Source organism: Patagioenas fasciata, chromosome 5 (assembly GCF_037038585.1).
Source record: "Patagioenas fasciata isolate bPatFas1 chromosome 5, bPatFas1.hap1, whole genome shotgun sequence".
Taxonomy (NCBI): Eukaryota; Metazoa; Chordata; class Aves; order Columbiformes; family Columbidae; genus Patagioenas; species Patagioenas fasciata.
In genome coordinates this window covers 47609638-47670585 of record NC_092524.1, presented here as the reverse complement: position 1 = coordinate 47670585, position 60948 = coordinate 47609638, and the positions used below count along the sequence as shown (strand labels likewise).

The window sequence follows — 60948 nt, the reverse complement described above, 5'->3', positions numbered from 1 at the left end:
TGAAATGCCAACCAGTTGTCCACCCAGATAGCATACATCTTCAGATGTTGCACAGTGCTAATTCTTTAATCAAAACATCATGAGAAGCAGAAGGTAGAAGTAATGGAAGGTGTACAAGGTCTAAGGACAACTATGTGAATGATATATTTATTTTACCTGGTGGCTAATCTCACACAAAAACTGAACTGTTTTCTCAGTTGAAGAACAAAATTGGAAAACAAACGAACGAATAACAAACAAACAAACCACAAGCACACCAAAAGATCATTCTACATTAAAAAAGAAGGTATTCAATCAGAAAGTAAGCACATTCTGGTTTTAAGAATTTTCCCACTTTCAAAGAAGTAAGCACATTCAGACTACACTTGGCCAACAAACATTGCTTTGCAACAAAGTCTGAATGGTCCATTTTGAAAATGTTGCAAAGATTCAAACTTTCCAAACTTCTCACAGTTTTCGAGTTCAGAACTTCTCAAAACCAATTTTTTTTTAATCCCACTAAACATTTTTGACCAGTTAAACCATGTATGTAAGCATTTTCCAGGTAATGCAGGGCAAGGACAAGAAGTTATTCACAGATGGATTAGCAGCATATGCATGAAATAAAGACTATGATATGTTTACAAAGCCATATGGTTTTGAATAAGCTTATACAGCCCCTTTGTACCATATGGTCCACTCTTTCCAGTGCTAAGAGCCTTACGTATTTAAAAACTCAAAATTAGCCAACTCAGACACCAAAATTAAACCAGAAAGAATTTCAAGGGGAAGAATATAAAGTCCTGAAACAAACCAGTGTTTCTTATAGCCAGACAGCTATAAACAGCTGCAAGCATGAAGAGCTCACCGTCTGCAAAGAGAAAGTGACTGCACCAATCTAAGAACAAGCTATGAGACTGAGGAAACCAAAGGAGCATTTGCCTAGTGCAGGAGCTGAAGCAGATTGCTCACATACAATTTTACCTTCTAAACAACAATTTTGTGCTGTGGCTGTCATATAAACTGTTGCAAAACAGCTCACAAAGCTGTATATTTACCATACAACACTAAAAATGTCTCACAGCAAAGGAAGAAGAAGAAACATCAAAGTAGGAAGGAGAAAAGATAAGTTTTTCAGCTGAGGCTAGTGTAACAGCTGGAGAACAGATACCCAGGCAACTTCCAATGGTGAGAGTAGGCTTCTGAATCAGGAGGCAATATTACCAGATGTGACAACAGCAATTCTGTAACTAAATGACTGACAGAAATGGGTAGGAGAGATGATGGATGAGTTTTGCTCAGGAAAATTATTGATAAACAATACAAGTCAAAATCTTGTACCCTTAGCTTTGTCCAAAGTGTTCATAAGAGTCCAGCTGTCTCGGAGTGAAGGGGAGGCATCTGTCATTCATAGAAGTGATGACATACTTGCTGTCACCACAATGCAAACCCAAAGTCTGATTCCCACTGGAGATGATGTGAGTTTTGGCATAGAAAGACTGCAACAAGCCTGTCCTTACCTTCCTCCAAATCTCCCCCATCCTCAAAACTGTAGCAAACGAATTTAGTCTGCAGGACTACTCTGCCCTGCAGATTATACAATAAAACAGACACAATGACTATAAGACTGCAAGATGAACATTTAGTGTGCCTTATAATCTTCCTGCCTCTTATGGTAAGATTGTTTTATTTCTAATAAAGATTTTATTTATTTATTAATCATTCTACCACTTTCTTCTCTGTCCAGCTTGTTTCACTTCCAGATGAACCATTCCTAATACAATGGGACTCTTATCACTTTGACTCACTAGATGCTAACATAATGATAGCAGTTACTAATTAATAACTAAATTTCAGTGTTTATTATATGGTGACATATACTACCACTTCAACACAAATCTTACTAGCAACCTGCCCATGTGAATCTCCATCCATCTCCCATCTACTATAACTCCCTGACAAATATTTTTCATTATTCCACCTTTTGATTATACTCTAAAGAGTGCATCTCTTGTTGTGATTTAATATGTAATGTGTGGATTCCCATTAAACACAGACAGTACAACTCCTGGCATTTAATGCAGAAGCTTTTATTTTAAATCAATATATTTTTACACTACTTTCAATCTTTCTTCTTTCTTTCTCTCTCATGTCCCAATTCAATATCTAAGTCTCAGATATCAGAGTAAGAAATTTTATTTCAGTCTATTTGCCCTATATTTTCAGCTTTTTATTTGGACACCTACAGCTGGATGCACCATAAAGTTACTGAACTTGTTGTAAACTAACTGAACACACAGATGTCAGGGAAAAAAAAAAAAAAAAAAAGAAAAAAGGAGTGTATTTGTCCCGGTTTTGTCGCAGCTGTGCCCAAGGGACCTGCACGGCTCCGGTCACCCAGACTACAGTTCCCAGCACGCACCGCAGGGGTGGCGCATGCGCAGCTGCTGCCCCCGCCCGTTCCCGCCTGCCCCTCCTCTGCCCCACGGCCTGGCGCCTGGGAAGACGACGGAGGCGGCAAGATGGCGCTTACCAGGTGCGTTTGGCCGGCCTCAGCTAGTCTGGATCGGTGGCTGTGCTCCCTGGCTTGCTTGCGGCTTCCCAGCCGCCTTGCGAGGCTCCGACCGACAAGAGAGGCCGCGCTAGGGAGCACGCTGCGAGGCCGCGGCCTCTCCTGTGCGGTGGGCCCGCCGGCCGGGGAGGAGGCCGGGCCGCGGCCTGAGGGAGGGCGGCGAGGGCCGAGTCGGGGCTGGGCGGGCCGGACCAGCTGGCTTGTGCTGCTTTGTCGTGCCCGGGCGTGAGGGGTGTTTGGCGCTGCCTCTGGGTCAGGGCTCTGCCTCCCTGGCGTGTGTTCTGCGGGCGGGAGGAGCTGCTCTGCCTCGGCGGCGTGGCCGGGGGTCTCCACCGTGAGCGAGAGCGAAGGGTGCTTGTGGCGAGCCGCTGCATCTGTCGCACACCCCGGGAGTGCAGCTTCGGCTGTCTGCCCTGCAAGGCCGGCTCTCTCGGAGGGGAACGCGGCCTTAGACAACACGGAGAAGGTCCCCACAGTCTAGACGAGTTGGAAAATGGGAAGTGAAGAAATTATGTTTCGACTAATTGGTCTTGACCAGGAGGTATCTGGCATTAGGGAGGGAGCTTGTTCGCAGATCTTTTTGTAGGTGTTTGCCTTGAGAGAAAGGAAGTGCAAGTCGTTGGGACTGAGGGCTTGTTTTCTTTTTCTACTCCGTAGTGGTGGAAAGAATACACAGCGCAGTGTGACATTGTTGTCGAAGAATAGGCATTGTCACACATTCGCATTCAAACAAGATGTGAATGTGGATTAATTTAACATCAGATTTTGTAGGGATCTTCTAGAATGCTGAGGGAGCACACATTTGTTTTCCCCCTGTAATCACAGGAGTTACTGCCCGCTGGTTTATGAGAACAATACTCAAATTTCATAAATTGTTTCTTAATATGCATGGAGTGATTGTAGAGAAAATAATAATTTAGTAGTAGACTGATGCATAAGTGAGTGTCACTGCGTGAAATTATCAGAATTAACTTTTTATGTCTCTCTTTTTTTGGTGGCTGACTGTGGGTGTGCAGTTTCTTACCTGCTCCAACCCAACTGTCTCAAGACCAGCTTGAGCTAGAAGAAAGAGCAAGAGCTCAAAGATCCAGGCAGACTGCTCTAGTCTCATCGCGAAGGGAACCTCCCCCATACGGTTACCGAAAAGGATGGATACCACGGGTGCTAGAGGTAGATATTTAAATTCACATTATAGTAGTAGTGTCTCTCCTAATGTGTGTGTGTGGGAAGTATATTTTCTGGAGTAGAAATAAAGCTGCTAGTGAGGGATAAAATTGTTAGAGTTGGAAGGAAACTTCAAAATTTGTCAAAAATTCATTGTTTAAGTATGTTACTGGAAAAAGGGTTCTGGACAATGATCTGTGTATTTAGCTGTAATCCTTACCAGTTTAATGTAATTTCATCTGGAAGTGTCAAAAGGTAGAAGGGAAAATACAGATGGATAGCTCTGATTTCAAAATTGTTTTAGTATAGTTTCTCACTGAGCCACAAAAGATTTTGAAATGGTACTCGATAATAACATCTGAGACCTGCTCTGATAAGTCAGAAGCCAGTGTTCTTAGGACAAGGCATGCTGTTGAGGTTTTGATACATTAATTTGTGTGTGATCCTGCATTGTCCCCAAATGCCATCCTTTCATGACCTGGTGACAGCCTTGCCTTCATTTATACTTGAGTTCCATTTTTGTAAAGATGGACCCAACACTACCATGGCGATGCATTAGTGCAAGAGCAGGTGACTTCAGGTAGTAGTTCTGGCAGTTCTCTAAAGTAAAGCATTTTTATGTAGGTTCAGCATTTAATAAAGTGTATGATGTTAAAAATTATACCTTCATTTTAGTTCCATCCATACATGGTTTATTACTAAAGTTAATATTCCAGTGCTTATTCTTTTCGAGTGGTAGCAAAAGAACTTCTTAAGAAGTCAGGTGAAGATTTTAAAAAAGCTTCCAGCATCTCTGGGCCACTAAGTGATACGCATCTGAAAAAGACTGTTAAGGACTCCTTTCTGCCTCATAAATAAATGCAGATTGTTGAAGAGCTATGAATGTTTACTGAAGTACAAACTTTGTCCAGTGATCCTGGAATACTATAATTGAAAAAACAAAATCTGTTCTTAATAGATCAAGAGTTATGCAAAAATATGAGGAATGACGTGTTTTGTTCTGCCTAATATTTGAACATTGATTCTGTAACTTATTGTTGAATGTGGGACATTGAGTGGTAGATTCTTTGCAGGGAATAGTTACTGCAAGATGTCTTTGTACTTCAGTATCTTTTCTTTCAGTAAATTCTGTAGTCCCATGCTCTCTTACCAGGTAAAATAATAAAGTTACTAGAGCATTCTGGGGATGTTTTGTTAAAATCTGTCCATTCTTTCATTCCATTTTCCACCTGTGCAAATGTTATACCATTATTTTTGTGTTTCATTCACTATTTCTTTTGTGTAGGATTTTGGAGATGGGGGTGCTTTCCCAGAAATTCATGTGGCCCAATATCCATTGGATATGGGCCGAAAGAAGAAAATGTCCAATGCTTTGGCTGTGCAGGTAGATGCAGAGGGAAAAATAAAATACGATGCAATTGCTCGACAAGGACAATCAAAGGACAAGGTAAGATTTCTTTAGTATGTAGGTTGACATGTATACATGAAGAAGTGATATGTGCACATCACATATACTTAAACTCATTGATCTGGCATTAGACAAATGGATTGCCTCCTTGAGCTACAATCCTGCTTTCTTGAAGTTAGACAGACAGGGGCATTTTGGCCAGGATCACTATGTGATATTCTCCCTTATGTAATGAAAGGGTAAGGAAGAAATGGTGAGAGCCTCTACACGAAACTTAACCTGATAGCTCAGTAGCTTTCATTGGAGAGCTCTCCAGTGAAGGCCAGAAACTGAAAACCGACCTGATCGCAGGCAGCCTCATTTCAGTGTGTAGAGATGGGGGGCAAAAACAACAACAATAATCACCACACAAACAAGAAAGCACAGTCCAGCTTTCAGAATACTACACCTTTTGTCGTGCTCATTTAGCATTTGAAGCTTATGGCTGTTTTCAGTATTGAGTGCTTTTACAATTTTTTTAATTTTATTTTTTTGTAATTGTAGCAGAAGATATTGCCAGTGGTTATACTCCAGAATTGTTGTGTTAAGTTCAGTGATGGCAAGATTCTCATCAAGTTCAATGGGAACCAACTTTAGTTTCCTGTATACAGTAGCCTTTTTGAAAATGAAGAGATGACACTTTATCTTGAAGTCCTAACTAGTACTGAGGAGACCAGTTACTTGGGTCTCTGACATTGAGGAGTATCTACGTCTGTCTTTTTAAACGTTACAGTAGACTTCATTAAAACTTGAATTCTCTTAAGCAGGAGTTGGGGGCTAAAAAACTGCTAAGCCATGACCAAATGTTTAACCAGCTGCTTGTTATAGCAAGCGTCTCCTGTAAAGAATAGGCTAAACCAAAGAAAATCTAAAGAGAGGGTTAACTTCAGAGTGGTTTTTAGTGGAAAGATATGAGTAGCTGTTTTCAAAATAGTTCGACTTGTCCAGCTTTAATTTAGGATACCTTGAAAAGTTTATTGGTATGTAAAGTGCCTCATGTCTTACTGTAAATAAGGAAGGGAAAAAAAACTATCTAAACAGAAAAACAAAAGATGAACTTTATCTCTCAAACAAAAAATAGGGTGAGAATTCTAAGAATATCGGAGAATTTATCTTTTTTTAACAGATTTTTTTGTTGTTGTTTTAAATTGAGTGTCTTTATTTATCAAGAGGAAGGTACTAAAATATTAACTACTCTTACAGAATCTTGTAATGTGAAATATTTGATACTTGATACTAAATAGAAATTTCACTTATCCCAAAGCAGAAAAAGTAATTTGGAGTAGATAAGTAGACAAGAATTAATAATTGTACTGATAAACACAACAAGAACAACAAAACCAAAAAAATACCATCACCACAGTGTAGCTAAACCCTAATTTGTACAACTTGTTAAGTACATCCTTGCCTACCTGTAGGATGAGGTTTAACTTTCATACAGTAGAACTGCTCAGATAGGGATCTAAGTATGTTTGAAAAAGAACTGGTAATGATAGTATGCCTTAGGCAAAAAACGACTGGCCTTTCATTGTGCCTTATTTGGTTCAGCATCAGGAATATACTTAGGTAAAGTTAAATTTAAGCTGTTAACATTTGTCATATTCAATTAATGAAGATCTGTACCAGCATTCATTAATTCATTTCCATATGGCATCTATAAGGAAGCAGTAATAGTCTCATTTTGTGGCTGTACTCACCAGGATGGAAGAGATGAGTGGTTTTTCCAAAAGTGGACTCTGTAGAATTGGTATTGGGGTTTCCTAAGCCTAAGCTCTGCCTTCTGAATCAGCTTGATTCTGATTGCATCCAGCTGGACGTAAGTGCTGAGGATAAAAATTAAGTATAGTGGTTCAAGGATCAGGGTAAAACTGAGGGAAAATGACATATTTGAAACAATTTCACTAGTATTGCTTGATGTGTTTTGCAGGAGGGAGGAAGCATTAGCAGATATCTCATAGGAAGCAGTTCTTCAATGATCTGTGTTGAATATTGTGGAATATTTTCTGTAGGAGAGAACTTCTGATAGTACATTGTCAGTAGGATTACATACAGAAGTTTCATTATCCTAAGAGCTGCAGTCATAATTCAAATAATTATTCAATCTTAATACTTGGAGCTAAGAGAAATAGATACTCAGCAGCCTGCCAGAAATGAGATCGAGTTCCTGATCCTGTTCTATGAGCTGCTTGTTTGGTCTGAGTTAAGAAGTAAATTTTGCTTTTGCTACAGCTTATGGATTTTTTTGAAGTTGAATTTAATATTCTGCCTTCTTGTAGAGGCAGCAGTTCCATCACCCAGCCCCTGTATCTTGGTGGCTTGTCAGCAGTTTCTGTTATTGCAGTGGTTCATCTCTCTTGCATCTGTTCCCTTACATATTTAAAAAATAGTTGCTTCAGAGAATTTTCCTTGAAAAATGCTGACATAATGAGATAGTTTGACAAGCCTCCTGTTTGAGGATGGCAGAAAGTCTGCTAGACACAAAATGCTGGATAATGTTGATGAACCTGGACACATGACCTTATGGATCCCAGGATGAAGTGTCCTCTGGTTGTCCAGAAGAAGGATTTCCAGCATTAGCTGTGTAGTTAGCTCTTGTGCCACTATAGATTCTTCCAATGCATTCTCTACTGATGTGACTAAAAGCCAGGCTAAAATAATGCATCAATAATGGATATATTCTGGTAAGACTAATGCCCTCTCGCCTTATTAGGAAAATAAGGACATATAATGGCTTCCTGCGTTTTTATTAAGACAGAAGAGAGAGTGAAATCAAGGAATGAAATTATTAGGTCCATTATTTTTTTCTGGCAAGGCTGATTTTTCTGTGCAGGAGTTGGATTTCTTCTTAGTGGCCCAAGGCTGCAGCTTAGATGTTAAAGGAGAAAAAAAATCTTACCTACAGCTTTTTCTCAAGATGGTGAACTCAGTTGAAACATTCACAAGAGACTAGTTCCATTGTTGAAGGAACTCCTGTCACAGTGATCGAATGAGTTAAGAGAATATGAATATAACTAAAATAACCAAAAATATGTAACTCATAATGTATTTACGTTTGTGGTAGAGCTTGCTTTGAGAGCCTGTTGCTATTTTTTTTCTCTGGTGCGTGTGCCAGGCTTCCAACCAGGTAATTGTAATGGCTTCTAAAATATTATGTGCTTCATATGGAGAAACCGTTCTTTGACAAGGAAGGAATTAATTCTGGAATGCCTGCTGGTAGCTTCTCAATTTACATGTAGGATTGAGGAGCGCTGTACAGGGCTGCTCTGGATATATAGAATAAAATATGTTCAGGGGAGGGATTTATGTGTTACAAATTAAGACATTTCTGTCAAGACACTTGCCTCTATCAGGTATCTGTGAAAGTCTGAGTGTGATTGATGTCTAAATCCTACCATGAGCTACAGTATTTAACACAACTAGTTAGGTAACATTGTTCCGTTCCCGATGACACTGGCATGCAGATTTCTAATTGCTGCCTGTTAAAGCTCCCTCAGCCAGAGAAGGGATTTTCTGGCTGTACCAAAAATTGAGTGTTTTGTTTCTGCCTAGGAGATTCTGCTTTTCAGTAGCAATCAGAATGAAATACCTGAAACACAGGCTGATGCTTCCTTTTAAACTTCACAGATTAAAAATGGTAGTGAATGGGCATAGTTTACATTGCTGTTAAAATAAGGTAAATATGTTGAAAAACAACACTGTGCAACATACTTTTCTGCCTGTGTATAATGATTCAAAAAAAGGACTCAAAATTAGAGTGTTTAAGAGTATCAGGTTTTTGCTCAAGACAAAAAATTGGGTATTTTCAGGCTAGTTTAATCCATGTTATGGATTTCTTCCACATTAATGCAGCTTGCCACTTGCATGCAATATTTTAGGGTTTAACTAGTTTATGCAGCTCATTTGTACCTCAGTGTACTGTGGTTTCAGAGCATCTCTTAGATTTTTTTTTTTTTTTTTAATTTTTATTTTTTAAATTCTTTGTCTTCTGGAATACTCTGAGCTCTTTCAGCATACATTGTTCTTCAGGCAGCAAGATATTTGGACTTAAAGTTAATTACTTTAGAGGAAAAGTGTTCTTCAGATGTCCTTTGTTCAGCATCTGAGAAGCCAGGATATTATTGGTACTAATTCAGAGGATTAAAATTTTAAGAGTGAAGGTTGAGAAGCAGTAAAAAGCTCTTGTATGACAAATTAATGCTGAGGCTAAAGGTCAATCTCATAGCTGGATGTGCACTTTATGATTAACTTGAAATAATAGTTGTAATGACTTTTAGCCCTTTGAACTAAGACTTTCTAATGTTATTTTGCTGGACAAATGTGAAACATGAATGTAACGCAATAATATTTTCCTTGTAGCCATCTAATAATGTTATTTCCCCACATTGAAACATTGAAAATTGGGGCTTAAAGCTAGTCACAGCATGTTGTATGAAGACTGAAGTATCTGTGTCAGGGGAAAGTGTAAAGAAGAGGTTTCTCAAGCATTTATTTTTTCAAGAACATAGCAAATGTAATGACATGAAAAAATCTAGATGCTAAAAACCAGTTTGTATCAAATTCTTAACTAATCATTGAAAACTAAAGTACAAATGTGGATTTTTCTGTCGGGGAGCCTCAATAAGAAAAACAATAGGAAATGGAAGCAGGAAACTGGTGTCTAATCCCAGGTCTTAGAGTGATTTACATTATTATATTTAATCAAATTGCTTCTTTTCTTCGATTATTCCATCTGTAAAATGCGGTCTAGAGTATATTACTTTTCTATGTGAGTCATTGAAGGATATGTAATTATAATGCATTTAGAGTTGTATGCAAGTTTTAATTAGTACCTAAGGTATAATCTAGGCCTGGGACGTTTCCTTTGAAATATGTACATTTATTCATATTTGCCAGCACTAATAAAATACACTGTCTTTCAGATTATTTACAGCAAATACACAGATCTTGTGCCAAAAGAGGTCATGAATGTGGACGATCCTGAACTGCAAAGACCAGATGAGGAGACAATTAGAGAGGTATTATATGCACTGATGTACGTAGTTACCAGAGGTATATTGTGTGTCTTGCATTTGTGTTGAGATTAATTTTGTGGTACTTTTATCTTCAGATAACAGAGAAGACAAGAGCAGCCTTGGAGAAATCAGTTTCCCAAAAAATTGCAGCAGCCATGCCAGTTCGAGCAGCTGACAAACTAGCTCCTGCACAGTACATTCGGTATGTAGTGCTGGTGGGTGTGCAAGATGTTGCTACATGTAAAATTGATTAAAATTAGGATATTCCTTTAATTTCTGAGAACATAAATTCCTCTTGAATGATGTTCTTCTGGAAATAATATGAAACTGGCTTAAGTATTTTGAACTAACCCACTAATGATAACCTAGTTTGAAGTGTGTTGAAAAATGTCTTAACATGTCATGAGTTGTGGCACATTGTGGCGGGGTTATTATTAGAACAACAAAATGTAGCTTTGTCAGGGGGCACTATGAATGATGCTGTCCTGGAAACAGTCTTTACTGGGAGTTTCAACCCAGGACAAGGCATGTAACAAGGTTTTTCCCTTATATAAAATGAGCAACTGGAAAGAGTTGTAATTCCCAGGAGACTGATCCTTATTTGTGATGATTTTCTGCTGCCACCACAGAAAAATTCCATGGCAGGGTTAGACTTGGCCTGAGGTGAATTCTGCAAAAAAGTGTGTGAAGAGGTTCTTAATAACCACTAAATATTCACTAGGGATTCACTGACATAGGCAAAGAGTATTGTGACACGCTTTGTGTACTCTTTTAGTTTGTTTCTTCTACTTTGGAATCTAGGTTGAAACAGGAGATTATAGCCCTGGGCAGATATATTCTGTCTGGTGTAGTTGATTCTGTGCATTCAGTCCAGTATCCTCTGTGCAGTTACCTCCTCCTGGCATTCACAGTGGAAAAGTTTTAAACTGGTGTGGATAAAGTGAAAATGCATCTAGAGCAGTGAACTGAGTGGAAATGGAGGTGGGAAAGGATTATCCAGCTGTGTGCAGAGAACTGAGTGCTTTGATTGTTTTATTCAGGTACACACCATCCCAGCAAGGTGTTGCCTTCAACTCTGGAGCAAAACAGAGAGTTATTCGGATGGTGGAAATGCAGAAGGACCCTATGGAGCCTCCAAGATTCAAGTAACTATTCAAAACTTCTTTATGGCAAGTAAAAGATTCTATAGTTTATTTCCATTTACAATATGCTGATTGTATTTGTTTTCTTAATTGTTCAGAATTAACAAGAAGATTCCACGTGGACCGCCTTCTCCTCCAGCACCTGTAATGCACTCTCCTAGTAGAAAGGTATGAAGTGCCCTAGCTGTTCTCAGTTTTGAACTCAAGATAGATTCACAAATTCTACTTTGGTCTAGTTCATTTTTGTGCATCTTCTCTTTATTGCTCTTTTGATGTGATGTCAAGTGATAAACTTGGTGCCTGGTGCATCTTTGGGGCTTTTTTTTGGTAGTTCTGAAAGTTCTCTTCCTATGTACCTTGTCAGATGTTGAGTAGATTTTTCATGTATTTCATGCAAGGCTGTAGTGCTGGAGTTGTCCGTGGCATGGAATGAGTTGCTTGAGGCTTTAGCCTTGATACACTCATACTGCTTTTAGACAATACTGTTAAGCTAATCCTTAGTAACACAAGTTTGTTTGTTACAAGCTTAGCTGCCTTCTGAGAGATGAGTGTGATGGTGGTTCATGAGTTTCTTACAACTTGAACTGCCGTTAGATGTGCATGTTAACCAGCTCGTTGTGAGTCAGTCTGTGTGATGAAAGTTTACAAGGATGGCCGAGAAGCTGTCATGACTTTATTCAGCGTTGGCAAAGGTACATTGTTGCCGCTAAGAAGGCTTTTTTTTTTTTGTAGCAGTGTGCTGAACTTTGCACTCTAATGTATTTCCATAGCTTCATAGCTGCCTTTGAGAAAGAAAACAGTACTTTCTTTTGCTATACACCTAAAGATGACTTTGCTTCCTCTCTTAAATCAGATGACTGTGAAAGAGCAGCAAGAGTGGAAAATTCCTCCATGCATTTCAAACTGGAAAAATGCAAAGGTAATTAAGTTGTCATAAATTCACCTTTCTAATGTTGCACTCTGCTGGGAGATTGCTAGGAATGATTTAAGCTTGAATAATACTGGTTTTAAACTTCTAGATATAGGTAAAATGACTGCTTCCAGCATGGAGAACACACAATTGTACAGCTCAGTTTTTTTCTCTTCGACCTATCTCGGTTGTCAAATTGACAGGAGTACAGAATGGAGAGATAGTATATTACTTCATGGTAGAGATTATGTAGTTTGAGTGGAAAAAATTACATTAGTTAAAATCTCCATAATAGTGGAGTATGTGGAGTCTGAAACCAAAGTCTCTGGAGACCACAAAGTAAAGCCATTGAAACAAGAAGGGAAGGGTAATTCCCAGAGAACCAAGCATGTTTATTTTTAGTACTGCGATCTGAATTTTTGGGAAGTTCTTGTTGCATTATTTTACTAATATTCATTTTCATCACTGGTTAGCTTAGACAATACTTAGACAAAAACTCTTATTTCTTATTTGAGTAGGTACGTTCTGTCCCTTTGATTTTTATCAGCCAGTAAGTTTATGTTCAGAGACAAGGAAGAATCTACAATTTGCTGCAGGAACTGGTCTAATCATTCTCAAACTTACCAAGCTGTTGTTGTGAGGCGGCCTCTTCAAAGGGAGGAAGGAAAAGCTACATGTTTGGATGTTGTTTTTTTTTAGTTCTACCCCAACACAGCTGTATAACTGGGACTGACACTAATTAGTAGATCAAATTTTAGGTCACAGATGCTAAAACCAAAGCAAAAAATTTTGTAGAGCTCTCTAAAAATCTTAAAATATCATCTATAAATACTTCTAGGTTTCAGCTTTTGAAGGCAAAATTGGCATTTAGTGTATCTTGCTTTTGCTGGCAGCCTTCCACCTTTCTCATTTGGAATCAGCTAACATCTTTAACAGTTTAGGGAAAACAATTTTTAAGCACAAATAGCTTAGGGGCTGGGAAACTTATTAAAAAGAGTAGACCTTATCAATCAAAACCTGTCATTTGTACTAAGATGTAACTTGAAGGAAGGTTGTGATTCAGATTTGGAGAGAGTGGCATTGGAGGGGAGCTTAGTGTTACCTGGTATGAATTCAAAGTATGTATAAAAGGTCCATTGAGGTGTATTAATGATGGGTTTTGAGTTTTGTGTGTGTTTTTGTTTTCTTACACAATAAATATAATAATGTTTGTTGTCACGAATAAGTTAATTTCTGTGATTAACTGCCTCTGTTTCCACTATAGGGTTACACCATTCCATTAGACAAGCGTCTGGCTGCAGATGGCAGAGGATTGCAGACTGTTCATATTAACGAAAATTTTGCCAAGCTTGCTGAGGCTCTCTACATAGCTGACAGAAAGGTCAGGTGGTTGTTTAAACTGTTTTGTTCCATGTGGTTTTATCTTCTTCGTATATTTATTTCCTTGGGAAAATCAACTGTGAATAGGCTATAGCTTTTTGATTTGTCCTGCTTCTTGGCCAAACCTAAGACATGAGATTTTATCCACAGTATCTTTTAATCGTTGGCTCAGCATGGGTTAAACTATTGGTGGTCATGGGTCTTATTGCTCAGCTCTAACTGCTGTAGGTGTGTGGCATTGAACTTCACCTTTGTGGCTTGATTCCTGCCCTGTTTACCAGATAACTCGATGACAAAAGATCTGCTTGCATACCAGGTGCTAGCTTTTTCTCATCTTAACTATGTCTTATGTGTGCAGGCTCGTGAGGCTGTAGAGATGCGTGCCCAGGTGGAGAGGAAGATGGCTCAGAAAGAAAAAGAGAAACATGAAGAAAAGCTCAGAGAAATGGCTCAGAAAGCCAGGGAGAGAAGAGCAGGGATCAAAACCCATGTTGAAAAAGGTACATTTGTATGTTATTAAGATGCTATGTTGGGTTTTATTTTGTTTTGTTTTCCTAGCACAATCTAAAGTCTGGGTTTGGAGAAATAACCCAAGAACTTACAATACCTAAATATGAACTGTAATTTCTAAGCGTGACGTCTGTTCTTCATGTCTTGTCTTGATAAGCCAGTGAATTTGGTTAATTCAGTGGCTGGTCTGATGGGATCTGAATTTGAACCTCATAGCAGTATGTCAGGGTATACAGGTGTAGGACATTGTTGAGAATTTAAGAGTTGTTAACCAGTCAGTACAAGTAATAGCTTCTATGGACTGTTCTAATTATTTTTTATTTTGAAAAGGCCTGTTGCAGATGAAGAGCGACTTCGTTTATGAGAACTAAACCATCCTTAAGTTTTCAAAGATGGTAAATGCAATATTCTGTCTCTTGCATTGTTATAACTGGTCTTGCAGAACTGTAGTTCTGTTGGCCACTAGGCCCAAAAACTGATAATCTAAATCATAACCATTGTGATAATGATTGAAATGACATTTCAAAGATCAAGATGCTGAACTTACAGAGCAGTTACAGTCTCTCATTGTTACTAAAAGGCGGAGGTTACTGTCATATAATGCCAAATCCTGCAGCTGGGATGGACAAACCTCTTCCCACCAGGCTTGGGACTGACCACCTAGAGAGTCACCTTGTTGAGAAGGACTTGGAAGTCCTAGCAGACCATGTGCTGAACGTAGACCAGCAGTGTGCCCTGGTGGCAGTAATGCTAAGGGCATACTAAGCTGTTTCTGTGGGAGTGTTACCAGTGAGTCAAGGGAAGTTACCATTTCCTTTTACTGGTGACCTGTTAGACTGCATCTGGAATACTGGGTGTAGTCATAGGTCCCCAGGTACAAGACAGACATTGATAAATGGGAACAAGTTCAGTGTAAGGCCACCAGAATGGTCAGGGGCTAGAGCATCTGCTCAGTGAGGAGATGCTGAGATAATGAAGCTTGTTCTGCCAGGAGAAGGTATGCTTTGGGGAGAGGCCTAATGGAAGCTTACCCATACTGACAAGGAGATCAGGGCTCTTCACTAAGCTGTACAGTGGAAGAATAACACTGTGGTCAAAAGTTGAAGAAGGCGGTTCCAGCTATATCCAAGGACAAAAATTTTTACCATGAGGAAAATAAGCAGTGGGAAGAAGTTGCCCAGGGAGGGTGGCAATCTCTGCCCTGGGAGGTTTTCCCCAGCTGAGTGTGGAAAGCCTAAGCAACTTGGTTTGAACTTATTCAGCATTGATGCTTCTTTCAGCAGGAGGCTGAGTTAGAGACTCCTTTCCCTTCCAACCTGAGTGAATCTGTGACAGTGAGTCACAGAACATTCTTCAAGGTGCTTTGATGCATGCATGTTTGAACAATATTTTTACACTGAAAACATGAAAGTATGATACGGTGATCTGTAGGTGTTTTACGATATTAATTCCTAGATTATTAAAATATTCTAAGCTCTTGAAAGTTAGAACACGGTTGTTGGATATGCCTGCTTTGACTCTCTCATCAAGGACAGTTGTGGCATAAGAAAGCTGTGGCTTTCCATGTGTTCAGTTTGTTTAAAGTGTAACAGTTTAAGTGGTGCTAAGGGTCACTTCTGTAAAAGAATACTGAATTGAATCACTGTACCAATGTCTGTGGCATAGTTATTCATTCTTCAAATATTTGTCTTTAATGAGCAATCTTGCATTTGTTCAGAGGATGGTGAAGCTAGAGAAAGAGATGAAATCAGACACGACCGGCGCAAAGAGAGACAGCATGATAGAAATCTTTCCAGGGCAGCCCCTGACAAAAGGTGAGTCGCAGAAGAAAGCTGCTTTATTCCTGTACTGGCACTGGCTTCCCCACTGGGGAAACTGTTACACTGGGTTTTCCCCTTTTGTTTGATGCAAGTGTCTGAATTTTACCTTGTGAAGATACTCAGTGGTTTACACTGGAACCTGGTGTTCACGGTTCATTCATTGCATGAAATGGCATTACTGTGTTGACAGACTGCAGTACGCTCTTCTAAATTTAGAGTTTACCAGATGAATGGAGGAATGGGGGGTTGTTGGTTTTGGGTGGGTTTTTCTTTAGCAGAACTGCTGACAGCAAAGGTTGAAACCTTGATCCTCTAACCTAGTGAGACCAGAATATTGTTAGTGGCTTTGTTTCTGGAAGCTGTTCATTTGAAGTAAGCTTAGATTTATAAGTGTAGGCTGAAATGTCTTTTTTTGCCCAAGCCAGTGAGATTTCTGAGCACCAGTAGTTTCTGGAGATTGAAAATCTCTAATATCTTAAAACTAGATTGCTCAGCCTTCCTAGAATATAATTACACTAGTTCTTGCAAATAATAAATATGACATTTTAGACCAAGTCAGCTTGATGTAAATTTGAGATAGTAGAAAGCAAATTTAAATGTCATTCCCAGCTGAACATAACTTTCCCAAATGTTTCCTTTGCCAGAAGACAAATTTCAAATGTTACCTAGTAAGGAAGGGCAATAGTCAAAATCAGGTTCCTGAAGCAAATAGTAACTAATACAGGATCAGGTTGCAGTTGAGTATGGCAGGAATATGGTTTACTGACCTAATAAAACTTAACACTTTTAATTCAGGTCAAAGCTGCAGAGAAATGAAAACAGAGATATCAGTGAAGTTATTGCCCTAGGGGTACCCAACCCCAGGCCATCCAATGAAGTCCAATATGACCAGAGGTTGTTCAACCAGAGCAAGGTAAAAATACCTTTTCACAGCTGTGCAGCTTTCTGTGAGAACATGCTCATCCTTCCTCAGGGGCTATGGCTGGAATACTAAAGGGATCCTGTTCTCATGGACCATGTAGATGCACTCTTAAAGGGGTCTCTACATGACTGGCAGGGAAACTATTGATCTCCTTTATCCATAGCTGATGCAACAAAAAGGGAATATCCTGAATGTATAACTGGATTAAAGTGGTTTTGTTGCATTTTTTCTCACTGGGGAGTGGGGAGAAAGAAGCTATTTTGCCTTCAAGCTGCAGTGACCTCATTTTCTTCTTTCGGACAAATGTACTGACTGAATAAGGAAAACCTGCTCTGAGAGAGAAGCAAGTAAAAACTTCCTATTACTGTTATTGCTCATGTTAAAAATCCTTCTGAAGATATAGTTAACAGCAACATTTATTTCCCCTGAACTTTATACTATTCAGAGATTAAAATTAGATTAGGCTTCAGAAAGTCCCTGAATAGTTTGTCAGTCATTCTTTTTCACATCTCCAGTGAAAGACTTGCAGGCAGAAGGGAAAGCTGATGAATCAAAAGTGAACAAGCAGGCACTTCTTCTACTTTCACAGTTTACATAAACCTCTGTGATTTGCATCAGTCAGCTTAAATAATGTTTTCCAGAAATTCTGAATAATATATGTTTCTGTATAGCTGTACTTGGCTATTACAGACAGCTGTAGTTGCAGGGCAGACTGAAATGATCCATTACTCTGAAAAATGAATGGCCTGTAATCCTTCCTGCTGCTTTCTGGAAGAGGCTTGTAATGATTGTCTGCTGTTCTCTGGACTTAATGCCAGACCCAAAACCACTCATATCCTAATGAAGTGCTTGAACTCATTTGAAATCAACCGTAAATCACACAATGCCATGTTTTTGTATGTGTGTGACACCATCAGTATATCTTGATGTTAAAATAAATTAGCTTAATTTTTCCAGGCTCATTTGTGTTACGCTGCTGTTTGTTCTTCTTCACAGGGTATGGACAGTGGCTTTGCTGGAGGAGAGGATGAAATTTATAATGTTTATGACCAACCTTGGAGAAGTGGTAAGGATATGGCCCAAAACATCTACAGGCCAAGTAAAAATGTGGATAAGGACATCTATGGTGATGATTTAGAAGCTCGAATAAAGACCAACAGGTAAGGAAATAAAGAAATATTCTTAATCCATACTCCAAAGTGACAGTCAACTGAGTATCACCTCTCCTCCTGCAGGTTTGTTCCTGACAAAGAGTTTTCTAACTCTGATCGTAACACCAGGGGGAGGGGCAGAGATGGACCAGTTCAATTTGAGGAGGATCCATTTGGTTTGGACAAGTTTCTGGAAGAAGCTAAGCAACATGGTGGTTCTAAACGGCCATCAGATAGCAGCCGCCCTAAAGAACACGAGCATGATTCGAAAAAGAGGAGGAAGGACTGAATGCCTCTGCTTGAGTAGTGGAGAAATGGACTATAAGCTTGGACTTCAGGCAAAAGGCATTTTTAATATCGGAGGTATATAGGGGGAATGGCATAATACCACAGTTCACAGCTCTTGTGTCGTGTGGATATATGTACACACATTAATCCTACATAGGACAGCTACCCCTGGAGAGTGGAGGAATGGAGACCACTTTGAAACATTTCACAAGGGAATTGTTCTTTAGCAAGTGCTCTGACTTTGCTGATTCTCTGTTGGCCAGCATCTCAGGGTAAGAATGTAGCCCCTTCCTACAGCTTTAGGTTTTGTAGGTAGTTAAAGTTTTATTTCATCTGTTAAAAGCTTTTCTGCTGTATATAATTACTGTCTTACCCTGTAATGGATGCTAGAGAGTTTGACTCAGTCAGTCTTTAGTGGGGCTATACAGCTTATTTGAACAAGGAGGGGAAACAGCTCGATTTTGTTTTTAAAACAAATATTCATAGTTTCTCAGTAATCTTTATTTTAGTTTCTTTACATTTAGTGAAATAAAGCCTCCTTCCACTGCTCACTCACTTTGATTCTTTCTTTGACTGCGCCTTCGATGGGACTGCTGTCTGAGAGCGAGCTGAAAAAAAATGGAAATTAGTCAGTTAAGCAAGAAGGCTTGATATTTTTCATTTCTAATCTTCTAAAACATTCATGTGGAAAGGAGAAGATGGGTTTATAACTGGTTCAGTTTCATGAGCTGCAACCACAATTGCAAAGTTCCTGACGGGAAAGTAGAACAGAATTTGCACAGCAACTGCTAGTTCTATCAGCAAAAACCAGGGTGTTTCAAAAATATGGACCTAATTTCAAAGCAGTATAACTCACAATGGCAACATGTTACAATTACACAAAAATTTGCAAATGGTTTGATGAGTTAAAGCTTTAATAAATCAATTTTGTAAAAGTTGTAATAAATGCTCTGTGTTCCTTCCACCTGCTGTACAGACAACATCAAGAGGATAGCTGAATTTGACCCAAATGCCTCTCAAAGTGTCTCTTCCACTGAGGTCACTGCTGCAGTGATGCTGTTTGAGGTCATCCACATTAGTCGCTAATGGTGGCAGGAAAACACCATTGTTGACATAGCCCCATAAAAAGTCACAGGATCCATAAAACTGGGTCCATCTTTTTTGAAACACCCAGTACATCTTAAAAGCTCGTGCTTTCAAGTGGAACTAGTAGAAGTTAACTGTCTAAACCTAGCCTAGAGCAAAGCAGGAGGAGTGCTCTTGTATTTTGCTTTTAGAGAAGCTTGCATTTTTGAAGAAATGAAGAAAGCTAACTACTGCCTGCCTTCTGCTTTTTATTTCACTATAAAGAAGCCTGTTGCTCTTGTACCTCTTGTTAATATCCTCCAAGTCCAGACAGTTTAGTGAATATGGCTATCTTGCAGCTTAAAGAATAAAAAGTAGCAAAATAACTTCCAAGAAATTGCCCCTAAATGCTCATCTATGCTATTCTTAGTACTTATTTTTATAATTGTATATAGATAACATCCTAGTTATTTTCAGCCCAAATTATGAGGGATCAGCCAGTTGCCTGGTTTGTCAGAGTTTTAGACTGAAGTCATCAAACCACTCCATTTTTGCACCAGAGTTGTAACTATCACGTCAGCTCTTAAAAACATGGCCTGAAGTAACCACAACCAGTGAAGACTTCCGTAGTAGTATGGAACTGTGTCAAGCAAAATACTTTGTCACAATCAATCAACCTGCTGCATCCCTGAAGTCTCTCGTCCCTTCATTTTACTGTTATCATCTCCTAGCATTGAAAGTCTCAAAACAAGAAACTATTTGTCAGAATGACAATGAAGAATTATTCAAATACATGAACTGATCATGTCTGTAAAACCAGCCTGGTTTTGCTCGTGATTTCACTCTGTACTACTAGGTCTGAGTAGCTAGGTGAGTCTGCCCTTAGTAATCTGCCCCTAATTAGTGAACATACTAGAGGCAAGTGTCTGATGATTCTGACATGAGGCCCATTAATTTATTAACAGCTCTGGGCAGCCATAGAATGAAAAAAGGATATTGAGTCAATCTGTCAACACCACTATAAATTAAGTGTTTGGAAAGTGGTGGGCTGGCCATTTCTTTGCTGGGTGTAGTTGCTGCAGCAAAGCCATGAGACAGTTGTCTGACCAGTCAATAGCAGACACCTTTGTATGGGTGCTACAGCAAAGGTTTTAAACTAATCGTGTACACTGTCTGTTGATACGATACACTGATGCCCCGAGACTGCCAAATAGTGTCACGTTTTTCCTTTTACTAACATTTAAAATGTTAGAGATAGCAAGTAAAAAAAGCACACTAAAGCTAAAGTTATCTTAAACAGATGAAAGCAGGCAGCTGATTTTTCCCATACGCAATGATAGCTAACGATAAATGTTCAGTGAAGTTTAAAGCTTAGCTTTACATTCTTTGTCATCTTCCCCCTGCCACCCAGTATACAAATTACAAATACTAACTAGTTGCATGGCAGTTCCTGAACAGTTTAAGCGCATTCATATTCCTTTAGCTTAGCATTGTAAAAGGTTTTGATCTCTGGTATGTGATCTCTGTGGTATCTATGGATATATGATATCAGAACCTAATGAGTCGAGAGAGGGGAATAAACAAAAGTGTTAATTATTTAAAAAACGCTAAAAGCACGCTAAGTGGCAAAATGCTCAATCACACTTGGAACAAGTATGGCAATATTTTGATGTTACTGTGTCCAACCAGAGGCAGAATTAAAGAGCTCAACTCATTACATTACTTCATTAAAGGAATTAGCACATTACCTTGGCACCTTCAAGTATGTGGGAGTCCTTCTGAAGCACATTCTGAACATCTTGTGGAGTTGAGAATTTAATCCAGCAATAACGTCTGTGAAAGCCTGTATCTTTGTCCTAGTTACCAATTAAAAAAAAAAAAAATACTGTAGGAAATGTTCAAATAGGCGGTTAAAAACTTCCTATGAATATTCAATTTAAGGATTCAGAAATTGTCAGAGAAATCAGTACACTCGCTGTTTCAGAAGACTTTTTCACACTTTAAAACATGTACATTTAAGACATTGACAGCATGCGGGGGCCTAGCAGACGCTGTTCTGCACCTCTTTCGATTTGAGCCCAGCAATCATAAAATTTAAGATTTTAAGTTATAGCTGAAGACTGGAATAATGCATAGCTGGTTGTTTCAAACTGCAGTAGTTATCTATGATTAAGCCAGTCACAACAGAACTGACATTTAAATGGCTGCCTGATTTGAAAATAAGCCTGCCCAAGAACTTGAAAAGCATTCAGCAAGACAAAGCAGCTGCTTAAGATACTAAGAAAGCAGGCTGCAAGTCAAGATGACAAGCACTAACTGCTCTGAAAATAAAAAGAAAGTTACTTTCAATAATGATTTGCCAATCAGAAAAGACAGTTTTCAATAAATAGGAGATACTGCAGAAGAGCCAAGTCTACCAAAGTGCCTTTTATCCCAAGCTTTACATCAGAGTTCACAACAGCTCTGCCACTGAATTCACTCATCATCAGGCACGACTGGCAGCACTTCCAGATGCTGGTGAAACTAATCCGCAGGGTATTGTAGTCACACCGCCGGGTTTCAGCATCCCAGTAAGGTCTTAATGAGGGTGTCTTACACTGCTGGCAGATTTCTGTACTCTGGCAGCGTTAAGCATTAGTGAACACTCCTAAAGTAATCACCAAATCAAAACATACACACGTGCCTCAGTTCAGCTTTAATCAGAGACAGCTTTACGGTAAGCTGCCAGCCTTCACAAAGCAGCAAGGTGTTCTGTTCCGGGCCTGAGGAGCAGAGCGTGGCAGGCAGACACCTAAGCTTCAGTGTTCAGAAACAGACTATTTCAAACTATTTCTCTCCATCTCCAAACTAGTCTGATAGCAAAACTATCAGTTCACTAACTGAAGTTAACACTAAGCTTCATTTAACAGCCCATTACTCCACATGGAGAAACAGAGGCAGGTAGGAGAGCCTCTGCTACTTCAGCAATGACCTGCAACTTAGCCATAACAGAGTGGAAAAGGAACACTTTTTGACTGTTCAGCTGTTAAGAAACTGCACTAAATACTACTATCCCTGATCTACACGCTCAGAAGATAAATAATCTAAAGGGCAGAGCTGTGAACAGCTGACAGCTTGGGAGCACCCTGAGGAGGCTGCAGTTTCTGTACTAGCCCCTAGCTCTAGATGGGGTATGAACCCACAGCAGGGAATATTTGTGGGTGCATACCCACACCTCCAGGTTTTTTAGGCCAGTGAGACCAGGCACGTAAACACTTTATTCTTTGTCAGAAGAAAGCTAACACCATGATGGAGATCTCAAAGCACTTCTAGTTTAATCATTCAAGAACTAAAGTGTCAACATGATCTGAGGGACACACTTTCTAAAGCTCTTTCAAGGCCAACAGGAACCACCAAGCTCCAGCGAGGACTACAGCTCACAGACAAGCAGTGGCACTACAGGTGGAGAACACCGAAAATCTGAGTAGAGTACAAGAAGCTTCTAGAAAACAGCTCCGAGGCAGCGAGGGTTCAGCAGCACAGCCAACCAAGCCGGGCCCGGCGGGCACCAGCCGGCGGCCCCTCACCGCGTTACCGCGCTACCCGAAGAGCCTGCAGGTACTCACGAATGGCAGCTGACACCTCTGCACTGCCCCGAACTGGGAGAAGTACTCCTTCAGCTCCTCTACGGAGGAAACGCACCGGTTACACAGGCCCAGCGCCCCCACGCAGCCGCAACCACCCTGGCCCGACCCCACAGCCTGAACAGGCACACGCGGCGGGGCGGCCGCCACCGCCGCCTCCTCCTCCTCCTCCTCCTGTGCTGCCCGGCCCAGGGCAATCCCCAGCGCCGGTGGGGATGAAGGGAACGGCATCGACTCACTGCTCGACACGGTCCAGGGAACCTCAGCCACGAAGAGGTCGAAGGCTCTCCTGGAGCGACGGCCCACCGCCCGCACCGCGCTGGTCGCCGCCATCTTGGAGCGGCGACGGGAAGGGAGGCCCCGCCCCGGCAGTGCGCGCCGCAGCACCGCCCGCCCGACCTCCGCCGCCTGTCCGAAATGGCGGCCGGGGCGGCAGCGGCGCTGACCCGGGAGGGCGGGGAGGACGCATTCCGCCGGCTGTTCCGTTTGTACCGGCAGCGCGACACGTCGGACTTGCGGGGTGTGGTGGATTTTTCCGTGCCGGGGAGCCAGGTAACGCCGGGCTTCTCCTGCCCTCGCCGCACGGCGCGCCCCGGGATGTGAGCGCGGTGCTGCTGCAGCCTGTGCTCGTCACCTGCTGCTTCCCCCGCTCCTCGGCGGCCAGTCTCTAGTCCTGTCCCTGTACTGGCTCGAAGACGCACCATTCCAGCCACGAGCCTCTTGGGGTCGTTACAACGCTTAAAAGTGAGCTGTATGTCTGGAGCTGGGGAGCCCGGGATGTGCGGCTCTGGAGGCCCGGGACCCCAGCCCGCACTGTCGGGCTCGCCCCGGGCCGCTGCGTGTGCCGTGCCCGGAGCGCGGAACGGACCCGCTGAGGGGCCGGTCGGGCCGCCCCGGCCAGCACGCTGCCTGTCTGCAGGTTTACACCTTTTTAGTTATGTTTGTTTGCTCCTGTAATGTTTAGTTAGAGCTCTGTGCAGTAGTAAGGGATCTCCAAAACCACGCGTTACTTAAGGAAAGCAAAGGAACGTGCGGATGGAAGGAAAAAAAAAAAAAAAGTGTCACTGTTGGAGCTGACACTATTTCCTAGGCCTACTGATCCTTGTGTTGGCCCTGAAATACCTGGCTGAGCCAGAGAGGGAGACAGCACCGGCTTCTCCCCCTGCTGTGCATGTGTTCTCGCCGTCTTTCTGCTTGGTGAAGTTTCTTCTCCTTTCTTACTCCTTCCCGTATTAGAAACATTTGGCTGAACCATCAGGACAAGTCCCACCATTGCAATGGATTAGGGTACGCAGGAGCACATCTGAAAGTAGCATCCACCATGTTTAGACGTTTACCATGTTTGAGTGGTGGAGAAGTGATCCCTTAAACTCATCTTCCATTTAGTCACCTCACAAAAGGATAATGGATATCTGCTGAAGTATTGCTAACCAGGGATTTTCTATGTATGAGTCTATATGAAAAAAGGGAGTAAGGAATATGGTTAAAATTAAACTTTGCCTAATTTTTCATAGCTCAAATGCTTAGCCTTTTCTTTTGACTGTTCTATTAGAATATATATTTTTCTGTTTTTTCAGACTATAGTTTTGACATTGTTAACAGGACACAAAACCTGACCCATATGAAATTTTTCAAGGCGTTAGCATTAAACAAGGGAGCTGTTAACATTTCAGCCTTTCCCGAGCTTGCAGCAATCCTTTATCAAATAAAGCATTCCAGCGTTACAGACCTTCTGGGAAATTCAGAGTACTTGAGAGCATCGCAAGCATCTGTCCCCTCTCAATATCATTTTTCTTGTGCCTTTTACCTTCAAAGATCAGTTGATAGCTTAGGAGAAAAAGCATCTTTTATTTATCTTTCCCCAAGGATAAAATGTGGCTTTTCACTTTAAGAAGAGCTACAGGCCTGGCAGATTTGCCCAGATACTATTGTTCCATTTCTCTCAGAAAACTGCTTCAAGTGATTGAGCTCTTCAGTGAAGTGAGACGTACCCCAGCTGCCCTGCTACCAGGCGTATTCAACTGATTCAGCAAATGTAATTCTTCAGCACAGAAACAGCTCCCGTTCTCCAGAAGCCCTGGCAGCAGCTGGTGTGGAAGCAGACTAAGAAGCTGGAAAGGGGGCAGAGTCTTAAAGGAAGAGCCTTCCTGGGGACATTCTACAGACAGGACTCCAAGCCATGCTCTTCAAGGCTGACAGTCACAGAGCTGCTTTGGGCAGAGAGCTGAGAAGTTGGTAAAGCCAAACATGTTGCAGGAGTTTCTGCCCAGCACTAGTTTAGAGTTTTCTCACAAATTCTATGTATGTAATTTTGAGCTGTTACTCAGAACATGGTAACCAGAGCTGCCAGCCTGCAGAGAGAATGATTTATGCATTCACTGCTGCAGACCCTGCGTGAATGCAGACTTAGGCCTTGATTTCATATACACTTTAAATTGGCATAAAGTAAGTCTTACCATCTTTGCTTGCTTATTTCCACTATGGCCAGCTCTTTCCTTTTTCAGACCTGTACTCTTGCACAGCCACAGGGACAACTGGGCAGGGGAACCAAGCCAGAACAAAACCAACCTGCCTCTGCCGTATCCTCCCCAAGACAGTTTCCAGTCCAAAGGGATGAAAGGGTTGGGAACACAGTGAATGAGTTTGTTTCTTTCAGCATGTGTTTGCTTATTGCGGCTTAAATACATGTGTTACTAGGACCCAAGAGAGTACGTTGAGGAAGTGTATCTTGCTAAGCCTTGACCTGCTGACTCTGCTATTGGAAACAGGAATGGCAATGTGGTATTCAGAACTTACAGGGTTTCTGCAGCCCTTCACGTTAGACAACTTTGGCCATTTCATCACTGCACTACTACTTCTCTAAGTTACAGATGAGAATAGTCATCTACCCTACGACATCATGAGCAATAACTTATATTTGGAACATGCTTTGATGGTGTAAAGTGCTATTGGTACTAAATATTGCTCTCTAATGGAGACTGATAATTACCAGAGTGTTTTAGAATGATGAGGCTGTACTGTGGAAATAGACAAATAGTGCAGAATTTTTTCTCATTACTATAAATAGGGTGTTTTTTTATGAATGGTGGACATCTTGTATTCTTGTGTTGAGTACATACCAACTCTCTTAGCAGTGTGCCACCTTCTGGTCACATTTGCTTAGACAGTGGTTCTGTGGTGCAACTGGCACTTTGATGCAACTTACCTTGCAATATGGTAGCATTCTACCTCATCAGTGCTATGTTTGGATGAGTTTTGTTTTGTTTTTTCTTTTTTAACCAAATCTGTTTTCTTTTGCCAGGTGTTCAGATCACAGCTCAGTATTTCTTCAGTCAGTGATCAAGATGCCTCCAAAGCAGGATTACGACCAGTTAGCCAGTGGAAAGCCTATGGCCTCAATGGGTATCCAGGTAGGCATTTCTGATTTAAAAAAAAACCTAAATATGTCCCTGTTGCTTTGGATTCAGGTGTCTTTCATCTTATCTTCCTTGCCCTGCCAAAAAAGCTATTATAGTTCACTTTAGTGTAATTGAATGTTTTTTTTCAAGTGCAGGAGGACAAATGAGTCACCTAAAGGGTGGGATGCGGCAGTAGATGAAGGTCAGAACGGAAGGGCCCATTCTTTCATGGTTTCTGATCAGTCAGACCATTTCTCATGAGAATGGATCCCTGTTGTCTTTGATAAATATTTTATATTTCTGTGGCATCTGTTTTTCATCAACGTACATCACATAAATTAGCTAAGTGGCTGACATACAGCAATTTCAGGGCTGAAGTGTGGCAGCACTTTGCTGGTGTAGAACAGTGAGTACAATAAGTGAATAAGAACCTCTTGTCGTATTCAAGATATAGAGAATTTCCTTAGGCAGGTTATTTCAAAAACTGAAATGGATCTTAGGTTTGCAGGCTACCTGGTACAGTCACAGGAAGAGGTCAGGTTGAAATGGACGTCCAGGGATCTAGTCCAGCTCCCTGCTTAGAGCAAGGTCAAGTTGAAAGTTACATCAGATCTCTCAGAGCTTTGTGTGGGTGAGTTTTGGGAATCTCCAAGGACAGAGATCACATAACCTCTCTGGGCACCCATTCCAGTGTTTGGCCACTCTTGTTGTGATCTTTTTCACCTTATATCTAATCAACATTTCCCTTTCTGTAGTTTGTGACTGTTGCCTCTCATCATCTTGCTGTGAACCTCTGAGAATCTGGCTCCATCTACTCTGTATTGCCCCTTCAGATAGATGTTACTAATATGGGCCAATGTGCCATCAGCCTTCACTGCCACAAGGGTGCACTGCTGATTCCTGCTCAGTTCGTCCTCCAAGACCCCGATCCTTTGATTTAGAGCTGCTCCCTAGCTGGTCAGTCCTCAGGCCATACTGTTGCATGGGCTTATTCTGCCCCAGATGCAGGATTATTACTGTAGAACTTCCTGAGGTTCTTGTTGGCCCATTCCTTCAGCCTGTCGATGTCCCTTTCAGTGGCAGCAGTGGCCTCCAGCATATCCACTGCTGCCCCAATTTAATGTTGTCTGTAAGTGCAATGAGGATGTATGTCCAATTGTCCAGGTTGTTGATGTAGGTGCAGTTGTCAGTCTTGGTGCCTGTATCAATGTGAGGAATGCAACTCGTAACAGCCACTGGACCATCAACTCACTACTCTTTAAGCCTGATGGCCCAGCCAGCTTTTGCTATCTAGTTTAGTTTACCCAGAAACTCCATGAGTGCCCAGTTTGGCCCCAGTGATACCGGAGGAAACTGGAAAATGTTGCTAAGTTGAAGGTAAACAGCATTCCCTGCTCTCCCCTTGTCTGGGCACCTCACTGTAGTGGGCAATAATGTTGGTTGGACAAAATCTGCCTTCAGTAAATCTGTGCTGGCTGCTTCCAGCCACCTAGTGCCTGGAAATGGCCATCATGGAAGTTTGCTCCATAATCATAACAGTGGTTTTGGTAAGGCTCATGAGTTTGTTGTTCCCCAGGTCCTCCTTATTTCAGGGATTTTTGTTCATTTGATTTTGTTTTTTCTCGTGTTTCTTCTGGTCATCATGACTGCAGTCATTGTCTGTGTGAGTTGCCATGAAGCCAGCCTACCACTTCTAAAACTGGAGCAGCCACACTAGCCATCCAGTATGGTTAATTCACAGGGAATTGAATAAGTTCCAGAGAAAGGCTTCCGCCTCTTCTTGCCTCTATAGATTTTTTTTTTCCACTTAGCTGTCATATTATAGCTGCCCTTGCTTGGTCTCACTTGTCATTTTATGTCTGTCTAAATGTCTTTCCTAGCAATTACATGGGGAGGGGGAAGATCACAAGTGTTCCACTTAACTGCGTCTTTTCTTCTGTTTTGACAAAGAAAACCTTTCACTAAAATGAAATGCAAATACATTAATAAATTCTTAGTCCTGTTTAGAATGAAGTAATTTGTGGACAAGAATAATATTTTATCCTTTTCCAGAAACTTTTATCTGGACATCCTAAAGCACTATAAGATATTTAACCAACTGCCTCAATAGCCATGTAAAGTAAGTTAGAATTTCCTTAGTTTGTCCATGAGCAAATTCAGGGGAAGTCATTTGGTTTTGTCCCCACAGTGAGCAGTGAAATGTAAGACTAAGGAAGCTGGGTGAATTTCTCTTGAGGTGTGTGGAGTTGTGCGAGATGTGGGTGCTGCTGTCTTTGGCACTTTGACACAAATTGGTTTTGTGAGGGGTTGTTCTTGTTTCTAGACGTCTGTGTTTTCTCCTTTGACTGAGGCTGGAGACCACTTCCACTAGGTATAAATTAATACCTAGTGTGCTGCAAGATTTTGCTGCAGTAAGAGAATTGCATCTGCTTCCTGAGGGCAGATTCCTTTAGCACAAAGGCCCCTGAAGAATTTAGCTTTTGCACATTCCACTCAGACCAACTCTTTCAACGCCAGGAGGTTCAAGTGCGTTGCCTTCAAAGCTTGCCTGTGGTGTTCTGTAGTCAGCTCAGGAAGAAAAGTATTTCCGCCTCTTCTGTCTTCAATGTGTGGCAAGTCACTGATTTCTAGAACTGTTAGCCCTCCCAGGAACTGTCATGCTTGAACATTAGTGTAGAATTTTATAGTAAAACTCTGCAGCTCTTACAAATTCAGGGTTTTCTGCCTTTCTTGATGTCAGAAGCATAGTGGTAACCCATTTAGTTATTCTCTCTTTTATAAATCCAGACTAATCTTGTTTCTTAGGAGTAAGCAACAAAAGATTTGGAGAGACATGAGTACATTCTAAGCTTCTGATACAGGAGTCATAAAATGTAGATTCTCGTTCTCAGCTCTGTGAGGAAGTAGCCCTCCAGACTTCAGTTCTTTCATTAGTACCTGGAGATAATATGTAGTACAGCATAATTTCATTAAAGTGTTTTGAGAACACCACATCAAAAACTGTGGACAGAAAGGGCAATATTATTATTCTGTTCTATGCAGAGGCCAACAGAAAGTAAATTTAATGCTTCTGGCAAATAAACTTCTTGTAAGCAGACCTGTCAGAAGGCTGCCGTAGTCTGCAGGTGCAGGGATGGAGTGAAATGAATGACAGTATGTTATTAATAAACTGAAGGCTCTTTTTCTAACCAGTTAATTTAATCTTGTGAGGTCTGTGAGATATGTGGCAGGAAGCTTTTTCTCCGCTTTTATTATCACTTTCCTAAGGCCACAAGGCAAGTTTGTATCCTACTGAGATGCCTAGCCTTGCTTCTTCCTTTTTCATCTATTTTTGTCTGTTTAACTTGATATGACTGACAAGTTCAAAAAGACACAGTAGGGCAAAACCTTGAAACCTCCTTTTCCTTTGTTCCTCCTATACTGTTATCTCTCTTTGTACGTGAATTTTGTGTTGGTGAGTCTTACTGAATCGACAGTCTTTGAGAGAGTGCCTTGGTTCTCAGAGTAGGTACAATACAGATTAATAGCATCTTCCCATCAGACACTTATTTGTCAATACTGTTGACCCTGGCCTGGAATAAAGCACCCCTGGGGTGCTGGGGGAAAATTCCAGTGAAGAATCCTGTTAGCACTTCTGGTAGTGGCAGATCTTATGTCAAGGACTCTTATCTGTTAAGATATAGACTAAATCAATCCATTACATCTCTGCTGACCCTCTTACCTGCACTGCTGCTTGAACTCTGCCTGAGGTGCCTGGCTAAATGAATGTGCAGACTAGCTACAAGTTGATTTTCTTTTGCTAATTAACAATAACTGCAAAGTATTTGCAGTCAGCAACTGGTGGTTTGGGATGTAATTTGACTTTCATCGCCATTGAGTATTGCCATATGAAAATATAAAGATGGATACAACCAGATTTAGCTGGAAATAAGCATGAAGCAAAGGAGAGGACAGTTTATGTTACTAGCGATTGCTCAGCCCGTGGGCTGTTCTCTGCAGTTCGTGATGTTGAAGTAGCAGTAAGAAGACAGTCTGAATTCGGACACAACAACAGAGTGAGTTTGAAGTCTAGAAAAACTGGGCCAGAATTACTTTTAACTTCACAGGGTTCAAGACAAAAATCTTGCAGAATCATTTCAAAATCAAATGTACTCCACAGCAACTGGCTTTCCAAGTTCTTATTCTTCTATCTACCTGTAATCAATATGCCTTACACAGATATGTCCTTTATTGTAATTTTTCACTCATACCAGCACTAGCTGCCCTCCCTGCCTTCTACCTTATGGCCACCATTTGTTTGTACTGAAAAAAACCCCATAATAGGTTTTAACTATTCAGAGCTGTTATTAGATTTCATCAGCTTATATGCAGAGTTAGTGGTTATATGCCTAAGGTATTTTTTTAGTACCTTCAACCCCTGTCTTTTGCTCTAGTTTTAGAAAAAAACAGGGAAATGCCTAATCATACTTCCTCTTCACCCCCTCCCTTTTTCTCTGTGGTCAGGGTTTATTTTCATACCAAACCCTTTCCTCCCGGGCTGCCAGCGTCACTGGGTGAAACAGTGTCTCAAGCTATACCCCCAAAAACCCAATGTCTGCAACCTGGACCTGCACATGGCTCCTGAGAAGACCATTGACCTGTGGGGGCAGAGCAAGGAGCAGCTGAGGTGAGTCCACAGTAACCTTTGGTGGTCAAAAGTAACAGAGCCAGAAGTGGTCTGCAATGAGAAGGTCTGAGAAAATGAGCAGGGAAGGGAAGCTGAAAAGGTTGTATACCTGCTGGCAGTATACAGATGGTTCCAGATATGCCAAGTTAAAGATGGATTTTTGCATGGCTTGATGTGTATCCTGTTAATTCTCTGCTTTCACACTCAAAATGGGATTTTCTAGTCGCAAATTATTCCAAAGCCATCAGTCAAATAGAAAATAGTGACCTTGGCTGATACCATGGTTCTCAGAAGCTTGCTAAGCACAGGTGCAAGTGGAACTGGGAGGTCCCTCTTGGCCTCAGTTTTCCTGAGGCAACAAGGATCCTTTCCCAACGTCCTGCTCATGCCAGCTCTTCTTCCCAGTCAGCTGTCAGACCTAGTGTACTGTAGTTGAAAGGCAGTATGTGCACTTTTTTGATCTCATGTCAGCTAGTTTCTGCATTTCTATTTTCCAAAGTATTTCTTTGGCTTGGTGTTTATTTTCATACAATCCGAGATGGGGATTAAATGTACCCGTTTTAGTGGCAATCGTGTTTACTCTGAAAGATTCCCACAGGTTCAGAATTTTATGGCTGACTCAGCTGCATTTCCTCTGCCTAATTTGGAGGTTAATGAAGAATATATCAAAGGTTTAAAGTCCAAGTTTTAAAGACCTTTTCTTTTTTTTATTAGAGTCACCTGTAAAATGCATACAAGATAGATGCTGTTTACACTTTTTTTTTTTTTTTTTTTTTAGTTATTTGAGTATTTATGATTACCTTGTAGATTTCACTGCTTGTTTTAGGTAACAATTGTTTGGTGTGATGGAGTGACTGTAGTTCCCTACAACTCTCATCTTCCATCTCAGTCTGTTAGTAAAATTGACATGCTGAGATTTTTTCTTCAAAGAGACTCTTAACATCTACAAGATATGAAAAGGCAAAAGCAAGATTTGGACTTTTAAATATTTATGCCTAGGAGTGAAGTTCTGTTCCCACTTGGGTTTTCCAGGCTCAGTCAGAATTAGTTACAGAATGCAGGTGCCTTTTTTTTTTTTAAAATACTGACTTTCACATTTGTGTTCCATCAAGGATGAAAAATTGTTCTTTGAAAGTATTGTGCATTGTGCCCTACAGCTGAAAAAAATGTGGTACTGTTCCAGCTTGACAGACCTTTCCCAGCAGTTCCTCCTGCTCACACAGAGAATGATCAGAACAGAGGTTAACTTGCAGCTGAATCCAGTTCAGTTGAAAACAGTGTTTAGAAGATTGACAGCTGGCAGAAACACTGGCAGTTTTATTAAGCACTTGCCTGAGTCTTCAAGTGAGCAAACTGCTGTATTTGTGCTTTTATTGAGGGGACAGCAGATCAAAGTAGCCAACTTGTCTACTACTTGGAATGAGAGCTTTTCAGGAAGGAGAGAAACAGAGCACTTAACTAAAAAGAAGTTTGCTTCCAGAATTGGATACAACTTTAATGCTGTATAAAGCCATCAGGAAGATGCATAAATGTGCTTGGGTCACGGTTTTTCTGCTCTTTTCAGGACGCAGGAATCATGAGGTAGGGAGTGTCCATACAGTTCCTAGAAATGTATGCTATGCTCTCTTCACAAAGTGGGGTTTGTGTGTTTTCTTTAGTGCCGGGAACAATTAAATCCATAAAAGAGGGTACAGCATCCCTACAAGATATAGACATATATTCCTATGTATAAGGAAACAGCTGGGGGAATTTTATAGATGAAATCATTTACCAGTGAGTAAAGAAAAAAGGAGCTTCAGATTAAAGCACCCCTGCTAATTCAGTCTGGCTCTTTCTAACATAGTTATACCAGAATTTCTCTGTGCTTTCTTGTTAGGAGCACCTGCTGCTACAGCTCTAGGAACTTGTTGTTTCCAGATACGTAACATGAGGACTTTTCTCTCCTTAGTGATCACATATGAAATCACATGCCAAGTACTAAGTTCGGGGAATAAGGACGTTCTGAGTGTATTAGAGTTCTTGCTGTAGTGCAAACACTCCAGCACCGTAGTGAAACAAGGGCACTTTCAAAATGCAAGTGCTAAAAATGTTTAATTATGAACATAAGTTTGTTGATTGAAAGATGTAGAGGAAGGAGTTGTGGGCTTTCCCTTTTCAAAATGCCGTGTCACCTGCTTGTAAGCTCCCTAAATTGTTCCAGGCAGAATGTATTTGACGGTTACTGTGTTGCTGCATTACGGTAATTGCAGTTGCTATTACCCTGTGACAAAGATGGAAACTGGAAATCTCACTTACTTTCGATAGTCAATAAGCTATGAAAAATTACTACAGATAAAGAAACTGGCCTTTTAATCCTGTTTCTGCTTTAGCTTAGGAGTTATCAATATGGTGTAGGTGAAGGGCAGAAGCAAGCTGTGCATCCAGGTAGAAATGCCCATTAAATGTAGATGCTTTGCTGAGACTTGAACATGGCAGCAAAAATATGAATACTGTTTTGTAAAAGAGAACATGTCTTACTGAACTAATGAGGCTATAAATGAGAGCCAACCATCTAGTGCTACTGTTTATCATGATATTCTGAGTACATTTCCCTTTATCTATTTACCATAACACATGACTTGCCTTGAGAAAATAAGCTGAAATTGCTGGAATAAGTGGACTAGAAGCCACATACCTTCTTTTCATATTTGTCACTAGTATGTTTCTGTCTTACTATAGTACTATTCTTTTCCGTAGGCCATAGTAAAAGCCCAGCCCTGAGGTCTTTACCTGCCATCATGACCTTCTAGTAAGAATGGGAAATCAATATGTGGTTTCAGACCACTGGGTCCCTCTGCATGAGGGTTTTCCCTTGAGAAGAACAGGTTTTTGTCGTGCATAGCTGTCTGGATAGGAGACACCTGCAATCTGGACTTCTTGAAATTACAAGATGTAAATGGTCATAGTTAGTGCTGTCTTACTGAACATTGAGTCAGGCTGCCCTAAGGATTTCTTGTGAAAGTACCACATAGTAGAACTAAAGGCCTTTTGCAGTATGATACAGCTTGAAATGCTTCACTGTCAGGCAAAGCATTTTCCTTTTTTCCATTAACTGACTAGAATATCTTTTCCTTGTGTTTGCAGCTTTTGGATCTTCACAGATGCTGTTCTTCCAGGTGCTCAAATAGTATGTGCATAATTTTGACTTTTAAATCTGAACCAGTTCACTGTATTTTCTCCATCTGATAATCTGCTAGGTACCATGTGGAAAATACAAATTTTCAAATGGACAGCAGTTGGCAGTAGGTCCTACAGCTTGCACAAATGGCGTGAACTGAATTTTCAAGGTCTTTGGAGGAAAAAAATTAATGGCACTGAAAATACAAGTTTAGCATTGATGGTTTTAATATGCTGTCGTATGGCTGAGTGAATCTTATTACTGTATGCTGCACTATCAGAAGGCCCCTCAGAAATTAACACATCCTATTTCTTTCCATTTTGTCTTTGCAGAATGAAAGGTTCCAGTAAACGGGAGCCGAGAAGCTTATTGGAGAAGCTGCGCTGGGTGACCCTTGGTTACCATTATAATTGGGATACTAAGGTATTGAAATTAAATTCTTCTCCAATTTTCTTGGCACTAAGCACTCAGAGTGGCAGACAGAGTAGGGTATCATGGAATAAAATATAGTAAGATGCTTATGATCCTACCAGACAGTCTTGAGGAAAGGCTGTAACAAACCATGCTTGTAAGAACCTTTTAATCTGTATTAGTTTTCTGTGGAGGATTTAACAGTGAAAGTCCATTTCTGCATTCTTTCCTTTGAAAGGTGACATAAACAGCATATGCTCAGCTTTAGACCTGTGACTCCATTTCAGCATGAGTTTTTTTACCCTGCTGAAAGGGTTGATCACAAAAGCGTCGTCAAATACTTAGGGTAAGAATGATCTTGAATGCTTGAAGACAGCTACTTCTGAGAAATTACCCCTCCTTGGAGGGGTGAGAGAGAGCTGGAATAGACTGCTGTTGATGTGACTTTGAACTTAAGAGTCTGAATCAGTACAGCACAATCTCGCCAACTAACAGCTATTTTGGGGCATATTGTAAAGACCAAAATAAACTTTTTCATAAGACTGAGTCAGATGGAGACTAAGAAAGGATGGCAGAATTAATATGCAGTCTACCAGTACACTGCAGATACTTAACCAAATCTGCTTGCAGCCTTGTATTTACCAGGTCAGTGTATTATTGGGTGGCCATAACAAAAACTTAGTTCTTCTTCCCTTCCACTCCTCTCAAAATCACTTATAGGAGAGAGGAAAAAGCAGGTTTGCAATTGGTTCCTGTTTGTCTTATTCTTTGGAGAAGGAACAATGATACTCGTTTTGGAGCTCTCTGTTGATGAGATGGAGAACTGACTCTCCATTGGCACCTTTAGGTAGTGACCAGGTAGATCTTCGTGATGTTGGTACTAACCTTACTGACTTCAAATTTGCCATCCAGATAAAATTATTTATTCCATGATTAATTGAATCTCTGGCAGTCTCAGCATAGGCCCAGAATTAAATTATAAGAGGTAAGCTTGTTGTGGTTCTGCCTATGCTGTAGTCATTTTCCAGGCAAATATGATATCCTTCACCATGACTATCACCCAGACTTCTGAGTTCTCATTCAGTGTTTGTTTCCAGTTGTATTTGCTGCTCAATTTGGGTGTGGTTTGTTTTTAATTTTGTTCTCCTTCCTCCAGAAATACTCAGCAAATCACCACACTCCTTTTCCCTCAGACCTTGCATTCCTGTCGGAACAAGTGGCTGCAGCCTGCGGGTTCCAGGGTTTCCAAGCACAAGCAGGGATCTTGAATTACTATCATTTTGACTCCTCACTGGGAATTCATGTGGATGAGTCTGAACTAGACCATTCTCGGCCCCTTTTATCATTCAGGTGAGTTAAGGAAAGTACTCGAGTGTTGTGGAAGGTTTGGTAGCATTTTTTTCCTGTGCATATGGTTATAGGAAGTCAGTATGATGTAGCTTGCTAATTTGGTATATAATGTTCACTCTCTGAAGATTTGAATAGTGGGAAACTAGCTCAAGGGCATAGACTTTTTTTTTGAAAGCTACTTGAACAGCATAGATATGGTACCTGGAATGGAAGGGCTCTTTGCACAGAGCACAGTTCTGGTCTAAGGCAGCAAAGGGGCAACTGGGTACTAAGAGGCAAGATTTAAATCCATCAGCAGAGCTTCAAACCTGACAGGGCATCTGATCACACTATACCTACCTTGAACAAGGCCTCGTAGTCTGTTTTCCACATCCTCATTGTAAAGTAGTTCCTAGGAGTCCATCTGGGTTTTGTTTGGTTGTTTATTTTTTTTTTTTGAGGAGGGAGGTGTTATTGTTGTTTGGGTGGTATTTGGTTTCTAAGAAATTTAGTTGCTAATATTTTATTACAGTACATGTAATTGTTCTCTGCCTGAATGTGTTTTCTCTTCTCTCTCCATCCTCATACCACCTGTAGTTTTGGGCAATCCTCGATATTTTTGCTTGGGGGCCGGAAGCGGGAGGAAGCCCCAACAGCAATGTTCATGCATAGTGGAGATATCATGGTCATGTCTGGCTTCAGCCGTCTGCTGTACCATGCTGTCCCGCGGGTCCTCCCCAACCCTGAAGGGAGAACTTTGCCTTTGTGCCTGGACCAAGAACTTTCTTCAGACCTCCCTGTTGGCTCAGTCATCGAGCACAGCTCCGATGAGGATTGGCAGGTCTGTGCCAAGTACTTGCAGTCTTCCCGCATTAATATGACTATTCGGCAGGTGTTGGCAGAAGGTCAGAAGTTTCCAGAGGAATCTGGGACAAACACAAAGGGCCAAGTACCCTCTGAAAACAGTGACCACCAGGAGAAGAGGAGCGCCAAGAGACATAAACCAAATACAGACAGCTGAGACCAGGAGATCATGCTGACATGGACTGGACAGGCAAGCTCCATGTGGAATTGGGAGCTAATGTAATCATACTAGAAGTCAACTTGTCTGTACAGGTGTTAATAAACTTTTACAGAATAAGTGTAGTCCTTCTTGCTGTAAGAAATAGATTGGGGGAGAAAAAGAATTGAAAAGGAAAGGGATGAGTTCAGCACTGGGCCTTGGATGTTTGCTGCACTCAGTTCCATTTAAAATACCTGTGTGAGAATTTTAAGCTTGGTTCAGTGGTGCTCATGGAGTATTTTGAAATCCTTGGGCAGAAAGTGCTAGCAAAATATACATAATTGCTATGTGTTAAAGAATCCTATTGAGCTTGTAAAGCTCAGCTGAGGTACATAAACAAGTAGGAATGAGAATGAGCTGCTGTGGGTGTGAGACCTACCTTGGGCATCTCCAAGAGCATCCCCTCTACAGCAAAAATTGGTTCAGTGATCAGAAACTAGCAGCTCCCTGAAGCAACACCTGCGTGCTGTAGTCCTGTGCTCTCCTTTTGCCTGCTTGCTCCTCCTCAGCTGCAGGGGAAGCTGATCTTAGGAGTGGAGCTGGAGCTTTCTGCATGCCTCAGATGTTAGAGGGAAATGACTGGGGTCAATATCTACTCAGAATACCTCATACCTCCCAGTTGGGTCTCCTCCCAACAGTAAGTATGTGACTGAGCCCCACATTTCCATTCTTTCAAAATTGCCCCCTCTCAAGTGCCTGCAGATTATGGTCCTGCAGTCTCAAGCTAACATCTTTAAGGGACAGAATGACTTGCAAGTAGAAGCAATGGAGTTCTGAATTATGTACCTAAAAAAAGAAGTTAATCAGTGACTATCTCTGTCACCCAAAGATAAAGATACTGAAGCAAAAGAAAGCACTAGCTTATGTACCCGTTCTCTTGAAGACTCAGACCTCCCTATCTGCATTTTAATGTAATTTTAATTGTTGGAGTACAATGTGCTATCCTTTGGGTATTTTGTTGCACTTTTCCAATGAATAAACTTACTTGGTTTTTAAATTAAAGATCTCTATCAGTTTTAAGCTGGTTTCTTTTTTTTTTTTTTTTATTTTATTTTTCTCCCTATTATTACAATGTATTGTTAATGCTGCCGCATGCCTTCTGCTATTCCCTCCAGGCTTCTTTTGGATCTACTGCCTCTACCAGCTCTGATGGAGGAGCCCTGCACATGCCTGCAGGGCTGCTTTCCTTGTGGACAGTTCAGGGTTTGTCAGGAAGTTTCAGAGAGGTGTTGCCTGCAATGTCAAAGTCCAATTTAATATGTATGTGGCAGCTCTCCCTCATGGAGAAAGAGTGGTCTGCTTATGTCATAGCAGGTGAATGTATGTATGTGTGCAATTAATTCCTTATACACTACTGAAATGAGCTCCAGTAATTTCATTTTTAAAAAAAATCAGATGTTAGTGTAAAGGTCTGACACTATGACAGAAACATATTTTTCCCCTGTCCTAGGCTTGGTGTATTTACTGCTGAGCCTTGGGAGACTGAATAGTATAACGGAATAAGGTTAACTTATCTACAAAAGACCTTTGGGCGCAGGGGTGGCGGGCGGGGCTGCACACGGGGGCTCTGTCACCCCCATGTCACAATGCCAGCGCCCGGCAACGCTGAGGTCACAATGCCCCGGGCAGGATAAAAAGGAGCAGCCCCCCGTCTCCACCGCCAGAGCTGGCCCGGGGGCAGCCCCAACACATCCCAGACGAAGCACTTGAGGAGCTGGCTGGCGGAATCCCAGGCCAGGGGCTGAGGGAGGAAGACCTTGCGTGAAGCTACGGGAGGTTCTCCACTGCAAGACAATCTCCTGGCAGGGCCACTTCCCAAACTCATCTGATGCATGGAAATCCTTTTCCACTGGGTAGCAGCGGCAAGACCGAGGGAATTCCTTCTTGAGGAGCACTGCAGAGCTCACCATCACCATGCCCTGCAGAGCCAGGGGCAGTAGCTCTAAGAAGTGGGGTGCCCAGGTGCTGCAAGGGGGCCCAGGGCTCTCATCCGCATCAGAAGCTACGTGCCTCCTTGCCACAAGGTGACGGAGCAAGTGCCGAAGATGGGGCACGCTTCAGGCTATACAATGCCTTCTGTTAGTGCAGGGATGGGAAGCAACGACATCCAAAATTTCCTCAGCGTCTGCTACTGCTAGGGAAAGGAGGAGGTAGGAACAGAAGGAGAGAAGCCTTCAGCTGGAAGGGACCTACAGTCATCATCTAGTCCAAATGCCTGACCACTTCAGGGCTGGCCAAAAGTTAAAAGGCGGTATTAAGGGCACTGTCCAAATGCCTCTTCAACACCGACAGGCATGGGGCATCGACCACCTGGGCTCCGGGAGCCCTGTTCCACGCTTTGACCAGCCTCTTGGGAAAGGAAACTTTCCTCTTGTCAAGTCCAAAGCTCCCCTAATGGATGGATGCAGCTTTGAGCCTTCTGCCATTGGCTGCCGGGAAGAAGGGATCAGCAGCTCCCTCTCCATTTTCCCTCCACGGAAGCTGTAGAGAGCAACGAGGTCGCCTCTCAGCCTCCATCTCTCCAAACTAGACATATCCCAGGTCCACAGTATCCATGAACCAGAAGAAGCTCTTCTCTCACAGTGGACTTCTACAGCCCCCACACTCCCTCCCAGATGAAGCTCTGACACAGGAGAAATCCCCTACACCAGGAAAGCCCGCCTGAAGATCTACGGGCTACAAATAGGGAACACAGCGCCAGGTGGAGCACCAGGAGTTTCCGGCACTGCTTGCACACAGCAGAGTAGGAAAACGCTCCTGCAGGCACAAGTAGGTCACAGCCCAACTGTGAGCCACAAATGTGACACAGGCAAACGCATTCTGGTGTGTCAGACAAGGCATTGCCACAGGAAAGGCAAGCCTGGTGCAAAGCCCCGGTGAGGACTCGCCTGGACGACTACAGGCATTTCTCATTCCTCCGCTTCGGGAAAGATCAAGTCCACCTGGGATGAAAGCAAACCAAGACTACGTAGTTGGTGAGGATCACGGAGGGCCTACAGAAGAAGACAACAGCTGCGAGGAGCAAGACCAAGCCTGAGAGGGCTGGCATGACCCTCAAGCAAGATATCAAGGATGGAGGCCAAAGGAGGATAAGGGCTATCGAGTGCAAGCAAAGATAGGGTCAACAGCACAAAACCATTCAAGACTTCTTCCCAAGCACACAACCTCACCATCAACGACAGCGTAGCATCACGTATCACTTGCTGCACTGGGAAAGAATGGCACAGGGACTGCCAGGGCCACCTTCCAAGCTTATCTGACAGATGGATGGATGGACGGACGGACGGACGGACGGATAGAAAGCCTTCTCAGGTGCATAGCAGTGGCAAGACAAAGGGAATACCTTCTTGAGGAGCACTGCAGAGCTCACCATCTTCATCCCATGCGCAGACAGGCTCAGGAGCCGTCAGAAATAGGAATGCAGAGGGCTTGCAAGGGGTTGCAGTGCTCTGGAGCACCCACTGGTGTCCCACCAGGCACAGGAAGGCTTCTTGCCCCCACGGTCCACCAGCTCAGAGCCATTTGGGCACTCTGGGAAGTCCCCGAGATGGCTCCAGCTCAAGGGAGGATAGGGCTTGGGCAGCTCCGGGGAGGCGTGAGCAGCTTGTGGGACAAGGAGCCGGGTCTGGCTCACATGCTCAGGGAACAGCCGATCGCCAGCACTGGGGTCAGGAAGGAATTTTTTCTCCCGGGGCAGATTGGCACTGGTCCCCGGGGGTTTTTTGCCTTCCTCTGCAGCATTGAGCAGGACCACTTTTCAGAGCTCCTCTGGGCCCTTTTGGCTCGCTTCCTACCTGCTGCTCAAGCACCAGCAAGATGGCCTCTCGTGCCCTGCAGCTGGGGGGAGGAAGGCTTTTTTTTTCCCCCCATGTGGGACACCAAGTGTCTCGGGGGGTTTTTTGCCTTCGTCTGCAGCATTGAGCATGGCCCACTTGCCGCGGCTTCTTTGGGCCATTTTGGCTGGGTGCCTGCTGCTCCACGAGGTGGCCCTACACTTAGCTAGAACAGCCCACCTAAACCAGCATAGGACAACTAACCTAAACCAACCTTAAACAGCTGAAAACAATCAGCCTTTCGAGAACCTAAACCAATCTCAATCTGCCTTCAGAAACTTCAAACAATCAGCCACCAACAACCTCAAAAGCCCCTTAAACAGTCTATAACAAATTACCTCAAACAACCTAAGCCAAACCAAATAAAGCAACCTCAACACCCTCAAACAAACCTACCTAAAACAAATGACCTAAAAAATCCTACCTAAAACAACATAAACCAGCATGCCTCAACCAACCTTCAGCAACCCTAATCCAAACAAGCTGAAGACATCGAAACAGACCCACCTTAATCGACCTAAAACAACCCTTGAACAACCTCAAACAACTTAAAAAACACCTCATAAAGCGTAAAACCGCCTGAAACAACCAAGCTAAACTAACCCCCTACACTAAACAACTTAAACCAACCCCCAAAATAGGAAACCAAACAACATAAGCAACCTGAACAAAATGACCGAACAGAGCACTGGAACAGGCTGCCCAGGGAGGTTGTGGAGTCTCCTTCCCTGGAGACATTCAAAGCCCGCCTGGACACATTCCTGTGCGACCTCACCTAGGCGTTCCTGCTCCATCAGGGGGATTGGACTAGATGATCTTTTGAGGTCCCTTCCAATCCCAAACATACTGCGATACTGTGATACTGTGAAATCACCTAAACCGAAATGGAACCACCAAACCCAACCTAAAACAACCAAGCCATAAACCAATCTCAACCAGACAACACTTCAACAAACAAGCTCAGACACCCAAAAAAACCTCCATGACCAAAAACACCCAAACAACCCAAACCCCGCCCTACCGCATGCAGTGCCTCACTTGGATGTGTCTGCAGTCTTGGAAGCTTGGCTACCCCAGCCAGGTTCTCCTACAAATGCACCTTCAGCTTGTTTGGAGCTCCTAGAAGGGGAGTGCAGCCACTGCATACTCTTGACCCAGGAGCGGTACCCCTCCAACTGGGAAGCTCATCCTCTTGGACTGACCGCCTAGCTTCGGGAAGGACACGCATGGAGCAGGGAGGGAGGAAGGGGACGCCTGCCCAGCCGGCCAGACCAGCCCAATCAACCCTGCCCCATCAATGGGGTAACACAGGGCGCAGACAGATTACTCTCTCATCCAAACCAACCAAATACAACCTAAAACCAACCAAAACCACCCTCAACCAAAACTCAACCGACCAGCCTAAACCAACCAGCCAACCTGCAGCCGTCAGCCTTCCTACCATCAAACAAAAATGAACAACAAAATAAAACTACATTAAAGAAACAAAAGCCTGGTCCCACTGTTTTTCTTTGTGTTTTGCATCCTTGAAAGCCTTCCTGGAGCCAAAACCCCCCTGGCATTTCAGGGAAACAGTAGTCTCATCGTGGCTCGATTCATGGCCAGCAAGTAGAATAGAAAAGTTCTGCTCTCTTGGGAGCCTGGACTTCTGCAGGGCAAGCCCTGATCGAGCCCTGAGGGCTCCAGCCAGGAGAGCAGCTCTCTGCAGGGCACAGACAGGCACACACACCTACAACATGGCTCAGGCAGGGACCCAAGGCCCCATGTTGAGCTGGGCCCTTGGCAGGAGACGGTGGCGGTGGGTGGGCGTCCCAGGAGAGGCCGGTCCCAGCCGCTGAGGCCTAGGAGCACCCCCAGGACCCTGGCAGAAGTAGACTTCCCAACACTTCCTTGCGTGCCTTCGAAATATGTGCTCGCTTAGGCATTGTCAGCAGTACTTGTGGCTACATCCATGGCCCTGCTGTGCTTCCTCACCATACCAAGTGCAGGCTCCCTGGAGGAATGGTTGCTTTCTCCTCTTTGCACTGAGAAAAAGGAGATGTTCCAGGAGGCAGCAGACGTGCCCGCAGCAGCCGGGTCCCTGAGCGCTGGCAGACGCGGCTGAGCTGCCGGGGACTCCGGGTTCTGCAAGGGTCCAGCCCAGCTGGGAGCTCTGCCAGGGCTCTCTCCTACGCGCAGCCACCTCACCTCAGAAAACATGCCCGGCTTTGGGACCTCTTGCCTCTTTCCTCCTCTCGTGCACTAACAGCGGACAAGGCACACAGTGAAAAGGTGGCCATGAGGGGGACTGCCCAACCTGCCGGCACAGAGACGGGTGCGATCGCACGCACACACGGGCCTCTTCTCATCAGCCTCGCTCCTGCACAAGTCACCCTAAACCCAGCGCAACCAAGCATCACCTTTTTATTCAACATGCCACCTGCAATTCGCAGGAAAAGCAGCAAGACAGCAACATTGTCTCCATTAGAAAACTCCCTGCCTCTGTCCAGGGCAGACTGTTTCTCAACTGTGCATCAACCAGCGGCTGCTTCCAGCAAGAGCGAGCCCTCCAAAGCACCATCTATAGGGAGCACAATGCTGGTTTACAACCCCTATCATGGTTGGAAACCAAATGCGTCACTGAACTGAATACGTGGAAAAGATTGCACTGTTACCTTCTCCCCATCACATACTGTCAAGAGCTGCACCAGAAGGGCTGATTTGCAAACTGGCCCAGAGCCAACACTTTGCTGTGGAAGCCACCGTCAGAGGGCACGGGTAGGAAGGTCCCAGTGTTCAACAGCCAAGGAGAGAAAACCCGCTGAGTCCCCACACCCATCGGTGCCAAAACACCCACTGAGGCGGGAGCTGTCTAAGGAAGAGAAAGTCAAAACAGAGCGAGTCATTGCCCCAGGTGCCAGACAGAAGGCACCTCCGTGGAATCGAACGGGAGGTCGTCACGGGCAGTATCGCACTGGAAGGAAGGCTGGGCCGGCAACAAATCCGCACTGTATTCTTGCCAAAAAGGGACACAATTAGGTTGATTACTCCCCTATCTCGTAGGCACGGGGACTGATTCGGGGCCCCCCAGCACACCAAAGGCTTCTTCCCAAGGGCGCTGGGCGCAGGGGTGGCGGGCGGGGCTGCACACGGGGGCTCTGTCACCCCCATGTCACAATGCCAGCGCCCGGCAACGCTGAGGTCACAATGCCCCGGGCAGGATAAAAAGGAGCAGCCCCCCGTCTCCACCGCCAGAGCTGGCCCGGGGGCAGCCCCAACACATCCCAGACGAAGCACTTGAGGAGCTGGCTGGCGGAATCCCAGGCCAGGGGCTGAGGGAGGAAGACCTTGCATGAAGCTACGGGAGGTTCTCCACTGCAAGACAATCTCCTGGCAGGGCCACTTCCCAAACTCATCTGATGCATGGAAATCCTTTTCCACTGGGTAGCAGTGGCAAGACCGAGGGAATTCCTTCTTGAGGAGCACTGCAGAGCTCACCATCACCATGCCCTGCAGAGCCAGGGGCAGTAGCTCTAAGAAGTGGGGTGCCCAGGTGCTGCAAGGGGGCCCAGGGCTCTCATCCGCATCAGAAGCTACGTGCCTCCTTGCCACAAGGTGACGGAGCAAGTGCCGAAGATGGGGCACGCTTCAGGCTGTACAATGCCTTCTGTTAGTGCAGGGATGGGAAGCAACGACATCCAAAATTTCCTCAGCGTCTGCTACTGCTAGGGAAACGAGCAGGTAGGAACAGAAGGAGAGAAGCCTTCAGCTGGAAGGGACCTACAGTCATCATCTAGTCCAAATGCCTGACCACTTCAGGGCTGGCCAAAAGTTAAAAGGCGGTATTAAGGGCACTGTCCAAATGCCTCTTCAACACTGACAGGCATGGGGCATCGACCACCTGGGCTCCGGGAGCCCTGTTCCACGCTTTGACCAGCCTCTTGGGAAAGGAAACTTTCCTCTTGTCAAGTCCAAAGCTCCCCTGATGGATGGATGCAGCTTTGAGCCTTCTGCCATTGGCTGCCGGGAAGAAGGGATCAGCAGCTCCCTCTCCATTTTCCCTCCACGGAAGCTGTAGAGAGCAACGAGGTCGCCTCTCAGCCTCCATCTCTCTAAACTAGACACATCCCAGGTCCTCAGCATCCATGAACCAGAAGAAGCTCTTCTCTCACAGTGGACTTCTACAGCCCCCACACTCCCTCCCAGCTGAAGCTCTGACACAGGAGAAATCCCCTACACCAGGAAAGCCCGCCTGAAGATCTACGGGCTACAAATAGGGAACACAGCGTCAGGTGGAGCACCAGGAGTTTCCGGCACTGCTTGCACACAGCAGAGTAGGAAAACGCTCCTGCAGGCACAAGTAGGTCACAGCCCGACTGTGAGCCACAAATGTGACACAGGCAAACGCATTCTGGTGTGTCAGACAAGGCATTGCCACAGGAAAGGCAAGCCTGGTGCAAAGCCCCGGTGAGGACTCGCCTGGACGACTACAGGCATTTCTCATTCCTCCGCTTCGGGAAAGATCAAGTCCACCTGGGATGAAAGCAAACCAAGACTACGTAGTTGGTGAGGATCACGGAGGGCCTACAGAAGAAGACAACAGCTGCGAGGAGCAAGACCAAGCCTGAGAGGGCTGGCATGACCCTCAAGCAAGATATCAAGGATGGAGGCCAAAGGAGGATAAGGGCTATCGAGTGCAAGCAAAGATAGGGTCAACAGCACAAAACCATTCAAGACTTCTTCCCAAGCAGACAACCTCACCATCAACGACAGCGTAGCATCACGTATCACTTGCTGCACTGGGAAAGAATGGCACAGGGACTGCCAGGGCCACCTTCCAAGCTTATCTGACAGATGGATGGATGGACGGACGGACGGACGGATAGAAAGCCTTCTCAGGTGCATAGCAGTGGCAAGACAAAGGGAATACCTTCTTGAGGAGCACTGCAGAGCTCACCATCTTCATCTCATGCGCAGACAGGCTCAGGAGCCGTCAGAAATAGGAATGCAGAGGGCTTGCAAGGGGTTGCAGTGCTCTGGAGCACCCACTGGTGTCCCGCCAGGCACAGGAAGGCTTCTTGCCCCCACGGTCCACCAGCTCAGAGCCATTTGGGCACTCTGGGAAGTCCCCGAGATGGCTCCAGCTCAAGGGAGGATAGGGCTTGGGCAGCTCCGGGGAGGCGTGAGCAGCTTGTGGGACAAGGAGCCGGGTCTGGCTCACATGCTCAGGGAACAGCCGATCGCCAGCACTGGGGTCAGGAAGGAATTTTTTCTCCCGGGGCAGATTGGCACTGGTCCCCGGGGGTTTTTTGCCTTCCTCTGCAGCATTGAGCAGGACCACTTTTCAGAGCTCCTCTGGGCCCTTTTGGCTCGCTTTCTACCTGCTGCTCAAGCACCAGCAAGATGGCCTCTCGTGCCCTGCAGCTGGGGGGAGGAAGGCTTTTTTTTTCCCCCCATGTGGGACACCAAGTGTCTCGGGGGGTTTTTTGCCTTCCTCTGCAGCATTGAGCATGGCCCACTTGCCGCGGCTTCTTTGGGCCATTTTGGCTGGGTGCCTGCTGCTCCACGAGGTGGCCCTACACTTAGCTAGAACAGCCCACCTAAACCAGCATAGGACAACTAACCTAAACCAACCTTAAACAGCTGAAAACAATCAGCCTTTCGAGAACCTAAACCAATCTCAATCTGCCTTCAGAAACTTCAAACAATCAGCCACCAACAACCTCAAAAGCCCCTTAAACAGTCTACAACAAATTACCTCAAACAACCTAAGCCAAACCAAATAAAGCAACCTCAACACCCTCAAACAAACCTACCTAAAACAAATGACCTAAAAAATCCTACCTAAAACAACATAAACCAGCATGCCTCAACCAACCTTCAGCAACCCTAATCCAAACAAGCTGAAGACATCGAAACAGACCCACCTTAATCGACCTAAAACAACCCTTGAACAACCTCAAACAACTTAAAAAACACCTCATAAAGCATAAAACCGCCTGAAACAACCAAGCTAAACTAACCCCCTACACTAAACAACTTAAACCAACCCCCAAAATAGGAAACCAAACAACATAAGCAACCTGAACAAAATGACCGAAAGCAAATCACCTAAGCCGAAATAGAACCACCAAACCCAACCTAAAACAACCAAGCTAAAAACCAATCTCAACCAGACAACACTTCAACAAACAAGCTCAGACACCCAAAAAAACCTCCATGACCAAAAACACCCAAACAACCCAAACCCCGCCCTACCGCATGCAGTGCCTCACTTGGATGTGTCTGCAGTCTTGGAAGCTTGGCTACCCCAGCCAGGTTCTCCTACAAATGCACCTTCAGCTTGTTTGGAGCTTCTAGAAGGGGAGTGCAGCCACTGCATACTCTTGACCCAGGAGCGGTACCCCTCCAACTGGGAAGCTCATCCTCTTGGACTGACCGCCTAGCTTCGGGAAGGACACGCATGGAGCAGGGAGGGAGGAAGGGGACGCCTGCCCAGCCGGCCAGACCAGCCCAATCAACCCTGCCCCATCAATGGGGTGACACAGGGCGCAGACAGATTGCTCTCTCATCCAAACCAACCAAATACAACCTAAAACCAACCAAAACCACCCTCAACCAAAACTCAACCGACCAGCCTAAACAACCCAGCCTAAACCAACTAGCCAACCTGCAGCCGTCAGCCTACCTACCATCAAACAAAAATGAACAACAAAATAAAACTACATTAAAGAAACAAAAGCCTGGTCCCACTGTTTTTCTTTGTGTTTTGCATCCTTGAAAGCCTTCCTGGAGCCAAAACCCCCCTGGCATTTCAGGGAAACAGTAGTCTCATCGTGGCTCGATTCATGGCGAGCAAGTAGAATAGAAAAGTTCTGCTCTCTTGGGAGCCTGGACTTCTGCAGGGCAAGCCCTGATCGAGCCCTGAGGGCTCCAGCCAGGAGAGCAGCTCTCTGCAGGGCACAGACAGGCACACACACCTACAACATGGCTCAGGCAGGGACCCAAGGCCCCATGTTGAGCTGGGCCCTTGGCAGGAGACGGTGGCGGTGGGTGGGCGTCCCAGGAGAGGCCGGTCCCAGCCGCTGAGGCCTAGGAGCACCCCCAGGACCCTGGCAGAAGTAGACTTCCCAACACTTCCTTGCGTGCCTTCGAAATATGTGCTCGCTTAGGCATTGTCAGCAGTACTTGTGGCTACATCCATGGCCCTGCTGTGCTTCCTCACCATACCAAGTGCAGGCTCCCTGGAGGAATGGTTGCTTTCTCCTCTTTGCACTGAGAAAAAGGAGATGTTCCAGGAGGCAGCAGACGTGCCCGCAGCAGCCGGGTCCCTGAGCGCTGGCAGACGCGGCTGAGCTGCCGGGGACTCCGGGTTCTGCAAGGGTCCAGCCCAGCTGGGAGCTCTGCCAGGGCTCTCTCCTACGCGCAGCCACCTCACCTCAGAAAACATGCCCGGCTTTGGGACCTCTTGCCTCTTTCCTCCTCTCGTGCACTAACAGCGGACAAGGCACACAGTGAAAAGGTGGCCATGAGGGGGACTGCCCAACCTGCCGGCACAGAGACGGGTGCGATCGCACGCACACACGGGCCTCTTCTCATCAGCCTCGCTCCTGCACAAGTCACCCTAAACCCAGCGCAACCAAGCATCACCTTTTTATTCAACATGCCACCTGCAATTCGCAGGAAAAGCAGCAAGACAGCAACATTGTCTCCATTAGAAAACTCCCTGCCTCTGTCCAGGGCAGACTGTTTCTCAACTGTGCATCAACCAGCGGCTGCTTCCAGCAAGAGCGAGCCCTCCAAAGCACCATCTATAGGGAGCACAATGCTGGTTTACAACCCCTATCATGGTTGGAAACCAAATGCGTCACTGAACTGAATACGTGGAAAAGATTGCACTGTTACCTTCTCCCCATCACATACTGTCAAGAGCTGCACCAGAAGGGCTGATTTGCAAACTGGCCCAGAGCCAACACTTTGCTGTGGAAGCCACCGTCAGAGGGCACGGGTAGGAAGGTCCCAGTGTTCAACAGCCAAGGAGAGAAAACCCGCTGAGTCCCCACACCCATCGGTGCCAAAACACCCACTGAGGCGGGAGCTGTCTAAGGAAGAGAAAGTCAAAACAGAGCGAGTCATTGCCCCAGGTGCCAGACAGAAGGCACCTCCGTGGAATCGAACGGGAGGTCGTCACGGGCAGTATCGCACTGGAAGGAAGGCTGGGCCGGCAACAAATCCGCACTGTATTCTTGCCAAAAAGGGACACAATTAGGTTGATTACTCCCCTATCTCGTAGGCACGGGGACTGATTCGGGGCCCCCCAGCACACCAAAGGCTTCTTCCCAAGGGCGCTGGGCGCAGGGGTGGCGGGCGGGGCTGCACACGGGGGCTCTGTCACCCCCATGTCACAATGCCAGCGCCCGGCAACGCTGAGGTCACAATGCCCCGGGCAGGATAAAAAGGAGCAGCCCCCCGTCTCCACCGCCAGAGCTGGCCCGGGGGCAGCCCCAACACATCCCAGACGAAGCACTTGAGGAGCTGGCTGGCGGAATCCCAGGCCAGGGGCTGAGGGAGGAAGACCTTGCATGAAGCTACGGGAGGTTCTCCACTGCAAGACAATCTCCTGGCAGGGCCACTTCCCAAACTCATCTGATGCATGGAAATCCTTTTCCACTGGGTAGCAGTGGCAAGACCGAGGGAATTCCTTCTTGAGGAGCACTGCAGAGCTCACCATCACCATGCCCTGCAGAGCCAGGGGCAGTAGCTCTAAGAAGTGGGGTGCCCAGGTGCTGCAAGGGGGCCCAGGGCTCTCATCCGCATCAGAAGCTACGTGCCTCCTTGCCACAAGGTGACGGAGCAAGTGCCGAAGATGGGGCACGCTTCAGGCTGTACAATGCCTTCTGTTAGTGCAGGGATGGGAAGCAACGACATCCAAAATTTCCTCAGCGTCTGCTACTGCTAGGGAAACGAGCAGGTAGGAACAGAAGGAGAGAAGCCTTCAGCTGGAAGGGACCTACAGTCATCATCTAGTCCAAATGCCTGACCACTTCAGGGCTGGCCAAAAGTTAAAAGGCGGTATTAAGGGCACTGTCCAAATGCCTCTTCAACACTGACAGGCATGGGGCATCGACCACCTGGGCTCCGGGAGCCCTGTTCCACGCTTTGACCAGCCTCTTGGGAAAGGAAACTTTCCTCTTGTCAAGTCCAAAGCTCCCCTGATGGATGGATGCAGCTTTGAGCCTTCTGCCATTGGCTGCCGGGAAGAAGGGATCAGCAGCTCCCTCTCCATTTTCCCTCCACGGAAGCTGTAGAGAGCAACGAGGTCGCCTCTCAGCCTCCATCTCTCCAAACTAGACACATCCCAGGTCCTCAGCATCCATGAACCAGAAGAAGCTCTTCTCTCACAGTGGACTTCTACAGCCCCCACACTCCCTCCCAGCTGAAGCTCTGACACAGGAGAAATCCCCTACACCAGGAAAGCCCGCCTGAAGATCTACGGGCTACAAATAGGGAACACAGCGTCAGGTGGAGCACCAGGAGTTTCCGGCACTGCTTGCACACAGCAGAGTAGGAAAACGCTCCTGCAGGCACAAGTAGGTCACAGCCCGACTGTGAGCCACAAATGTGACACAGGCAAACGCATTCTGGTGTGTCAGACAAGGCATTGCCACAGGAAAGGCAAGCCTGGTGCAAAGCCCCGGTGAGGACTCGCCTGGACGACTACAGGCATTTCTCATTCCTCCGCTTCGGGAAAGATCAAGTCCACCTGGGATGAAAGCAAACCAAGACTACGTAGTTGGTGAGGATCACGGAGGGCCTACAAAAGAAGACAACAGCTGCGAGGAGCAAGACCAAGCCTGAGAGGGCTGGCATGACCCTCAAGCAAGATATCAAGGATGGAGGCCAAAGGAGGATAAGGGCTATCGAGTGCAAGCAAAGATAGGGTCAACAGCACAAAACCATTCAAGACTTCTTCCCAAGCAGACAACCTCACCATCAACGACAGCGTAGCATCACGTATCACTTGCTGCACTGGGAAAGAATGGCACAGGGACTGCCAGGGCCACCTTCCAAGCTTATCTGACAGATGGATGGATGGACGGACGGACGGACGGATAGAAAGCCTTCTCAGGTGCATAGCAGTGGCAAGACAAAGGGAATACCTTCTTGAGGAGCACTGCAGAGCTCACCATCTTCATCTCATGCGCAGACAGGCTCAGGAGCCGTCAGAAATAGGAATGCAGAGGGCTTGCAAGGGGTTGCAGTGCTCTGGAGCACCCACTGGTGTCCCACCAGGCACAGGAAGGCTTCTTGCCCCCACGGTCCACCAGCTCAGAGCCATTTGGGCACTCTGGGAAGTCCCCGAGATGGCTCCAGCTCAAGGGAGGATAGGGCTTGGGCAGCTCCGGGGAGGCATGAGCAGCTTGTGGGACAAGGAGCCGGGTCTGGCTCACATGCTCAGGGAACAGCCGATCGCCAGCACTGGGGTCAGGAAGGAATTTTTTCTCCCGGGGCAGATTGGCACTGGTCCCCGGGGGTTTTTTGCCTTCCTCTGCAGCATTGAGCAGGACCACTTTTCAGAGCTCCTCTGGGTCCTTTTGGCTCGCTTCCTACCTGCTGCTCAAGCACCAGCAAGATGGCCTCTCGTGCCCTGCAGCTGGGGGGAGGAAGGCTTTTTTTTTCCCCCCATGTGGGACACCAAGTGTCTCTGGGGGTTTTTTGCCTTCCTCTGCAGCATTGAGCATGGCCCACTTGCCGCGGCTTCTTTGGGCCATTTTGGCTGGGTGCCTGCTGCTCCACGAGGTGGCCCTACACTTAGCTAGAACAGCCCACCTAAACCAGCATAGGACAACTAACCTAAACCAACCTTAAACAGCTGAAAACAATCAGCCTTTCGAGAACCTAAACCAATCTCAATCTGCCTTCAGAAACTTCAAACAATCAGCCACCAACAACCTCAAAAGCCCCTTAAACAGTCTACAACAAATTACCTCAAACAACCTAAGCCAAACCAAATAAAGCAACCTCAACACCCTCAAACAAACCTACCTAAAACAAATGACCTAAAAAATCCTACCTAAAACAACATAAACCAGCATGCCTCAACCAACCTTCAGCAACCCTAATCCAAACAAGCTGAAGACATCGAAACAGACCCACCTTAATCGACCTAAAACAACCCTTGAACAACCTCAAACAACTTAAAAAACACCTCATAAAGCGTAAAACCGCCTGAAACAACCAAGCTAAACTAACCCCCTACACTAAACAACTTAAACCAACCCCCAAAATAGGAAACCAAACAACATAAGCAACCTGAACAAAATGACCGAAAGCAAATCACCTAAGCCGAAATAGAACCACCAAACCCAACCTAAAACAACCAAGCTAAAAACCAATCTCAACCAGACAACACTTCAACAAACAAGCTCAGACACCCAAAAAAACCTCCATGACCAAAAACACCCAAACAACCCAAACCCCGCCCTACCGCATGCAGTGCCTCACTTGGATGTGTCTGCAGTCTTGGAAGCTTGGCTACCCCAGCCAGGTTCTCCTACAAATGCACCTTCAGCTTGTTTGGAGCTTCTAGAAGGGGAGTGCAGCCACTGCATACTCTTGACCCAGGAGCGGTACCCCTCCAACTGGGAAGCTCATCCTCTTGGACTGACCGCCTAGCTTCGGGAAGGACACGCATGGAGCAGGGAGGGAGGAAGGGGACGCCTGCCCAGCCGGCCAGACCAGCCCAATCAACCCTGCCCCATCAATGGGGTGACACAGGGCGCAGACAGATTGCTCTCTCATCCAAACCAACCAAATACAACCTAAAACCAACCAAAACCACCCTCAACCAAAACTCAACCGACCAGCCTAAACAACCCAGCCTAAACCAACTAGCCAACCTGCAGCCGTCAGCCTACCTACCATCAAACAAAAATGAACAACAAAATAAAACTACATTAAAGAAACAAAAGCCTGGTCCCACTGTTTTTCTTTGTGTTTTGCATCCTTGAAAGCCTTCCTGGAGCCAAAACCCCCCTGGCATTTCAGGGAATCAGTAGTCTCATCGTGGCTCGATTCATGGCGAGCAAGTAGAATAGAAAAGTTCTGCTCTCTTGGGAGCCTGGACTTCTGCAGGGCAAGCCCTGATCGAGCCCTGAGGGCTCCAGCCAGGAGAGCAGCTCTCTGCAGGGCACAGACAGGCACACACACCTACAACATGGCTCAGGCAGGGACCCAAGGCCCCATGTTGAGCTGGGCCCTTGGCAGGAGACGGTGGCGGTGGGTGGGCGTCCCAGGAGAGGCCGGTCCCAGCCGCTGAGGCCTAGGAGCACCCCCAGGACCCTGGCAGAAGTAGACTTCCAAACACTTCCTTGCGTGCCTTCGAAATATGTGCTCGCTTAGGCATTGTCAGCAGTACTTGTGGCTACATCCATGGCCCTGCTGTGCTTCCTCACCATACCAAGTGCAGGCTCCCTGGAGGAATGGTTGCTTTCTCCTCTTTGCACTGAGAAAAAGGAGATGTTCCAGGAGGCAGCAGACGTGCCCGCAGCAGCCGGGTCCCTGAGCGCTGGCAGACGCGGCTGAGCTGCCGGGGACTCCGGGTTCTGCAAGGGTCCAGCCCAGCTGGGAGCTCTGCCAGGGCTCTCTCCTACGCGCAGCCACCTCACCTCAGAAAACATGCCCGGCTTTGGGACCTCTTGCCTCTTTCCTCCTCTCGTGCACTAACAGCGGACAAGGCACACAGTGAAAAGGTGGCCATGAGGGGGACTGCCCAACCTGCCGGCACAGAGACGGGTGCGATCGCACGCACACACGGGCCTCTTCTCATCAGCCTCGCTCCTGCACAAGTCACCCTAAACCCAGCGCAACCAAGCATCACCTTTTTATTCAACATGCCACCTGCAATTCGCAGGAAAAGCAGCAAGACAGCAACATTGTCTCCATTAGAAAACTCCCTGCCTCTGTCCAGGGCAGACTGTTTCTCAACTGTGCATCAACCAGCGGCTGCTTCCAGCAAGAGCGAGCCCTCCAAAGCACCATCTATAGGGAGCACAATGCTGGTTTACAACCCCTATCATGGTTGGAAACCAAATGCGTCACTGAACTGAATACGTGGAAAAGATTGCACTGTTACCTTCTCCCCATCACATACTGTCAAGAGCTGCACCAGAAGGGCTGATTTGCAAACTGGCCCAGAGCCAACACTTTGCTGTGGAAGCCACCGTCAGAGGGCACGGGTAGGAAGGTCCCAGTGTTCAACAGCCAAGGAGAGAAAACCCGCTGAGTCCCCACACCCATCGGTGCCAAAACACCCACTGAGGCGGGAGCTGTCTAAGGAAGAGAAAGTCAAAACAGAGCGAGTCATTGCCCCAGGTGCCAGACAGAAGGCACCTCCGTGGAATCGAACGGGAGGTCGTCACGGGCAGTATCGCACTGGAAGGAAGGCTGGGCCGGCAACAAATCCGCACTGTATTTTTGCCAAAAAGGGACACAATTAGGTTGATTACTCCCCTATCTTGTAGGCACGGGGACTGATTCGGGGCCCCCCAGCACACCAAAGGCTTCTTCCCAAGGGCGCTGGGCGCAGGGGTGGCGGGCGGGGCTGCACACGGGGGCTCTGTCACCCCCATGTCACAATGCCAGCGCCCGGCAACGCTGAGGTCACAATGCCCCGGGCAGGATAAAAAGGAGCAGCCCCCCGTCTCCACCGCCAGAGCTGGCCCGGGGGCAGCCCCAACACATCCCAGACGAAGCACTTGAGGAGCTGGCTGGCGGAATCCCAGGCCAGGGGCTGAGGGAGGAAGACCTTGCATGAAGCTACGGGAGGTTCTCCACTGCAAGACAATCTCCTGGCAGGGCCACTTCCCAAACTCATCTGATGCATGGAAATCCTTTTCCACTGGGTAGCAGTGGCAAGACCGAGGGAATTCCTTCTTGAGGAGCACTGCAGAGCTCACCATCACCATGCCCTGCAGAGCCAGGGGCAGTAGCTCTAAGAAGTGGGGTGCCCAGGTGCTGCAAGGGGGCCCAGGGCTCTCATCCGCATCAGAAGCTACGTGCCTCCTTGCCACAAGGTGACGGAGCAAGTGCCGAAGATGGGGCACGCTTCAGGCTGTACAATGCCTTCTGTTAGTGCAGGGATGGGAAGCAACGACATCCAAAATTTCCTCAGCGTCTGCTACTGCTAGGGAAACGAGCAGGTAGGAACAGAAGGAGAGAAGCCTTCAGCTGGAAGGGACCTACAGTCATCATCTAGTCCAAATGCCTGACCACTTCAGGGCTGGCCAAAAGTTAAAAGGCGGTATTAAGGGCACTGTCCAAATGCCTCTTCAACACTGACAGGCATGGGGCATCGACCACCTGGGCTCCGGGAGCCCTGTTCCACGCTTTGACCAGCCTCTTGGGAAAGGAAACTTTCCTCTTGTCAAGTCCAAAGCTCCCCTGATGGATGGATGCAGCTTTGAGCCTTCTGCCATTGGCTGCCGGGAAGAAGGGATCAGCAGCTCCCTCTCCATTTTCCCTCCACGGAAGCTGTAGAGAGCAACGAGGTCGCCTCTCAGCCTCCATCTCTCTAAACTACACACATCCCAGGTCCTCAGCATCCATGAACCAGAAGAAGCTCTTCTCTCACAGTGGACTTCTACAGCCCCCACACTCCCTCCCAGCTGAAGCTCTGACACAGGAGAAATCCCCTACACCAGGAAAGCCCGCCTGAAGATCTACGGGCTACAAATAGGGAACACAGCGTCAGGTGGAGCACCAGGAGTTTCCGGCACTGCTTGCACACAGCAGAGTAGGAAAACGCTCCTGCAGGCACAAGTAGGTCACAGCCCGACTGTGAGCCACAAATGTGACACAGGCAAACGCATTCTGGTGTGTCAGACAAGGCATTGCCACAGGAAAGGCAAGCCTGGTGCAAAGCCCCGGTGAGGACTCGCCTGGACGACTACAGACATTTCTCATTCCTCCGCTTCGGGAAAGATCAAGTCCACCTGGGATGAAAGCAAACCAAGACTACGTAGTTGGTGAGGATCATGGAGGGCCTACAGAAGAAGACAACAGCTGCGAGGAGCAAGACCAAGCCTGAGAGGGCTGGCATGACCCTCAAGCAAGATATCAAGGATGGAGGCCAAAGGAGGATAAGGGCTATCGAGTGCAAGCAAAGATAGGGTCAACAGCACAAAACCATTCAAGACTTCTTCCCAAGCAGACAACCTCACCATCAACGACAGCGTAGCATCACGTATCACTTGCTGCACTGGGAAAGAATGGCACAGGGACTGCCAGGGCCACCTTCCAAGCTTATCTGACAGATGGATGGATGGACGGACGGACGGACGGACGGACGGACGGATAGAAAGCCTTCTCAGGTGCATAGCAGTGGCAAGACAAAGGGAATACCTTCTTGAGGAGCACTGCAGAGCTCACCATCTTCATCCCATGCGCAGACAGGCTCAGGAGCCGTCAGAAATAGGAATGCAGAGGGCTTGCAAGGGGTTGCAGTGCTCTGGAGCACCCACTGGTGTCCCACCAGGCACAGGAAGGCTTCTTGCCCCCACGGTCCACCAGCTCAGAGCCATTTGGGCACTCTGGGAAGTCCCCGAGATGGCTCCAGCTCAAGGGAGGATAGGGCTTGGGCAGCTCCGGGGAGGCGTGAGCAGCTTGTGGGACAAGGAGCCGGGTCTGGCTCACATGCTCAGGGAACAGCCGATCGCCAGCACTGGGGTCAGGAAGGAATTTTTTCTCCCGGGGCAGATTGGCACTGGTCCCCGGGGGTTTTTTGCCTTCCTCTGCAGCATTGAGCAGGACCACTTTTCAGAGCTCCTCTGGGCCCTTTTGGCTCGCTTCCTACCTGCTGCTCAAGCACCAGCAAGATGGCCTCTCGTGCCCTGCAGCTGGGGGGAGGAAGGCTTTTTTTTTCCCCCCATGTGGGACACCAAGTGTCTCTGGGGGTTTTTTGCCTTCCTCTGCAGCATTGAGCATGGCCCACTTGCCACGGCTTCTTTGGGCCATTTTGGCTGGGTGCCTGCTGCTCCACGAGGTGGCCCTACACTTAGCTAGAACAGCCCACCTAAACCAGCATAGGACAACTAACCTAAACCAACCTTAAACAGCTGAAAACAATCAGCCTTTCGAGAACCTAAACCAATCTCAATCTGCCTTCAGAAACTTCAAACAATCAGCCACCAACAACCTCAAAAGCCCCTTAAACAGTCTACAACAAATTACCTCAAACAACCTAAGCCAAACCAAATAAAGCAACCTCAACACCCTCAAACAAACCTACCTAAAACAAATGACCTAAAAAATCCTACCTAAAACAACATAAACCAGCATGCCTCAACCAACCTTCAGCAACCCTAATCCAAACAAGCTGAAGACATCGAAACAGACCCACCTTAATCGACCTAAAACAACCCTTGAACAACCTCAAACAACTTAAAAAACACCTCATAAAGCATAAAACCGCCTGAAACAACCAAGCTAAACTAACCCCCTACACTAAACAACTTAAACCAACCCCCAAAATAGGAAACCAAACAACATAAGCAACCTGAACAAAATGACCGAAAGCAAATCAACTAAGCCGAAATAGAACCACCAAACCCAACCTAAAACAACCAAGCTAAAAACCAATCTCAACCAGACAACACTTCAACAAACAAGCTCAGACACCCAAAAAAACCTCCATGACCAAAAACACCCAAACAACCCAAACCCCGCCCTACCGCATGCAGTGCCTCACTTGGATGTGTCTGCAGTCTTGGAAGCTTGGCTACCCCAGCCAGGTTCTCCTACAAATGCACCTTCAGCTTGTTTGGAGCTTCTAGAAGGGGAGTGCAGCCACTGCATACTCTTGACCCAGGAGCGGTACCCCTCCAACTGGGAAGCTCATCCTCTTGGACTGACCGCCTAGCTTCGGGAAGGACACGCATGGAGCAGGGAGGGAGGAAGGGGACGCCTGCCCAGCCGGCCAGACCAGCCCAATCAACCCTGCCCCATCAATGGGGTGACACAGGGCGCAGACAGATTGCTCTCTCATCCAAACCAACCAAATACAACCTAAAACCAACCAAAACCACCCTCAACCAAAACTCAACCGACCAGCCTAAACAACCCAGCCTAAACCAACTAGCCAACCTGCAGCCGTCAGCCTACCTACCATCAAACAAAAATGAACAACAAAATAAAACTACATTAAAGAAACAAAAGCCTGGTCCCACTGTTTTTCTTTGTGTTTTGCATCCTTGAAAGCCTTCCTGGAGCCAAAACCCCCCTGGCATTTCAGGGAAACAGTAGTCTCATCGTGGCTCGATTCATGGCCAGCAAGTAGAATAGAAAAGTTCTGCTCTCTTGGGAGCCTGGACTTCTGCAGGGCAAGCCCTGATCGAGCCCTGAGGGCTCCAGCCAGGAGAGCAGCTCTCTGCAGGGCACAGACAGGCACACACACCTACAACATGGCTCAGGCAGGGACCCAAGGCCCCATGTTGAGCTGGGCCCTTGGCAGGAGACGGTGGCGGTGGGTGGGCGTCCCAGGAGAGGCCGGTCCCAGCCGCTGAGGCCTAGGAGCACCCCCAGGACCCTGGCAGAAGTAGACTTCCCAACACTTCCTTGCGTGCCTTCGAAATATGTGCTCGCTTAGGCATTGTCAGCAGTACTTGTGGCTACATCCATGGCCCTGCTGTGCTTCCTCACCATACCAAGTGCAGGCTCCCTGGAGGAATGGTTGCTTTCTCCTCTTTGCACTGAGAAAAAGGAGATGTTCCAGGAGGCAGCAGACGTGCCCGCAGCAGCCGGGTCCCTGAGCGCTGGCAGACGCGGCTGAGCTGCCGGGGACTCCGGGTTCTGCAAGGGTCCAGCCCAGCTGGGAGCTCTGCCAGGGCTCTCTCCTACGCGCAGCCACCTCACCTCAGAAAACATGCCCGGCTTTGGGACCTCTTGCCTCTTTCCTCCTCTCGTGCACTAACAGCGGACAAGGCACACAGTGAAAAGGTGGCCATGAGGGGGACTGCCCAACCTGCCGGCACAGAGACGGGTGCGATCGCACGCACACACGGGCCTCTTCTCATCAGCCTCGCTCCTGCACAAGTCACCCTAAACCCAGCGCAACCAAGCATCACCTTTTTATTCAACATGCCACCTGCAATTCGCAGGAAAAGCAGCAAGACAGCAACATTGTCTCCATTAGAAAACTCCCTGCCTCTGTCCAGGGCAGACTGTTTCTCAACTGTGCATCAACCAGCGGCTGCTTCCAGCAAGAGCGAGCCCTCCAAAGCACCATCTATAGGGAGCACAATGCTGGTTTACAACCCCTATCATGGTTGGAAACCAAATGCGTCACTGAACTGAATACGTGGAAAAGATTGCACTGTTACCTTCTCCCCATCACATACTGTCAAGAGCTGCACCAGAAGGGCTGATTTGCAAACTGGCCCAGAGCCAACACTTTGCTGTGGAAGCCACCGTCAGAGGGCACGGGTAGGAAGGTCCCAGTGTTCAACAGCCAAGGAGAGAAAACCCGCTGAGTCCCCACACCCATCGGTGCCAAAACACCCACTGAGGCGGGAGCTGTCTAAGGAAGAGAAAGTCAAAACAGAGCGAGTCATTGCCCCAGGTGCCAGACAGAAGGCACCTCCGTGGAATCGAACGGGAGGTCGTCACGGGCAGTATCGCACTGGAAGGAAGGCTGGGCCGGCAACAAATCCGCACTGTATTCTTGCCAAAAAGGGACACAATTAGGTTGATTACTCCCCTATCTCGTAGGCACGGGGACTGATTCGGGGCCCCCCAGCACACCAAAGGCTTCTTCCCAAGGGCGCTGGGCGCAGGGGTGGCGGGCGGGGCTGCACACGGGGGCTCTGTCACCCCCATGTCACAATGCCAGCGCCCGGCAACGCTGAGGTCACAATGCCCCGGGCAGGATAAAAAGGAGCAGCCCCCCGTCTCCACCGCCAGAGCTGGCCCGGGGGCAGCCCCAACACATCCCAGACGAAGCACTTGAGGAGCTGGCTGGCGGAATCCCAGGCCAGGGGCTGAGGGAGGAAGACCTTGCATGAAGCTACGGGAGGTTCTCCACTGCAAGACAATCTCCTGGCAGGGCCACTTCCCAAACTCATCTGATGCATGGAAATCCTTTTCCACTGGGTAGCAGTGGCAAGACCGAGGGAATTCCTTCTTGAGGAGCACTGCAGAGCTCACCATCACCATGCCCTGCAGAGCCAGGGGCAGTAGCTCTAAGAAGTGGGGTGCCCAGGTGCTGCAAGGGGGCCCAGGGCTCTCATCCGCATCAGAAGCTACGTGCCTCCTTGCCACAAGGTGACGGAGCAAGTGCCGAAGATGGGGCACGCTTCAGGCTGTACAATGCCTTCTGTTAGTGCAGGGATGGGAAGCAACGACATCCAAAATTTCCTCAGCGTCTGCTACTGCTAGGGAAACGAGCAGGTAGGAACAGAAGGAGAGAAGCCTTCAGCTGGAAGGGACCTACAGTCATCATCTAGTCCAAATGCCTGACCACTTCAGGGCTGGCCAAAAGTTAAAAGGCGGTATTAAGGGCACTGTCCAAATGCCTCTTCAACACTGACAGGCATGGGGCATCGACCACCTGGGCTCCGGGAGCCCTGTTCCACGCTTTGACCAGCCTCTTGGGAAAGGAAACTTTCCTCTTGTCAAGTCCAAAGCTCCCCTGATGGATGGATGCAGCTTTGAGCCTTCTGCCATTGGCTGCCGGGAAGAAGGGATCAGCAGCTCCCTCTCCATTTTCCCTCCACGGAAGCTGTAGAGAGCAACGAGGTCGCCTCTCAGCCTCCATCTCTCTAAACTAGACACATCCCAGGTCCTCAGCATCCATGAACCAGAAGAAGCTCTTCTCTCACAGTGGACTTCTACAGCCCCCACACTCCCTCCCAGCTGAAGCTCTGACACAGGAGAAATCCCCTACACCAGGAAAGCCCGCCTGAAGATCTACGGGCTACAAATAGGGAACACAGCGTCAGGTGGAGCACCAGGAGTTTCCGGCACTGCTTGCACACAGCAGAGTAGGAAAACGCTCCTGCAGGCACAAGTAGGTCACAGCCCAACTGTGAGCCACAAATGTGACACAGGCAAACGCATTCTGGTGTGTCAGAC

General features: G+C 46.0%; 3 protein-coding genes across 3 annotated transcripts; 2 read left to right on the top strand and 1 right to left on the bottom strand.

Annotated features, from left to right (window-relative positions):
• Positions 1-2428: 2428 nt before the first annotated feature.
• SNW1 (SNW domain containing 1) lies at positions 2429-18848 on the top strand. Its single transcript, XM_065838188.2, has 14 exons — positions 2429-2515; positions 3568-3721; positions 5001-5162; positions 10082-10177; positions 10270-10376; positions 11215-11319; positions 11415-11484; positions 12170-12235; positions 13491-13607; positions 13965-14106; positions 15834-15930; positions 16732-16849; positions 17855-18018; positions 18094-18848. The coding sequence occupies exons 1-14, from the start codon at positions 2502-2504 to the stop codon at positions 18296-18298; spliced, it is 1617 nt and encodes a 538-aa protein (XP_065694260.1). The 5' UTR covers positions 2429-2501; the 3' UTR covers positions 18299-18848.
• Positions 18777-23346, bottom strand: SLIRP (SRA stem-loop interacting RNA binding protein). The gene is made up of 4 exons (XM_065838190.2): positions 23225-23346; positions 22968-23026; positions 21111-21218; positions 18777-18905 (listed from the first exon to the last, which is right to left on the bottom strand). The coding sequence occupies exons 1-4, from the start codon at positions 23316-23318 to the stop codon at positions 18846-18848; spliced, it is 321 nt and encodes a 106-aa protein (XP_065694262.1). The 5' UTR covers positions 23319-23346; the 3' UTR covers positions 18777-18845.
• A 53-nt stretch (positions 23347-23399) lies between these two features.
• Positions 23400-38029, top strand: ALKBH1 (alkB homolog 1, histone H2A dioxygenase). Its single transcript, XM_065838189.2, has 6 exons — positions 23400-23537; positions 26287-26395; positions 30887-31049; positions 34539-34629; positions 35774-35967; positions 36544-38029. Exons 1-6 carry the CDS (start codon positions 23403-23405, stop codon positions 36965-36967), a joined length of 1116 nt encoding a protein of 371 aa, XP_065694261.1. The 5' UTR covers positions 23400-23402; the 3' UTR covers positions 36968-38029.
• Positions 38030-60948: the final 22919 nt, after the last annotated feature.

Bases quoted from the DNA above. Each gene is read 5' to 3' on its own strand.
- ALKBH1 (XM_065838189.2), top strand. From the start codon at position 23,403: ATGGCGGCCGGGGCGGCAGCGGCGCTGACCCGGGAGGGCGGGGAGGAC. The intron at 31,050-34,538 runs GTGAGTCCACAG...TTGTCTTTGCAG, and splicing joins CAGAGCAAGGAGCAGCTGAG to AATGAAAGGTTCCAGTAAAC. The intron at 35,968-36,543 runs GTGAGTTAAGGA...TACCACCTGTAG, and splicing joins CGGCCCCTTTTATCATTCAG to TTTTGGGCAATCCTCGATAT.
- SLIRP (XM_065838190.2), bottom strand. From the start codon at position 23,318: ATGGCGGCGACCAGCGCGGTGCGGGCGGTGGGCCGTCGCTCCAGGAGA. The intron at 23,027-23,224 runs GTGAGTCGATGC...TTTCCTCCGTAG, and splicing joins TCCCTGGACCGTGTCGAGCA to AGGAGCTGAAGGAGTACTTC. The intron at 18,906-21,110 runs GTAATGTGCTAA...ATTTTTTTTCAG, and splicing joins ACATACTTGAAGGTGCCAAG to CTCGCTCTCAGACAGCAGTC.
- SNW1 (XM_065838188.2), top strand. The intron at 11,320-11,414 runs GTAACTATTCAA...TTAATTGTTCAG, and splicing joins ATGGAGCCTCCAAGATTCAA to AATTAACAAGAAGATTCCAC. The intron at 16,850-17,854 runs GTAAAAATACCT...TCTTCTTCACAG, and splicing joins GGTTGTTCAACCAGAGCAAG to GGTATGGACAGTGGCTTTGC.